At 45.8% G+C, this 72,089-nt stretch overlaps 1 protein-coding gene across 1 annotated transcript; it reads left to right on the top strand.

Moving 5' to 3' along the window:
- The first annotated feature begins 44,783 nt into the window (after window positions 1-44,783).
- On the top strand, window positions 44,784-51,723 carry LRRC32 (leucine rich repeat containing 32). Its single transcript, XM_077841889.1, has 2 exons — window positions 44,784-44,867; window positions 49,783-51,723. Exons 1-2 carry the CDS (start codon window positions 44,784-44,786, stop codon window positions 51,721-51,723), a joined length of 2,025 nt encoding a protein of 674 aa, XP_077698015.1.
- The last annotated feature ends 20,366 nt before the right edge of the window (window positions 51,724-72,089 follow it).

Genomic DNA, 72,089 nt, shown 5'->3' with positions numbered 1-72,089 from the left:
ATAAGAATGTCCATACTGGGTCAGACCAAAGGTCCATCCAGCCCAGAATACTGTCTGCTGACAGTGGCCAATGCCAGGTGCCCCAGATGGAGTGAACCGAACAGGTAATGATCAAGTGATCTCTCTCCTGCCATCCATCTCCACCCTCTGACAAACGGAGGCTAGGGACACCATTCCTTACCCATCCTGGCTAATAGCTATTAATGGAATTAACCTCCATGAATTTATCCAGTTCTCTTTTAAACCCTGTTATAGTCCTAGCCTTCACAAGCTCCTCAGGCAAGGAATTCCACAGGTTGACTGTGTGCCATGTGAAGAAGAACTTCCTTTTATTTGTTTTAAACCTGCTGCCCATTAATTTCATTTGGTGGCCCCTAGTTCTCAATTTTATAGTGATGCTACATTGAATCTTGGGGTAAGATGGTAAAAGTCCACGTAGTTTCTTAATTTAAAGAAACTGTAAAGTTTTAAGCAAAGCTATTTTGCTGTGCTGAACGATACATACTCAAAGTGAAACTCAAATACAAAACACTGGGAAATGCTGCAATACACCATATATACAGATTTTAGCTCAGAATCTGCCTTTGGGTGCATGTGAGGCTCAACGAGAGTCTCAGTGTGTAACTGAAGGCTCTAAGAAATCTGATCTTTATGGATTTGTGTTTTCCTTTGAGGGTGAAAGAGCAGAAGAAATGTATTGGCTAGGTGGGGAAAGGGGAGGGGGAAGACTTTTAAAACCATTACCAAATAGTCTCCAAATAAAACCCAGGTAGGTACAATTTAGTCACTGATACAATAATCTTCTTAAAGGGACAGTGCCACTGTGGAGGCATGCTCATGCTGAACTCTGACCCAGTGAGTTATCAGGTATGTAGACATTGCTAGCGCCATCTATTGGTGAAAGTGTGGATGAAATTATTCTTGGATGAAGGTGCTAACTTCAAAATTTCACCATAGTGTGAAAAATTGGTAAAACATGGGTTTAAAATGTAACAAATATTAACAGTCATTACAGAGGGGACCCTGTAGGCCCAGGAGGGACAATAAAAAGTACCTTTTGACCTTTAAGTATTTATATATGGATTTAGTAGCATAACTTTAGGAACCTACATTTATGAAATATTGAACTTCAAAGTATGAAACTTTATAAACACTAAATAAAAACACAGTAGTGTTTAAAATACTGAGGCCATAAATCTGATTGTCTGATAATTAAACCCAAAACCACATTAATACAGGAACAATAGTTGCTTTTACATAATTGGAATTTAATTGCTATTTATAAACCATGCATTTAATCTCAATTTTAGGCTTATTTGAGGCATTTAATTGAAAATGTCCCCATCAGTTCTTGTCACCCGCATTACACCTTCCTGCATTCATAGTTGTGAGAAGAGAATTAGATAAATGAACATTTATCTTAGACCTAATCACTGTGGATGACATTGCTCGAGGAGGGTACAAAGCAGTTTAATTAAGGAAGAAGCTATTTGAGCTAAGATACAGACCCACCATGTCTGCAAAAAGTCACATAAGCTGGAAGGCTGTCCTGAAAATTAATTTTACACTGCGCTATTCAAGGTCCACGATGCCTTGATTGAAATATAAAGCTTATTGAAAACCAAGAAAGAAACCCTTTCTTGTGCTACTTTTATATTTTTTCAGTAATGATCCCACAGCACTGGGAAAATGCAACATTAGTGTTTAGACTAGTGTTAGCCAATGCCCTGGAAAGTTGTGACAGCCACAGATAAACCCCCACCTTCCTAGGACACATCAGAGCTCCCATGTTCCATTCCAATTCATTTTACACAAGAGCCAGAGGAGCAGCGATTGAAACTACTTCTAATCCAAACAGGAAAAAATACCAGGTAGGGCAAAATGAGGAAATATAGATCCAGATCTTGGGCCAATCAAGAATCTGTCTATCCTGGGTGCGATACTATGCCATATTTTCATTAATGACTTGGACAATGGAGTGGTGAATATGCTTGTAAACTTTGCACATGACACTAAGTAGGGAGGGGTTGCAACCATATTCTAGGGCAGTATTACAATTCAAAATGATCTTGAAAAGTTGGAGAACTGGTCTGAAATGAGCAAGATGAAATTCAGTAATGATGGGTGCAAAAGACTTCACTTAGGAAGGGAAAAAAATCAAATGCAAGACTACAAAAGGGGGAATAATTAGCAGCAATAGTGCTGAAAAGGATCTGAGGGTTATAGTAGATCACAAATTGAATAGGAGTCAACAGTGTGATGCTGTTGCAAAAAACCCCAAATAAATGAAAAAACACCGACAAGTGTCACTCTGGGAGGAGTCTTGTATGTAAGACATGGGAGGTAACTGTTCTGCTCCACTCAGCACTGACCAGCAGAGGCAGATTAAGGTTTCCTGGGACTCTGGGCCAGTGCAAGTCTGGAGCCCTCCCCACCCCTTCTGCCTGCAGTCCCACCCCCATTCCATCCCTTCTGCTTGTGGCCCCACCCACAACCCCACCCCATTCTGCCCCTTCCCTGGGCCCCATCCCTGTTCCACTCAGGGTCCCCCCCCATTCCACCCACCCCACAACCCATTTGCACCTTTCTGCCCCCCTCATCCCCATTACAGCCCCAAGACCAAAAAAGCTCTGTCCTCCTGCCATGGCCCCAGGCTGCAGTAGGGAGTGAGAGCTCCACCGGTCCTGAGGCCACGGCAGGTAGCGTGAGCTCCTCCCATCCCAGGGCTGGAGTGGGAGGGTCCATGTGCTGGGGCTTTCCCCGCCCCCCCCGCCCCACACACTTCTGCAGGGAAGCAGGGTCAGAGCATTGGGGCTTCTCCTGCACTGTCCACCCGGCACTTCTACCAGAGAGCGGGGTCAGGCATGGGGGCTTCCCCTGCCTGGGGGCTTCTGCTGGGGACGGGGAGGCACTGTGGGGGCTTCCCCCACCTTGAGGCTTCTGCTGTGGACAGGGTTGAGGGGCACTGCAGGGGCTTCCCTCATGCGGCGGCTTCTGACGGGGACAGGGTTAAGGGGCTGAGGGGGTACTGCAGGGGCTTCCCCTGCCCTACCTGCCAGCAGAAGCCAGGGGCCCCCAGTTGGCGGGGCCCCTCGGCACAGGCCCTAATCCACTACTGATGAGGAGGCCTCAGCTGGAGTACTGTCCAGTTCTGTGCAGCACCTTTAAAAGGTGTGAACAAATTGGAGGGCGTTCAGAGGAGAGCAACAAAAATGAAGGTGTAGAAAACCTGACCTTTGAGGAACGGTTGAAAGAACTGGGCATGTTGTGTGTAAAAGAGAAGGCTGAGGAGGGATATGGTAACAGTTTTCAAAGATGTAAAAGGTTGTCACAAAGAGGAGAGAGGTCAATTGTTCTCCTTATCCCCCCAGGACAGGCCAATAAGAAATTGCCTTAATTTGAAGCAAGGGAGATTTAGGTTAGATATGTGGGAAAACTTTCTAACTATAAGGCTTGTTAATCTCTGGAACAGGTTGCCTAGGGAGGTTGTAGAATCTCCATTATTGGAGGTTTTTTAAGAGCAGGTTAGACAAAACACCTGTCAGGGATGGCCTACATATACTTAAACCTGCCTCAGCACTGGGGGATGGACTACATTGCTTCCAGCCCTACATTTCTAGGATTCTAAGGTAAGTGGGTGAGGAAAGATGGCTTTAAACTTTTATGCCTACTGAACCTAGGGCCAGTTATGTACAGAGAGAACTTGAGGACCTGGCCCATAAACATTTGCACAGGCAGAGAGATGGAATGGGTTTTATAATGTCCATGGTTCCAGTTCTGAGGACTCTTACTAGCAGGTCTAGAGCTTACTAGCTTGAGTAGTCACACTGGACATAGTGCTTACTAGTGGTACTGCTCAGGGTAGCAAGTGACACACCCAGTAGCATTTACAGGATTAGGCCTGTGGTTTTGTGAATTTTCCATTTCTCTGAAGTTAGATTAAGTTTAAAAAAAATGAAACTGAAATAGGAATCAGACAGACCAAAGGAAGATACAGACTAAACATCTTATAAAGAGCTATGGTGGGCCCTAGAAATGTGATGGACTTCTTGATGATGTTAATGGACATTACTGTTAGCAACCTTAGTGTCAAGCAGCTTCTCCTTTGCTGCCTCAGTGTCATGGGTGCGTGTACTCATCGCTCGGCAGCACCTCCATGTGGCTCAGCCTGTTGGCTCAGTCGTCACACTGTGGCCCCTTCCTTGCTCATCAGGTGCTGCAGTATTTTTCCTTTGTCATCTAACCCTCTGGCTGAGTCACCGTCATCCTCCCCTTCCGGTGTATTATCAGAGATTCCTTCCTCAAAGTCTCAGGCAGTCTCCAGCTCTGCTGTGCCAAGCCCACAGGGGTGGGTAGGGGAAACTGGGCCCACCTTTTACTCCAGGTTCCAGACCAGGGCCCCTCAAGCCAGCAGTTCAGGTCTATCCCTCTCAGACCTTACCATTCCTTCCCTGGCCTGCTTTCTACCCTGCCTTTCTCAGGTGCCTACTTTCCCCCTTGTATGACTGAGGGCTTCCTCACTGCAGCCTCTTTCCAGTCTCAGCTCCTGGGCTTTATAGAAGCCCCACTTGTCCCTGCTCAGGTGAGCTTCATTCTCACTCAGTCTCATTGCCCCTTAGGCTGCTCCTGCTGCGGAGCTAAGGCTAATTGGCCTCTTTTGCCACTTTAACCCCATCTGTGCTGGTGTGGGGTGAACACCCCATCACAGTGAGGGAGTTCAGGCTGGGGTCTCTACTTCAGTTTTGCTACTGAGTCCCTCTGTTTTCTAGGGGACTTAGGAAAAGACCTATTGGGCTCTCTTGTCAATCTCACTGCTAATGCAGGATTGTTCTCCACAGTGTATGCTACAGTGCTTTGCATCTCAAAACATGTAAGGGGTTTCCCTGGATGGCTGAGGGTATGGGTAAGGGGTTCCTTCATCTTTTGGCTAGATCTATTGTGCCCTGTGTGAAATGAGTTGGTGGTCTCAGCCCAGATTCAACCTGGATAAGAGGGAGGAGTCACTGGTTTGGCAGAGAGAAGCAGCTAATGGAGTTGGCTGGGGTTATGACTGCTTCACGTGCTGGTGGAGTACGTCCTCTCTTTGTCAAATTGGCTTGCAGATTTAGAGTATTTTTGGCTCTTTGGTACCCAGGCTGCAGTAGTGGCTCAGACAACTTCTTTCCCCCTGAGGTTGGCTGAGACATTGTGGCTTTTCTTGGACACTGCTCCTCAGTATAGTCACCCCCTATTTGTCCCCTCCCAGCCAGACAAATTAAATGCACCGTGCTTTGGGCTACCAGCGAAGGCCAGTCTGAAGCTTCAGTCAGTGAAGAATGCAGCATCCTATTACACTCATGGTCCATGCACCATGTTCCTTGCTGTTTCCAACAGTTATTGAAGGTATTGAGTACAGCCTTGTCTGATTCGGGACCTGCTTTGGCCAAGAAAAACGGCACTAATGGGCAGCCTTGGAGACAGTGTCAATGGACAGATCAAGAACGGACCAGACATGGAGAAAGTAATAGCGAAGTGCCAGATAATCTAACTTAGCTCTTTAAAGGACTTTTCGTCCACAGATCTCAAAGGAGGGCATCCTTATCCCTATTCTAGAGATGATGAAACAGAATTACAGAGGTGAAGTGACTTCAAAGCAAATCAGGGGGCAGAATGGCGGGCTTCTCAGCAGATCAGGGGGCAGGAATGGAAGCCAGGTCTCCAGCCCCCGCCCATGCCAGTACCCTATTCCCTGGACTGTGGTGCTTTTTATTCCGCCAGCTGTAGAAGTAGGGTTCTTTTCAGGTCCATGTTGAGGCAGATTGGCTGGATGGGAGAAGGATGAGGCAGGGTAAGTTCCTACTGCTGCTGTCTGTGATGTCCCTGTCCTGTGGATAAATCAAGGCCTGTCATTCTGAAGTCAGACATTCACCTGCTACAGTTTTAGAACAGGAAATAAAGACCTTGTACCATGTGCAGCATTGAAAACCTTTTGTCATCCTAACGAGCCTGAAATTATGCAATACCAATCTGGACATTTTGCACATAACCTCTATATAACGTGTAGGCACTCAGAGCAGCCTTTGCCTCAGAACCTTGCTAACCCTGTGTGCGGACAGATGTGTTTCACACCAGCTCCGCTGTCTCCTTTGACAATACATCTGAATACCTGACGCGACAGCACAGTGACATCATGACAAGGGTGGGAGAAAGTCATTTCATTCCGAAAACCAACTGCTTTGGGGAAAAAAAAGCAATTCCAGCGAGTCATTTCCTATCATGCAGGGCTTTCTGGCAGCATCTCTTGCTCATGGGGTGTGACTGCGGCTTGTGCAAACACACCCGAGCCAGCTAGCTTTAACCTCACAGTGAAGCTGAGACAGCCTGGGCTGTTCAAGCCCCCCAGGAACCCTGGGTAATTACTTGGGCAGCTAGCCCTCACTGAAGCCTCTGCTGCCACAGCTGCAGTGCTCCAGGACCTGTGCTAGCTAGACTAAATCTCATGGTGATCGGGGGAGGTCCTGGACGATTGCCTGCCTGGTGGGCGGTTAGCACCGACCAGTAATTTCCATGGCAACATTACAGTCCTTGGAGGGTGGGGGCAGGCCCACAGATAAAGCATCTGTCTGGGTTTGCCTGTCCACACCCTGCAGCGAGAATGATTTCAGCCTGAACCACCTCCCATTCTCCTCCCGATCCTTTAGGTTCATGCTGTGCTTTTTCTGTCCTTATTACGCAGAAGAACTGAGTCCTTCGGAAGGATTTGAACACGGTGGCTTGGCTGGGGGAAGAGAATTCCATTTGTGGGACCAAATTTGCCCAAGAGCTGAGGGCCAGATTTCCAAGTATTCGGCACCCAACGTAAGGGCCAGATTTTCAAAAGAGCTCAGCAGCCCCCAGCAGGCTTTGGAAAACAGGCTGCTTATGGTGGCACCTAAATAGGAGCCGAAGTCTTCTGAACATACTGTCCCAGCTGTGAGTGCCGAGCGAGCCCTTCAGCAAATGCTGGCGGTGTGGGGGGGTGTCACCGGTACGGGAGTGGGGAGATGTATGGGGCCCGCTGCAGAGGACAGATATCTCCAGCAGTTTGTCTTTGCTCTTTACTGGGATCATAGGCACTGAGTTTTTCTTTTCCCTGGGGGTGCTCCACCCCCGCTGTGCCCCGATGCCCCACACCCACTCAGTCCCTTTCCCCAAGGTCCCCACCCACTTGCTTCTCTCCGCCCACCCCCAGCTGCCAAACAGATGTTTGGCAGTGCCTCCAATCAGCTAATAGCGGGCCCCACCAAACAGCTGTGGCTGGTGGGTGCTGAGCACCCACTATTTTTTCCCCGGGGGTGCACCAGCCCTGGAGCACCCACGGAATCAATGCCTATGACTGTGATGATTTAGAAAAAAACAAGAGACCAGATTCTGATCTCTTTACCTTGGTATAAATCTGGATTAACACCACTGGTAAAGTAAAATGGGGGTAAGTGTGCTCCAGATCAGGTCCAACTTTCTTTTGCTCTTAAAGAATTTGGAGTGAAGCTCTTGGGGAAACTTCCATTTCACTCAGTAACCCGTAACTATAGCAGAGGACGATGACGTGGTTCTGTTTCTAATGGCCTATGTGTTTATTGCAGGTGTAGCACTCCTGGGATACCGCCTGAAGAAACTGCAGAGTTCAGGAGAAGGAAAGCTGATCAACAATTTGTGGACAAAGTGGAGAGAGTCCAGCAGAGGGCAATGAAAATGATCAGGGGGCTGGGGCACATGACTTACGAGGAGAGGCTGAGGGAACTGAAGTTATTTAGTCTGCAGAAGAGAAGAGTAAGGTGGGATTTGATAGCTGCTTTCAACTACCTGAAGGGCGGGGGGTTCCAAAGAGGATGGATCTAGACTGTTCTCAGTGGTAGCTGATGACAGAACAAGGAGTAATGGTCTCAAGTTGCAGTGGGGGAGGTTTAGGTTGGATATTAGGAAACACTATTTCACTAGGAGGGTGGTGAAGCACTGGAATGGGTTACCTAGGGAGGTGGTGGAATCTCCATCCTTAGAGGTTTTTAAGGCCCAACTTGACAAAGCTCTGGCTGGGATGATTTAGTTGGGGTTGGTCCTGCTTTGAGCAGGGGGTTGGACTAAATGACGTCCTGAGGTCTCTTCCAACCCTAATCTTCTATAATTCTGTGCTTCTCACCAAGGGAATGGAAATCAGTTTGGATACAAAAAGAGTAAAAAGCTGAATATCCTCGAGGTTCAGAAATACTGTCAGCTAAAAAAGAAAAATGAGTGGCCTCAGGCCAGTTGACAGTGGACAAGCGTCCAGATCGTAACAATTCTATCATTGCTATGAATGATTGTGTTACAGTAGCTCCTCCCCCCCAGTAAGGATCAGGGCTCCACCGTGCTCACGCTGTGCAAACGTGCACTTGAGAAGACTGTCATTGCCCTAAAGCGCTTAGACTCTTGGTTGACGATAACTTGTAACAGGTGGGTGATATAAGTAGGTGGGAGGACATGGTAACAGTAACAGTAACATGCTGGCTGTTAGGAGAGGAAGGATGTGTGATGGTGCCCCCCCATAAGGCTTTATGGAAATATGCTTATGAATGTATATACAACATAACTGGAATATGTTTTATGCTACATATGCCATGTAACATATCTCTGTGAAGGTTATGATCTACTGAATCTATTCATCCTATTCATATGCACGTATCATTTTTGTATTCAAAGCATTTGGTCAGCTTCTTGAGAAAGGAATGTGCAAATTAAGTGCCCAGTCAAGAACCACTTAAGTCGACAATGAACTTGAAGACACCAATCCACATCTGAGCTTTCCCAGGAATGTGGCTTGGCTGGTAAGAAACTCAGTCATGCATGGACATGTGACTGGCCCATGTGACTCCAAAACTCCATTTTGTAGCAGGAGGGAGAGGTGTCCACTCACAAGAGAAAGTCTATTTAAACCCCTGGGACACCCCTCCATTTTGTCTTCAGCTGGCTCAAGAGATAGCCTCTCCACCCCCAAGGATACCTGAAAGAAACTGGAACAAAGGACAGTAACTACAGGAGTGTGAGTGATTGCTGGACCCAGACTTGAAGGAAACTAGTCTGTAAAAGGAAGCTTACTGGGTGAGGTTTTTATCTGTATTCAGTTTTCTTAGACATAGACTTGCGTGCTCTATTTTATTTTTCTTGGTAATTCACTTTGTTCTGTCTGTCACTACTTGGAACCACTTAAATCCCACTTTCTGTATTTAATAAAATCACTTTTTACTTATTAATTAACCCAGAGTATGTATTAATACCGGGGGGGGGGGCAAACAGCTGTGCATATCTCTCTATCAGTGCTATAGAGGGGGGACAATTTATGAGTTTACCCCGTATAAGCTTTATACAGGGTGAAACGGATTTATTTGGGGCTTGGACCCCATTGAGAGTTGGGCATCTGAGTGTTAAAGACAGGAACACTTCTTAAGTTGCTTTCAATGACGTCTGCAGCTTTGGGGCACGTGGTTCAGACCCTGGGTCTGTGTTGGAGCAGACGGGCGTGTCTGGCTCAGCCAGACAGGGTGCTGGAGTCCCAAGCTGGCAGGGAAAGCAGGGGCAGAAGTAGTCTTGGCACATCAGTTGGCAGCCCCAAGGGGGTTTCTGTGATCCAACCCATCACAGGATGGTCCAATGGTTAGGGACCCAGCCTAGGAAATAGGAGACTGGGGCTCATGTTCCTGCTCTGATTCCCTGTATGACCTTGGGGCAGTCACTTACTGCTGTAAAGTAGAGATAATAGCACTTCTCTATTGTGATGCTCTGTACCTGGGGGGAACACCCTACACCCCCATGTTCATCTTTATAAAATGATTGCATGGTATCCAATGCAAAGTTTGTCATGTTGGGTGTCTTCGGAAGGCTCATGCTGCACTGAACATGGTTGTTATAGTGATGTTATAGTAATTGTTACAGTAATGTAATAGTGATGTTATAGGTTATAATTTCATGTATATAGTTATGAGGCTGAAAATGTATCCTCATGGTTTAAAGCAAACCCAGGCAAAAACTCTCCAAGAGCAGAGAGGCAGTTCACACCTCATCAGGGCAGGTATGGGACAAAGCCAGCCCAGCCTCACAGGAACAAAGGATGCTGGTCTAGGCAGCAACAAAAAAATCTGTTAGACTCTCGAGGGAGTCACCCCCCTTCCTTTGGTCAGTTTGGAACTGCAATGAGGTAATGCTCACCTGACTCTGAAGGAATGGGGCAAAGCCAAGAGGGAAGAAACGACATGATAAAAGGGAGAGACATTTGTCATGCTCTTCCTCTCTCTTCCACCTACATCTACAGACACCACACCAAGCGACTGCAGACCTGATCAAAGGGGAGAGCCTGGCTGAAGTGCAACCAGCCAGCCTGTGGTGAGAAGCATCTAAGTTTGTAAGGCCATTGAAAGTGTTAAGATCAGCTTAGAATGCGTTTTACTTCTATTTCATTTGACTAAATCTGACTTGTTCTGCTTTGACTTATAATAACTTAAAATTTATCTTTATTGTTAATAAATCTGTTTATTTATTCTACCTGAAGCAGTGCATTTGGTTTGAAATGTGATAGAGACTCCCCTTGGGATAACAAGCCTGGTACATATCAATTTCTTTGTTAAATTGACAAACTCATATAAGCTTGTAGCATCCAGCGGACATATCTGGACACTGCAAGACAGAGGTTCCTAGGGTTGTGTCTGGGACCGGAGGTACTGGCTACTGTCATTTGGTTGCACAATCCAAGGAGCAGCTTACATGCCAGAAGCTATACATGAATGGTCCAGGAGTGGGGTTTCTCACAGCAGAGCAGGGTAAGGCTGGCTCCCAAAGTCAAGGATTGGAGTGAGCTAGCAGAACACAAGTCCAGACAACACCAGAGGGGAACATCACACCTATCTCACAGGGGTGTAGTGAGGATAGATATATTAAAAGAAGATAGATAAATAAGGGTGACGTGCTCAGATATCATGGGGGGTGGGGGGGCATATAAGTACCTGAGATAGATATCATGCACAAGCAGTGACAAGCTTGCCACCTACCTGACGGTAATCAACTGTTAAGTGTTCTGTAAGTAGACATCATCCAAAAGTGAGCTGTAAGGAGGTGGCTCCTGGGACTTCGTTCCTGTGCATAAGACGTGCTGGTGGAAGAAAAGTGGACTCATGGGTAGTGAAGGCCAGCACTGCTGGTGACGATTGCCCAGCACCATCATTGGCACTAAACGCTATCTGCTTCCTGCATCACTTTGCCTCTGCACTTTTCAAGGAGCTAGAACATGCTAGTGGAATGACAGGCTCACTTTGATCAAGCCTGACAAGGTGGGTGAGCTGAGATCTTTTATTGGACCAACTTCTCTTGGTGAGAGAGACAAGCTTTTGAGTTTGCACAGAGCTCTTCTGCAGGTCTTCTCCCAAGACTTCGAGAAGTGCTCTTTGTGGCTCAAAAACTTGTCTCTCACCAACAGGAGTTGTTCTAATGAAATATATTACCTCACCCATGTTACCTCTCTAATATTCTGGGGCTGACACGGCTACAGCAACACTGCATGCAAAATTTTGTCAAGCCTATTCACTGGGGGTAGAATGTACCTGGCTCTGAGATCACAGAGACAGCCCACTTGTGCTTCACCCCACTCACTCTTTGAGCTTTGACCTCACAGGCATTCAGATGAAGTAGAACCAATGCAGGGGGCAGAACAAGAGAGTTCATACCGGGGATCTGCAACCCATGTGTGTCACAGAGCACTGCTCAGCCAGAGCTCCTCCCACTTCTCCATGAAGTGGGATTTGGGGAACAAGGAGTAGCATGGATCCACCAGTCCCAATCGCTGTTTCCCTCAGAGCAGGGATGCTGCATCATGCGGTGCTACTGTATTCTCAGGCAGCTATGTAGCCGCTTCACTGCTGTCCATAGAGTGGGAACGGAGAGTTCCTGGCCTTTCTCAAGCCTCTGCAGAGGATTCCTTCTCCCACAGACTCTCTGTGCCAAGCCCAGCTTGATTGCACTCCAGAGGGGAAATCCAGGCCACACTGAAGTCAACGGGAGTTTTGCCATGGGGTCAGGATTTCACCCCAGATAAGATCTGAGAAGAATCAAGGGCTTTATGTGCCCCAGAGCTGCTGTATATGTTCTTCAGCCTTGTAAAGAGGGCCCACGGTAAAGGCATAATGTATATCTGAGCACCACCCATAAGGTTCTCCTGCTTATTGTGCTGTTCTAAAAACCTTTGGATGTAAATGCACTGTACACAGCATAGTTACCTGAAATGTCAAATCACCTAGATTTTCTTTAAGGGTCTATTTAGTTCCAGCGCTCTTAGGATCCTGGTCTGCATAGGTTAGTCCCTTCTGAGAGATTTTATATATCAATTAAAGTGGTTCAGAAAGCTGCAAATTCAGGATTGTACAATAGTGACAAAGAATGACGTTCATGCTGCATCTTTCATCTAAAGATCTCAAAGTGCTAGATGTCTGTTACACACAGTCCCTGAGTGACTTCCCCCACCACTGACATACACCCACCTGTGCACCATGGAAGAGACCAATGGCCTGCAAGCATTCAGTGCGACACACTTCACAAGAGCTCAAGATAGAAAGTGAAGATTTTCCAGTGCAACTGATTCTCTCACTGGAATTTCAGATGGGCAGACTGGGAATTATAATCTCCCTTTCAGCTGGAATGGCCAGCTCTGAGCAGTGATGGGCTTCCTATCGAAATGAACTCAAGCTGTAAAGGTCGGGTCTGGATCCCAACTTTCCCAAAATTCAGGCAGGATGTTCAGAGCTGGGATTTTGGTTCAGTCTGTTATAGAGATATGAGCTAACCCCGGCACTAGGATGCAAATCCAATCCAGGGGTTTGGTTGGCATTTCTATCTAACTTCAGAGATGAAATTCATGCCAGTGCAGAGGCCCAGCTCAAGAACTTGACATCTCAAGTCCCATTCAGGCACTCTGCACAGGGGTTAATTTCATCCGTGTGGAACAGGTAGGGAGAATACCAAATGATTCTGACTCAGTCACCTCTTCAGAGATTAAAACCAGAACCTTCAGACTCTCAATGTTTTGATTCATTTTCTTTTAGTCACCATTTTCTTTCCCTTTGCACCATAATCCTTCTCCCGCTCCAGGTCTTCCCTTCCTCTGTTTCTTCCTGATGTCCCTATTTTCTTCCTCTGCCTCGTGTTCAGGCCATTTCTCTCAGCTGCATGTCAAGAAGAGAACGCCAGTCCATTATCTACCCCACCCCAACCACCCGCAGTCAGCTCTTAATGTAAAACCCAGCAATCATAACTCCATTTGGCCTACTTTCCTTTGTTGTTGCGGAGGTTTCTAAGTAAGGCTGTAGAAGATTTGTGAGCATCTGTGACAAGTAGCTTTAGTTGCCTGTCTTAATGTTCAGTAAATGAACACTGAACCTTAATCTTAAATTATAGGGCTTATACATTTGTAATTACTCAGACTTCAGTAAACCTCTCCCATGAATTTGCCTTTGGTTCCCTTTTCATCTTTTGTCCTTAGCTGACATGGCATCTTTACAGACCATAAGGAAGGAGAGGAAGGATGAGAGAGGGATACGCCATACACACTGCTGTGTTTGGGCTCCATGCAAAGCACTTAGCAAAGTCCGGGAACATGGCTATGTATGGTCTTCTTGAGTTACTGTTTCCTACGTCATGCACCTGGGCATGCCATCCCACGCAACCGCATCTAGTGATTAGAGCACAGGACAGGGAGTCAGAAGTTCTGGCTTCTGTTCCAAGCTCCAACACTGATTCTCTTTTTGACCTTCAACAAGTCACTTACTTTAGCTTTGCCTCAGTAACCCTGTGATGTTACACTCCATATTCTTCATGGAAATATTGTTATGATATGAATATGGCATAACTAAGATATATTTTATGCCAAGATGGGTCATGTGAGGTATCATTGGAAAGATTATGATTTACTGAATGTGGTTATCCAATTTGTATGCATGTATCATTTCTGTATCTAAAGTTAGGAATATTGACTATTGTAACAATTACTTGGGAAACACCCACCAGACAGCAGGCCATCAGCCTTGATGGGCCATTAGGAAGAAACAATATGACGTGGAAGATACTAATCTCTCTCCTTCCTGAGAAGTGTCCTGGGACATTGCTTTGACACTACAAGGTCATGTGGCCATGTCACCTGGTACTAAACACCATCTTGGACTTCTAGTGATTTTCCACAAAAAGGAGGGGTAGGTCAAGACTGGGAAACAAAAGGTTCCCACCTTATGTAAATTCTATTTAAGACTGGGGAGTAAGTTGATCTGGGTTCACTCTTCACTGAATCCCCACCCAGGATGACAGCTGGAAAGATCTGAGAAACAAAGACACGGGGGGTGGAGGGGATGGGGGGGAAGAGTTGAGCCCAGGCTGGAAAAGGGATCTGGTCTGTGAATGTGGTGTCTGAAGATTTAAGCTGCATGCAGGTAGCTAACCTTCAAGAATTTCTGCATCCTGCCCAAAAGCAACATTTAAGGTGAGAAATTACTTCTTGAAACCAGTCTCTTTAAGATCTTAAGCTTAGTATGGGTGTTTTGTTTCATTAGCTTAGTAATCTGCTTTGTTCTGTTTGTTATACCTTAGAATCACTCAAAATCTTCCTTTTCTAGTTAATAAATTTGATTTTATTGTAAAACCCAGTTTGTGCAATTTATAAGGGGGGGTGGGCGCAAGAAGTTCTGTATATCTTCCTCCACATTAAGGGAGGGGCTGAATTTATGAGCTTACGTTGTATCGATTTCTCTACAGCACAAGACAATATTAGTTTGGGTGTACTTTGCAGGGGGGAGCTGCACTTGAGTGCTGGGCAATTTCCTGGCTGAGTCTCCCCATAGAGAGCTGCTTGCAGACTCTGTGTGATTCTACAGATGGTGCATCCCTACCTGTGTGTGTGTGTGGTGCCAGGGGCCAGAGAGGCTGTTTCAGCAAAACAGGGAGAGGGAGCCCAGGCCAGTGGAGCAGGCAGGCTCAGTGAAATCCCAGTACATCAGGTGGCACCCTGGAAAGGGGGGTTCAACCCGTCAGAAACCCCATCTTTAAAATGGAAATAATATTATAAATCTGTGACTATCACTGAACTTCAAGGCTGACATTACGCTGTGCATATGGCCACTCAGAATTAATGGTGGCAGTAATGAATGAACTCAGATCCTCCTGCCCCAAAAGCAAGGGACTCTAGTAGCTGAGTGAAAGGAGAATCTCTATTAGTTATTAGTACTTTGGGGCTTATGACCTACAGATGAGCAATTTTTATATGAATGGTGGTATATGCACTTTAGGCTGTTCAGTTGTTAGGATTAATTCATATTTGTAAAGTACTTTGAAATCGTTGGACATAAAGTGCTATATATGTTGTGATTCCGAATGACAACTTCAGTAACCTACATGTTGCTGTGATTATGTACAAATATCCCTGCTTGCAGATGACTTTGAGAACTTCCCACGGTTTCTGATGTCGTCCAAGAGGAAATGTTACAAAAGAGGACACTATTTATGACTAGGCCCCTTACATATCCTGTCTTTTATATCTTACAGACAGCACTGGCAAGACACAGTGACCAGAGAACTCAAATCTGCCTTGAGGGATGCAAGGAGAGACCTTCAAAGAGAAAGCAGGGCAAAAGGAAAAGGGAACAAGTGCTACAGAAGATGAAATGTAACTAGGATGCAGAAAAGAACCATCAAGTCAGGGGACCATTACATTACTCAGTAAAACACAACAGCAGATTTTCCTTTCGGTCACTTAATATATTTTCCTGCTTACTACACTGTAGCAGAGATAGTCAATTTCATTCCTCTGCATTAATTAACACACTGAGTAAATTAATCCTGCCAGTCACTTACAATTGAAGATCACACACGTATTCAGTGCTATGTTAATTATGGGTCCAATTGTGCTATTTAGTTTGTGACAGTCTGTACCCCCGTATTCATCCCTTGCACACACTATCATAATAATCTTACTACAAGTGTGCCTTGTGAGGGATCATTGGAAAGCTCATAACCTGCTGGTTAATATTGTCCTGATAAAATGTATGTGTCAACATTGTCTATTGTCTGTAAAGTTGTAAGATTTCATTGTATGGTGTTACTAAGGCTTGGTCTACACTACAGACTTAGGTCAATGTAAGGCAGCTTATATCGACCTATGTTAGTGTCTACATTACAGCCTTGTTCCCGCCAGTGTAAATGTCCTACTACACCAACATAATAACTCCACCTCCATGAGAGAGGTAGGGCTTATGTCGGTGTAGTTCAGACCACACAGTGTCTCTATAGACACTGCATTACTTTTCTCGGCTGTTGGCTAAAATTCTTGTCAATTCACGCTCCCTGCTAGAAAGGCTGGTAGGCTCCCTGCTGTGAACCCTGTGCCTGGCTTGGGCTGTAACCCTGGGGCAGGTGTCCCCCCCACCCCAGGGCTCCCAGCCCAGCCACTGCCTGGCCTCCCTGCTCTAAGCCTGGCTGCGAGGCACTGAGAGCCTGGGCCCCCAGCTCCCCATGGAGCTCCCAGAGCAGAGACAATAGCAGTGTGAAATTGACAAGTGTCAGTTTCATGGCTGGTAGGGTCTGTGCTGTGAAACTGAGCCCACCTGGGGCTCACAGCCGGGGCTCTCCCCGGGGGCAGATGTGGGGGCTCCAGCTGTGAGCCCCACATGGTTGTCAGTGCCCCACAATGCCCCACTTCAGTCGGTGCAAGTGATCCTGGTGAGGACATGCTCCACTGGCAGAAGAAGGGTAGTGTGGACACCAACAGCCAACTGAATGACAACGGTGGCTGTAGGTCGACCTAAATTAAGTCAACCTAGTTTTATATTGTAGACAAGCCCTAAGACATACTCCAAGTCTAGGGAGCAGCCAAACCAGTTCCTCAGAGACAACAGACAAGCTAACACCCCAGCCAGGTGTGAACAGGCCAAATGGGCTATCACCTGTTAAGTGGCTATTCATTGGCAGGAAAAAAGACATGGATGAAGAAACTACATCTTAAAAGGAAACAGCTTGAGGTTCCTGTCCACACAGACTTTCAGCATCCTGAACCTCAGCTGGAGATGTTTCTCGAAGAAGAGAAAGAACCATAAGAAGCGAGAGCAGATGCTCCAAATCATCTCTCCCTTTCTCTCTGCCCACGGCATCCTCCACATCTAAAGAACAAAGGAAGCAGCATTGGACTGGGGGATGGATCCTGACTGAAAGAAATTCAGCCAGTAAGACTGATGAAACATGGTGAGTGAGATATCATTACTTGTATTCACTTAAAATCTCTCCCTTTCTAGTTATTAAACTTGTTTTTATAGTTTTATCTAAACCAGTGTGGTTGAATCAAAGTGTTTGGGAAACTCTATTTGAAATAACAGGATTTTTGCATATCATTTTCTGTTAATAAAATGATGGACTTTATATAAGATTGAATTGTCCAGGAGAGAGCCGGGAAGATGTACATTTCTGGGGGAAAGTCTGGGATGGGGGTTTGCTGGTGTCGCTCTGCAATGTAATCCAAGGGTGGCTGGCTGCAGCACTCAGACACTATAACTGGGAGTAATTTACAAGCTGGAGGAGTGGTTGTTCTCACAGTGAAGCAAATGTAAAAGGCACCCCAGATAGGATGGTGTAATGCAAATATTATAATGCAACTTTTTAATACTAGTTGGATGTACAGTCAAATCAAGATCAGCAGAAAGTGTAATTATGCACAAGGAACACATAGTATTAATGTAGTGTACATTTGACATAGGATCTGCAATATTTTTAACCCTGCAAAAAAAAAAAAAGCGAATAAACATTCTTGGCTAACTGTTACTTCTTGCCTGAGTTCTTGTTATCATTTAAACCATTTGTTTATCTCCTGTGGAGGATTAGCCACTGGGCCAATGGGGCCGGTGCCCAGGGGGCCTGGCCAATTGGGGGCCCCTGCACCTTGACCTGCTCCACCCACCCAGCACTCCTGCTGGGGAGCAGGGTCGGGAGAAGCCCCTGTGCCCCGAACCTACTCCCTGGCAGGAGTGCCGGGGGTGGGGGAAAAGCGGGGGGACTGCAGGCAGAAGGGGTGGAGAGGGCTCCCCACTTACTCTGGCCCAGGGCCCCAGAAACACCTAATCTGCCTCTGTTTATCTCAGTTTCTGATTCCAAAGAATGAGATTTCATGTGATGTGTGTTGAAAGAGACCACGAAAGAGAGAGTCTTAACTTCTGCATCAGTGAGAATATCCATATAACTCCTGGCAGAAATCCCACTTTTAATACATCAAGGTGATGTTTCTCTCTCAAAATGCAGAGGGGGCAGAATACCATTCAAATGGTGCTCTGTTTCATGGTACTTTGCAGCCCTATAGTCTAAAAGGCATATTTAGGATCCTATACAATTGACACAGCTTCATCCCTACAGAATTCATAGCCCCAAACGATGGGCTAAATCACTGTACGTCAGCACTCACTATGGAATTTTTAGTGCAAGGGAGTAGGCCGTGTGGACAATTATTAGGTGACAAACTATCACGCTGTAGATTTACACACCAGCAAATCAAATGCTACGCCTCTGAGCAGACAAGCCCTAAGGCACCTGGCCAATTATGGCTTTGGAAATGAAGAGAAGGAGATGAGTGCAAGCAGCATCATTCCCCAACCCTGGTAATCCAGAGAATCTCCACTGTGAGTCTGGGGCTGCAGCTGTGTGAATAAGGGGAATACAGCTGAGTTTAGATCTCATTCTCAGGCTATATCCCCCTCTGAGTTCATGAAAATTTACTAGGTAAAATTATACTTTTGCTGTCCTGAGTATCTTATGCAGAGCCACTAGTGCACCCAAATTCCCCTGCTCCCAGAGGCTGTAGCTCTTTAACGTGGCCACCAGTCATACGGCAAGTCGTCCTTCAATGGCAAGGCCAGCAGATCATCTCCACTGCCCTCTGGGACAGACTCTAGCCTCCCTTCCCAACATCACATCAACACACAGATGGGGGCGTTTGCTCAGCCACTCCAGATAATAGTGCCCCGTGTCACAATTAAAAAGCACAGTCAGAAAACTGAGAACATATATTTTCTGATTTTCTAAAAGTAGCCCGTGTTTCTCTGTAGCACTTTTCACCAACAAGCCCACCCAAAACCACATGGGAAATGTTTTCCTATGTGCTCCTCCTTCATAAACACACATTGCCAGGGATCACGCACCCAAACACCCGTCCAGTGCTTTGGGCTGCTGTTTCTCTGCTGCACTATCCTCTCCTTAGCACTGCTCTGAGATGCTAAGACAAGGCCAGCACAGATACAGAAGGGCCGGGGCTGAGGTCTGCTATGTCCATGTAGATTCAGTGTCCACATGAAAAGCATAGTCCGAATACACAGAATCACAGGCTCTGAACAAGAGATGTTTATTAGAGCAGGCTGGGAAAATTCTGGTGAAACACGGTTGGGTGGTTTTGGTCAGATTTCACTGATTTGTCAAAAATCAAAACGTTTGCAGAGCTGGTTCAATTTTGACAAAGAGCCCAGTCAAGATATGATGGCGTATACTGGCTCACCTGCCCGGCTCCTCAGCAGCCTGCCTGCTGAATGGTGTCAGGGCACCTCCTCCTCCTGGCTGTAATGCCCAAGATTCAGTCTGCAAACCTTGTCCCCTCCATTGCCTCCCATTCCTTGGCTCTGGCTGGAGGTAAGTGAGGCATCCAGAACTGGCGTGTGTGCCTGTGGAGAGTTAGGAGAGCAAAGGATGGCGACTTCCTGGCAAAGTGGGGCCCGGGTGGAATGGAAATAGTGGTACATCCAAACCAGAACCACAATAAAAGGGGACACATCCCAGTTCCCCAGGAGGCAGAAGTTATCACCACTGCGGAGCTCCCAATCAGCCCAAGGCAGTGACAACCCCACCCAGCCTGGTACACAGACATTAGCAGTAAACATCTCACCAGCATTTTACCCTTTTCCACAAAGGATGGGACCCCACAGCTGCAGGTTTGGCAGCGTTGTCTGAACCTGTCTGGTTAGCGGAAGAGCGGGAGATGGAGGCAACGAGAGGCTGAATAAGGAGCCTCCTCTGCCCAAATAAGGGCTACCCAGAATCACAGCCCCATACGCAGGGAAACACAGAGCCGCTACCAAGTTGCTCTCCCACCCTGTCCCCTCCCCAAGGAGACCATCTCCAAAAAGGAGCTGGGGAACGTGTGCCACAGCTCTGCTCCTCCCACATTTTGGGCAGCGGACCTTGCTGTCTGCACAGGCGGTGGTAGGTTGCAGGCCTTTAAGGAGCTGCAGCAAATTACTCCTGCTCTCAGTGCAACTGGGGAACTCCAGGAGGCCTTCTGCTGATCGGAGGCAGAATGCGTCCCAGTGTTCCCTCGACGTAAGGCGGCTCTGCAGCTCTGACAAAGGGCTATGCCCGACAGGCACAGGACACCCCTGCCCAATCTGCGAGAGCCCCAGAGAATCTAGAAACAATGACAAGTGAGTCCTATGATGAGTGCTGTTGACTGGACTAGACATAGTTGTTTCTGTTTTACCTTGTCTTCTCCTCACCCTCCATTCACAGTCTCTGTGAGCTCTTTGGGGCCAGCAGGGGCCAGCTTTTTCATGACGTGTGTCTGCAGTGCCTAGCACAACGGGGACCTCAGTGGGGCCTTGAGGCACAATTCAGTGGAGACAGTCAATCATCTTCATCCATGGAAATGGCACTTGGATCTAGGGTGACCCAATATCAGGACACATTGGGCGGGAGGGCAGCCACCGGCACACAGCCCCAGCTGGAGGTATGGGGAGGGAGGCGAACAGCCCTAGGAAGCTGTGTCGGGGGCATACGGCCCCTGCTTCAGCCCCTGCCGCAAGCCATGGGGCAGGGACCCAAGGCCTCAGCTCCAGGCCTGGCCGTGCTGCTGGCTCAGCCCAGCTGACAGTCACCTCACCTCCCAATAGGGCGGGTGGGTTCGGCCGGGGAGGGGGCAGGGCATGAGGGAGTGAGTGTCTGGGAAGTCTGTGGAGATTTGTGTGTTTTGGGGTGTTCAGCAGTGGGGGGGCCTGTTGGGGAGGCACTGGGCAGTGGGAGAGTTCTTTGTGTGTTGGGGCGCTGGGCAGTAGGGGTCTGGCTCCTAGGGTCTGGGCAGCCCGGAGGCTCTGCATGCTGCCCGCGCTTGCAGGCCCTGGCCCCCTGCTCCCTTTGGCCACAATGGAGCCAGCGCTGGTGGTGGCCGCCCCTGTGCCTAGGGGCCGCAGGGTCCTGCCAGCCACTTCCCGGGAGCTACGGGGAGCCAGGTAGGGAGCTGGCCACCTAGGGTGACCAATCCACTCCAGCCCTGCGCCAAAATATCGGGGCAAATGGCGTCCCAACTGTACATCGGTCAGGACGCGGGACAAACAACTCAATATCGGGACGTCTGGTCACCCTATTTGGATCTCAGTAACGCAAGGATGAGTCAGTGAGCAGGACTTTCTTCCGAGGCCGGGCCACAGGAATAGAACAATCCTCCTGGCCAAAGAAAAGCAATGTTTGTCTTCCACACGCAAACACCAGGCAGCGTATTAAAAGCTTTAGACAATGTCAATGGTACCTAGACAGCCCCATTGCTGGGATATCTGAGTGCCGCCCAAGCTGTAATGCACACGCCTGTGAGATGGGGAAGTGTTTCCATTCTTCTGTTACAGATGGGAGCTAAGAGACTTGTCCAAGGTCACAAAGGACGTCTGTCGTAGAGCAGAGAATTACATCCAGGACTTCAGAGTCCCAGGTGACTGCCCTAACCACGACCCCACCATTCTTCCCCGTGATCGTCATACAGAAGAGCTGCAGCCGAAGGCACAGGTCTGTGAAAACAAACTGTTTGGATAACGTATCTGAGGAGACAAGTAGCATTTGTGAACTTGGCACAAACCCCTTTAGCGCTCTGAAGTGCGGGCAGAGGCGAAGCCTCCCATACATCCCTGCACCTGCAGGGACTGATGCCCTTGCAATGTTGTGCCGTTATTTTGACAAGTAATTTAGCTTTCGAATGTTACTTCAGCAACAGGTCAAGCTGAGTCGAAAACCTGAATCTTTTTCTCCATTATGTGGGGTTTGGAGAACAGGAGACTATGGGCTCCATTCAGAAGTGCAGGATGCGTATTATTGCAGGGGAATCCCTCCGCTGCTTGCAAATGAAAGGAGAAAAGGCAAGAGAAGTGAAGATATCCTCTCGATTATTTCCTTAGCTTGAAATAAACTTCACAGCTGGGCTGAAGGAACACGCTGCTGTGTGCCTTTTGCTGCCAGCCATCGGACAGATTCACCTCTGCGCTATACCTGTAACCCAGACGACAGCAGCGCGGTGTAGCCTAGCACATGAATTTATTTTGTGATGTGAACCAACGCCCCTTGCATAGCACCAGCCCATCCTGGATTAACGGTGAGAGCCTCACAAAAGCAACAAAAGGCCTGTCCCCTCCCCAACGCAGCTGAGGGAGGAGTCGAACACAGAATTGAAGTGATCACTGGGGACAAAAAAGGAACAAGCAAGGTCGGGGGTTCCAGGTATAGGGTCAAAACAAGGGAACCAGAAGAAGGTATGGCACAGAAAACCCCAGACCATGCCCATTGCTCTGAGGAATCAGTGGAACTCCGTGCAGACAAGGGACTGGAACAAGACCCCAGCGTTACAGAGAACAGTCCTGCCCAGCTTGACGGCCCTGGAGAACAAGGCCTCGGTCCACTGCACACTGAACAGACCCAGCCGCACTGTGAACGTTCCCTGCCAACACACCACAAAACAATGAAAGCCAAAAGCGTTTTTGTTTCAAAACAAAGCAGAATTTGTCTCGCTTTGGAAAAAAAATTAAAAATACAAAAATGTTCACAGAAGATTTACACATTCTTCAAAAACCCACTTTTCATCTAAAGTAACTTTTCAAAAACAAAAATTCAGCCAGTCTAATAATAATGCTTCTCTTCTCCCCATGGTGCTAGAACAGTTTTTAGAGTGGGGGTGCTGCTTCGCACCCCTCACCGCCCCCTAGTGCTGGGGCTGGGAGCAGAGCCGTGACTCCAGGAGGGGGACACGTGGACAGGGATAAGGGGGCCAAAGCTGGGGCCACAGCTGGGGGTGGGTGTGGAGCCTCTGGCATGGGGCTGGCGGCCGGGACTCCACACAAAATTTGGGGGTGCTGCAGCACCCCTTGCACCCCTAGTTCCAGCACCTATGTCTTCTCCTTCTCTTTGTCTTTCTTGTCTATGTAGATTGCAGATTTGTCGCTTAGTATGTGTTTGTACAGCACCTAGCACAATGGGGCCCAGAGTTCAGTTTTGGCCTCTAGAAGCTACTGCAGTCCCAATAATAATACCCAGTCCATACATGGATTCTCTGCTGAGACTGACAAAAAAGTAATCTAGAGATACAAGGTCGGTGAGGTAATAGCTTTTATTGGAGCAACTTCTGTTGATGAGAGAGACCAGCTTTAGACCGTCTCTCCCACCAGCAGAAGTTGGTCCAATAAAAGACATTACCTCACGCACTTTGTCTCTCTAATATCCTGGGACTGACACAGCTACAACAACACTGCAGACAAAAATGTAAGCTGGCACCAACTCCAATGGTTGCTTTGTGCTTGGGACATTTATCTAGTTCACATGGAGCACAGCCTGAAGGGACAGCGTGTGACTTTGGGTCATTGCTGAAGCGAGACAGATTTGAAGCAGCAGCTACAGCGAAATGCCGCCTCTGTCCCTGCGAGTCGCCCACTGCTCGATGTGTGGCAGGGTGGGGAAAGGTTGCTGTTGTGCAAGGTGGGATTTTTTTCTTTTAAATACTTCTTTGAACTTCTACAGCACCCTTTGCCGGGGGATCTCAAAGCACTTTACACACCCTCACAGCGCCTTTGGGAAGATATTCACCCACGAAAGCTTATGCGCCAATACGTCTGTTAGTCTAGAAGGTGCCACAGGACTCTTTGCTGCTTTTACAGATCCAGACTAACGCGGCTGCCCCCTGATACTTGACACCATGCAAGGCCCTGCATTGAGCCGTATAGAGTGCAAATCCATCAACCTCATGAAGAAACTTGCAGAAGTACAGACCGACATCATCTCCCTTTCCAAATACGAAAGGATGGACATCATACCAGATGGACTGAAGGTGAAAAATCCATTGCTATCTACATACTGCACAGACCACAGTGACAGATTATGCCACACACTATCAAAGACGCTGAGGAACCACGTGATCAGCATCCTATACAGCAAACAGGAGCTCTCCAACCTGGAGACTCTCATAAATAACCAACCTTCCATACAAACGGACTTTACTAAAATAAGACAGGAGATCTACATTACACACTTCACCTCTCTACAAAGGAGAAAGGACTGTAAGCTGTCTAAAATCCTACCTGCCACACGGGGCCACAACAGTGGTACCCCTAACTCACCCAGCAATATCATCAATCTATCCAACTACACGCTCAGCCCGGCAGAAGAGTCTGGCCTATCTCGGGGGCTCTCTTTCTGCCCCGCCACCCCCACAAACATGATTCAGTTCTGTCAGGAACAGTATCCCTGATGATGCCACAGACCAACTGGTGGCTGAGGTCTATGACTTTATCCTCACGCACAATTATTTCAAATGTGGTGACAATATAGACCTCCAGACCAATGGCACTGCTATGGGCACCTGCATGGCCCCACAGTATGCCAACATTTTTATGGCTGACCTGGAACAACGCTTCCTCAGCTCTCATCCACTCACGCCCCTTCTCTACCTACGCTACATGGATGACATCTTCATCATCTGGACCCATGGGAAGGAAACCCTGGAAGAATTCCACCACGATTTCAATAGCTTCCATCCCACTGTCAACCTCAGCCTGGACCAATCTACACGGGAGGTCCACTTCCCAGACGCCACGGTGCAAATAAGTGACGATCACGTTAACACCACCCTATACCAAAAACCCACCAACTGCTATGCCTACCTTTATGCCTCCAGCTTCCATCCCGGACACACCACATGATCCATTGTCTACAGCCAAGTGCTGAGGTACAACCGCCTTTGCTCCAACCCCTCAGAGAGAGACCAACACCTACAAGATCTTCACCAAGCATTCTCAAAACTACGATACCCGCACAAGGAAATAAGGAAACAGATCGACAGAGCCAGACGTGTACCCAGAAGCCTCCTGCTGCAAGACAAGCCCAAGAAAGAAACCAACAAAACTCCACTGGCCATCACATACAGTCCTCAGCTAAAACCTCTCCATCACATCATCAGTGATCCACAACCCCTCCTGGACAATGATCCCTCACTTTCACAGGCCTTGGGAGGCAGGCCAGTCCTCGCCCACAGACAACCTGCCAACCTGAAGCATATTCTCACCAGCAACTACACACCGCACCATAGTAACTCTAACTCAGGAACCAATCCATGCAACAAACCTCGATGCCAACTCTGCCCACATATCTACACCAGCGACACCATCACAGGGCCTAACCAGATCAGCCACACCATCCCCGGTTCATTCACCTGTACGTCCACCAATGTAATATACACCATCATGTGCCAGCAGAGCCCCTCTGCTATGTACATCGGCCAAACTGGACAGTCCCTATGTAAAAGGATAAATGGACACAAATCAGATATTCGGAATGGCAATATTCAAAAACCTGTAGGAGAACACTTCAGCCTCGCTGGACACACACTAGCAGATGTAAAGGTCGCCATCCTGCAGCAAACAAACGCCAGGCCCAGACTTCAAAGAGAAACTGCTGAGCTTCAGTTCATTAGCAAATTTAACACCATCAGCTCAGGATTAAACAAAGACGGTGACTGGCTCGCCAACGACAAAAGCAGTTTCTCCTCCCTTGGTGTTCACACCTCAGCTGCTAAAAGAGGGCCTCATCCTCCCTGACTGAACTAACCTCATTATCCCGAGCCTGATTCTTGCTTGCATATTTATACCTGCCTCTGGGAATTTCCACTCCATGCATCCGACGAAGTGGGTATTCACCCACAAAAGCTTCTGCTCCAATACGTCTGTTAATCTGTAAGGTTCCACAGGACTCTTGGCCGCTTTTACAGATCCAGACTAACACGGCGACCCCTCTGATATTTGGGAAGATAAGTGACCTGCCTGAGGTTATTCAGCGAGTCAGTGGCAGAACCAAGGCGCAAACATTGACTCCCAGACCTCTTCTTTAACTGCAAGCCCATCCTTCTTCTCCTCAAAGCCCTGAGGATTTAGAGTGAAATTCACCCCAGCGCAGAGAGCCAGCAAGGCCCTATGCCACCCATACAGGAGGCCTGTGGAGGGTTGAGGCTGGGGGCAGTAAGTTGCTGTAGGGCTACACCAGCAGCAAACATTGGTAGCTGGCCATGCTGTCTCAGCAAATCAGGCTGGTGCATTTGGAGGGGGCTGCCCATCTGCTCCTGAGGGAGTAAGCCAGGGCACAGCCTAAGCCTAGCCCTGCACTGGTGTATGCTCCAAGTCACAATCTAGCCCTTTGTGACTCGTCTAAGGGAAGAGCCAATGCTGGCTCCTATTGCTTATGTTCAGACCAGTAGCCACAACCGTTCTCAGCCTCAGGTAAGTGTCTTAAAGGTGCTGAAATGAGATTTTAGGGAGATTGTCCAAAGGTGAAATTGTCACAAGAGACTCCTGCATTGGCCGGGGCCCAAACCCTGTCACAACACACTCGTCAGCAGCCATGTGTGGGATCACAGTTCTAAGGAAAGGAGGGAGGATGGTCAAGTGGTTAGGGCTTTGTCTTGTGCTTGGGAGACAGGTTCAATTCTTTGCAGTCCTCCTCCATGACTCTGGACCAGTCACTTAGCTGCTCTGTACCTCAGTTCCATGTCTGGGGGGAGGGGTAGCTCAGTGGTTTGAGCATTGGCCTGCTAAACCCAGGGTTGTGAGTTCAATCCTTGAGGGGGCCATTTGGGATCTGGGGCAAAAATTGGGGGTTGCTCCTGCTTTGAGCAGGGGGGTGGGCTAGATGACCTCCTGAGGTCGCTGATATTCTATGATCTGTACAATGGACATAACAGCACATCCCTACCTCAGAGGGAGGCTGTGAGCATATGTCAAAGACTGTGAGGTGCTCAGATCCCATGGTTATGGGGGCCATATAAGTGCCATGAAGAGTGAGCGGGCACTATACTAATATATTTGCAGATTAAAATTGAAAAACATCATGTTGGATTCACGTTGCTATATTTTTACACTGTCACTTTGACTTTCCTTATGTTGTCACAGGATATGGGCTTAGAAGAAATTACCTGACTGATCAAGCAATTGATTTGTGTAGCTTGTTCACAAAGTCAGTCTTACAAAGTTTTTCCAGTATATTTATAAAGAAAAATGGACCTGTCAGGTTCTGACTTGCCCTAATCGTTCTTGGGATGTATTTAAAATTGTATCGCTATTATTTTAATAATTACATTGTAACTGAAATAATAATAGTAACGACAATGACAATAACGTGAAACAGGGTTAGCATAAAAAGATGATAAAATGTGATCAATAAACCAATCAACTATTATTCACGTTTGGATTTAATTTACGATACCAGCTGCATCCATCCACCACTAGAGGGCAGGCAAGATGTATACAAACTAATCTTATTCTATGCATTCATTGCAAAGAGAACTCCTTCGCCTTCACAAGAGGTGTGACTCATGCAGTTGCCAAAATGCTATTGTTTATGTTTCATTTGAGTATTTGCAAAGACTTTCTCAGCCTGATTCCTGAGCCTTTCACTAACCTCCCATGTTGCATAACACACTGGGCATTTTATTTTATTTACGAATGCTTCAAATTTTTCACGGATGAAATAAACTCAATGTAACTCTATACATCAGGCAGTGTCCAAAGACTCCATGTGAAATGTGAAAGACTTTTCTACACAGCATGGATTCAGAACGCATTTTAGTGGTGGGCAATCAGTGCATAAGATTTAGAGGGCCAGATTCTCACCTAGGGTAAATCAGTGTGGCTCCATTTAAGTCGATGGATCTGCACCAATTTACACTAGCTAAAGAAGATCTAGCCCCCTCTGGGATGTAACGGAAATTAACTCATCATACACTAAATGCTTTCTCAGTTACAAAAAATGTCAGCTTTAGGCCCCCCACTGAAAGATAGTGATGTAAAGTACTACGCACAAGCCTGGTTTTGCAGCCCTGATGCATGGGAATAGCATCGTTGCCTTCAGCAGGCCTTGTGTGAGAAAGGATTACTTGCCGGAGTATGCACTACATGTCTGGGTAGGATTTGCAAGATAGGCTGTAAATCACCTTGCACTGATGCCTTCTGGGCAAATCACAGACAAAACCTATACCACTGCCGAAGGAAACAACCATATGGAACCATTCAAAATGCTGTTCATCTTTGATCTTTGTCATATCAGTCTGTCTCTCTCTCAATCTGACCTGTCATCGTTGACTCCTTCAGCCATGCCCCCTCCTGCCCCAATACATCCCCTAAGCCAGTGGCTAGGGAAAATATTAAATATGCTGGAAGTAGTCAGGTGTACCTTAGCGTCATAGCAGCCATCAACACTGACTGGTTGGAATTCTAGATCCAGGAGCCACTATCACTACAGAAAAGCCAGCATGTGAATTTGCTGCGTAAGCAGACTCTTTAATTCATAAACAAAGGCAAATGGATTCATTGTTTTCCCTAACCATGCATTTCCCCAAATGCCTTTGCACTAGGATACTGCGAAAAAAGTCTCCATGAACCTCCATCAGAATTCCTAATGGCATCCCCACTGGCTGTGCTCATGCCCTTTTTGTGTTTACTTTCTAAAAATATTCCAGCCAATGAGTTTACTGGCAGGAATGTCCGTGGGAACAGAAAAAGGAAAGGGAATAGTTGGGAATGTTTTAAACCTGTAAACAGGAGTATTCACCCCAGAAAATGGAGTCTAAGAGTTACACTCATCCAGTCAGGGAACAGAAGATTATCATGTGAACCACATACCCAATCAAAACTGGTCTACAAGCTCTACTGGTTGTGAGCTCTACAGTTATTGGTGACTGGAGCTCAATGATTCATCTACACTGGCTCCCCATCCATGGGATTTGTGGGTGTGGTGTGTTTGTAGGAGTGAGCCCCAGAAGAAGGAGTGAGTTTGATCTGCTAACGAAGACCCCTGTGCTCATGCAGAGCTCCGATATGATCTGCAGAGCGTGCAGATGTGGGTTGGCTCTTCAAGACCATTCTTTTAGTGTGTGGCCATCCATGGCCTAGCACAATGGGGCCTCGGTCCTTGACTGATGTCACAGGCAAACTGGTCAAGAACTTTATGACTAAATGTTTTTTTGTTGAAACCAAAACTTTGAAATACGGAGCCAGACCATGTCCCTTCTAGAATAGCCTGGTTGTTGGAGTACTCCCCAAGGATATGGGAGATCCAGAGCAGGGACTTGAACATCAGTGTCCCACATTCCCGGTGAGTGCCCTGATCACTGGACTATTGGCCAGGTTGGGGGCTGTCTGTCTGTCTTGTTTTTCATGAAAAAATGTGTAAGGTTTTGGTTTTGTTCAGCATCAGAAAGGAATCAAATGCTGGAACCACACAATTTTTCACAAAACTGAATTTTTGTTCCATCACAGCCTCAAGGGCAAAATCTGTGTAACAGCGTTGCTGGGCTGGGCTGGCTGGGTCTGCATGTGTGACACCTGTCGCTGGCCAAGGGGCCATTTCCCTTCCTTTTAGATACAGATTTAGTCACAGCCATCTGTCCCTTCATAATCTCCGGCTTGATGACTTCAAGGAACTAAATCTGGGAATGAAAATGAGGGATTTGAAGAAGCTCCATATGGCTCAATAAGTGACAGCCCAAGTCCTAAATACTGGATGAAATTCAAAGTCCTGAACTAGATCTTCAAAGCTTTCAGAGGACAGGTGTCCCCAATCCTAGCAAGTGCCCCTTCCTAGCCACCCCTGCTGTAAGGGGGATCCTGAGCAGAGTCCAGCCACTGTCCCTATCTTGGGGTCCCTCGGTACTCTCTCAGGGCATCCTCCTCCCAGCACTGTTCAGCCTCCTAGCCCCCCTGGGCACACCACTGACCCTTCAGAGTACCCAGTGCTAAACACACCCCTCTCCCAGAACGCTGCCCTTCTGATTTAGAAGGTTGCTACAGGTGCAACCCTTCTGATTTAGAGTTTAACTCCCTGAGAGGCTCACAGTAGTTGTGAAGCAGTCCACACACACATGGTTTGCACAGTCTAACCCACCTTTATGCTGTTGTATACTTAATCATGTGAAGCACAGGAGAGTTCAGATCATACTAAACAATACACATCTGAAAGCTCACTATCCCTCACTTTCTGTCTCACCCTTCCCTTGTGAGCCCCTGGAGAACCATCAGTGTCCAGGAAGGCAGGCAGTCAAGGTGCCCCTCTTCATGCAGGCTTTTCCATGGTAGGTCCCTCCTGGAGCCTCTTCCCAGCTTCTGTGACTCTGACCTGGTCTCTCCTCCCCACGTTTCCTCTTCCTATCTGGCCCCAGTTCCTGTGTGTGCTTTTATTTTAAGCCTCTCCAGGTGATCTACTCTCTTTTGTTCTCCTCCTGGTAACTTCCGGGGCTCCTGCCTTTCCCCCTCATTTCAGAGGGCCAGCTAACTGGATTTCTAGTAAATGCATTTCACCCATTGTCACAGACATCGGCACCTGAATGGGGTAATTGAGGTGCAAGATTGGGGTCAAGAGCTTTAAGCACTTTTTATTGTATCTGTCGGATGCACATATGCTACAGGGCTTGTCAGCAAAGGTGGCTTCCCTTACATATAGGCACTCATGCCCCAGTGGATTTTCATCATGCAATTTCACAATAGCAATCAGAATTTGCAAATTGTACTGATATAGTCCCAATTCATCATGGCAGGGCCCCAGGATATCTCAGAGACCACTTCTCTCCCTACAATCAGGACTCACCTCCCAGAACAATAGAAGCCATTAGGAGCAACAAAACTAGGCCAACTCAAAAATTGTCCATAGTTTTTCAACCAAAAATTGGGTTTTCAATTAAACAATTTTTTTTTGCCAAAAGTGTCTGCTTTCTGTGGGAAATTGTGACTTTTTGTTGAACAACCTAATACCCCCAAAATGAGAAGTTTTTCATTTTTGTTCTAAAACCAAAAAGTTTCAGCCGGACTACATCTCCCATGATACACCACGGTGTCCCCTCTTGCTGAGCCAGCACACTGCATCATGGGAGTCTATGGCCAAGGTACAGCATGTGAAACAGTCCAGCTAAGAAACCTGCCCCTAGAGGAGAATGGGGGCCCGACACACCTTAATTGCAACTCCCAAGTGGCACTGCTGTGGCATTTCCAAATCAAAATTTTTCAGGAAAAAATCCGACCAGCTATAAACGAAATTCAGATCAACATGAAGAGACCTGCAGGAGTAAGAGCCAGAGTATTCTCAGCAGCTAGCCAAGGAGAGGAGATATCAATCAATGCTGTTTAAGCTTTTTGATGCCTTGATATAATTTTTGTAAGGTGCGTGGATACAATAGCGATGAGCAAGGGTTAGACCAACACCCCTCTCCAATGACATTTTGAATCCAATGGCTGTTCTAAATGGAGAAATATGAACCTAACTCCTAGAAAGCAGACTCTGGAGCAAAGTGCTCTCCAACTTGTTTTCAATCACCTGACTCATAGAATCATTTGTTATTTTAGTCAAAGGTAATGATGTCAGAAATATTTTCAACAAAAACCACATCAGTCTTGCCTAGTTTGGCGTTTTATGACAAATCCGAAAGTCAGAACAGGTTTGTCAGAAGGATCACTGTTTCATGAACCTTTTGAATGAGCTTGGGTTCCGTGTCAAGGAAACATCTAGCCTAATACACGCCCCTACCTCAAGACAGGATTGATTCAATTATTCCTAAATTATCTCTGTGAAGATCAAATACAGAGATGTGCAAAAAGGATAGGCAAAATTCTAGCCACAAGCTGCACATATGTATGCACCTAAGACTCGCAGCAGAAAGGGTGAGGGTAACATGGCAGGGCTCAGCCCTGATTCTCAACACCCCAAAGAATATAGAAATGCTTCCCTGACTTCTTGTGATTTTAACTTGGCAACTTTTTGTCCTGATCCTTTATTCCTAACACATGTCAGTAGGAGTTTGAGGTGTCCAAGGAATTCATGTTTTATGATAGCTATTTTAAAAAAAAATACATTTTGGGACAAATTCTGCCATCAAAACTGTGGGTGCACCTTGCACTTGTCCCTATATACCATGGTGGTTGGTGCATTGGCTTCCCCTTCTCCACAGCATCAAAGTCCAGCTCCTTGATGTCCTTACCTTTAAGGCCCTCCACAAATTTGCCCTGATCTTGTCTTTCATTATGTTGCCCCATTTTCCTCTGTGCCAGCAATGATACCAGCCTCAGTGCCCTGTTTGTCAGCTTCTCCCATGATCCAGTTTGTTTTTTCTTCCATGCTATGCCACTCCTGGAACCCTTCCTGCTCTGTTCTACAAAGGCCCCACCCTCCCCACATACAAATTCCTCACTAAGACCCACTTTTGCAATGAGATCTGAACAATATTTGCGACCTAAAGAGGGCATAAAATGCTATCAAATCAGAATCATTGTGTTTCAGGGGTTGATGTAAAATGTGATGGACACAGTTATAGAAAGATGAGAGTGAAATTTACACGCATCTGCACTTTGCACTGGTGTAAGTGACTACACTAAGTTGAAGGCAAATCAGGACCCAAAGGCTCAATTCTGCCCTAAATTTCAAAGCTGCAATCCTCATTTAATTTCAGTAGGAAGTGACTCTATGTGACTGAGGGCAGAATGGAGCCCCTAAGTATTCTAGTTCTAAACAGCAAAAGGGACAAACTATAATAAGAGCACAGGAAACAAAACAGAAACATAAATTGGAGCTCTGTTTAGTCTGGGGAAATATCATTTATAATCACAGATGGGCATCCTATTGACGTCACATAATCTATTTTAAAATCAATGTGATCACGTGACTGGTTACTAATCTTTTATGTCTGATTAAAAGCTGGCAGTTCATCTGTGTGTGTCTGGTTTCTTTTTTTAACTGTAACTTCAGAAATGTGAACTAACTCCATCCCTGAGATAATGATGCTTATGCTGGTAATTCTGAGTGTCTTTAAATGGTCGCTTGTTTTGGTCTTCACTTAAAAGTTAGGCTGCCATAGCTACGGAAGTCAGGGGTGTGAAAAATCCACACCCCTGCCTGACGAAGCTATGGTGACTTAACTCCCAGTGTACAGCTGTGTTGACCGATGAGTTCTCCCATTGACATATTTACTGTCATTCAGGAAGGTAGTGTCCCTTCCGTTGCCATAGGCTGAAACTACAGCCCGGGGTTATGGCAGCATAGCTACGGTGACGTAGCTATCCCGGTATAGTCTGCACTGTGTGGAAATACCCACAGCCCCACCATTATGGAATATCCTCCCTTCCACATGCTAGCAGAGATAGTTTTTACCATTGGGAGCAGTTCCATTATTAGTAAGTCTGTTCCTGCTCCTACTGAAGTCAATGGCAAATCTCTCTTTTAATATCTGGTGTGGGATCAGGCCTTAAATTAGCATTTCAAAGAAGTTATTCTTTATTACATAAGAACATAAGAACGACCACACTTGGTCAGACCAAAGGTCCATCTAGCCCAGTGGCTAATACCAGGTGCCCCAGAGGAAATGAACAGAACAGGTAATTATCAAGTGATCCATCCCCTGTCGTCCATTTCCAACTTCTGGCAACCAGAGGTTGGGAGACCATCCCTGCCCATCCTGGCTAATAGCCATTGATGGACCTATCCTCCATGAACTCATCTAGTTCTTTGAAATATTAGTTTGCATCTATACCTTGCACTTCCATAGAACCTTTCACCCCAGGATCCCAAAACACATTACAGGTGTGACATAATTATGACTCTCAACAGCCTGTGTGGTTGTTAAAGGGTACATAAGGATCACTTCACCCACAGGAATGCAGCCACCTCTGAATTGGAACTCAGAAGCTGACTGACAACATGCAGCAAGGCTACACAAAAATCTGGTACCTGAAATGAAAGAGATTACAGTATACAACTGATACTACCAGGAGCACTTAGAGAAGCAAAACGTAATGAAATTTAACTAGGGCACAGGGGTGAACACCCCTTTTCTTATTACAATAACAGTGGAGACTTTAAAGATGGTCAGCTATTCAGTTTACATCTCAGCTGAAAGACAGCCCCTCCACAGCATGGAGCCACTTATCACACTTGTTCATCTCTCACTCAAAGGGAAGAGTGTCTGCTACCGAATCAAAAACATCACCCCTGTTCTCTCTGGGTTCTAATACTGCTCCCCGACCTGAGTGTCTGAGCACTGGACTGCAATAACCGTTAAGCCATGTGTTTGTTTCCTCATCTTCACTCCATGGGGAGAAGTGAGCACTGTGGAGTTCTTGTTCTGGATTTTTATATATTTATATACTTTTATATACACACACATTGCTATATGTTTATGACAGAGAAGGCATGTCTATGTAGGGCGCCTTACGCTGGGGGTCAAAGGCAGTGAAGTTTGTGATGGGCCTCAGTTCCTGTGGGAATTCATTCCCATCTAGGAGCAGCCCCCAAGAAAACTGTCTTCTCTACAGATGATCTTTACCCTCAATGTTCTTTTCAGATTTCATAGTCCTCTGTCTAATCATGCTTAGTTTCTGAGAGCTGATAAGACCACAGTACAGAGTGGTGTGGCTGCAAAGCAATACATGGATTCAGAAACCAGCGACATGCAAATCATGTATGAGCACATGGACTGTATTCTGATATCACACCCATTTAAAACTAACTCCACTAAAGTAAATGGAGTTGCTCTGGATTTATATCCATGTGAGATCAAAATCTGACCTAATATTCCTCTTAGAAAGCATATATATTCTCCCCCATTCAAACCTTAAAATACATTATTTTATATATCAATAGTGGGAGTCTGGGGGCCACAACTTCAAAGAAGCGGTAATGATTTATAGCAGATGAGGACGTAGACTAAAGGGCCAAATTTTGCTCTCACTTTTTAAATCCACTGCAGGTAATTGAACTACTTCTGATTTACCCCAACTTAACGGACAGTATGATCTAGGTCAAGGTACCTGAAAATGAATGTAACATGAACCAGACACACATCTGTAAGACAGATACTATGAATTTACCTTTGAAATCTGCAAAGGGGATTTCTGGTGGTATTCGCAGAATGTTTCAATGTGTCAATATGAGAGGGGCGTTATTATCAGCTATGAACCTCCAGGAAATAAGCCAAGGTTAAGCAAGTGAAATAGAAAATGAAAAGAAGAGCAGAGGACTCACATTTAATTACTATGACTGAGGTCTATATTCACATGCTTACGGGAGCTTGGGAATAGGTTAGAGCAGATGACTGCTGAGCAATGAATTCAAGGGCCAGTCTATTGGGAGTATTTTTTTTTCTCTCAGTGACTTAAACTTCTGTCTGAGTTCTCAGAGTTTTTAGTCAGCTGGCCTGTAGCAGAGCTGCAACTTCCCCAAGGAAGCCCTTCCTCAACTTTCACTGGAGGGCTGTCGGGAGAGCCTGGGAGAGGAACGCTGCAAGCAGAAGGGAAGTCTCCTCCTTCATCCAAACAGCAGGTATGTACAGCAACGAGTTAAACTTTGATGCTGCTGGAAAGCTGAGCCAAACGTTTCTCTGACTGCAGGACAAAGTGGGGATTCAGTAACTTGGAGCTGCAGCCTTTTAAAAAAATATAGCACTGAGGATGAAGGCACTGTTTAAATGAAACAGATTTGTGCTTATGAATGGGCTGAATAACCGATCAAATGTACCACACAGTGGGCACGTTCCATACAGCTGTATGGCTAATTCATTGGGGAGCCTATTACAGTGGCTTGGATCCTTTAAGTTAAGGAAGCACTGGTAAGTTTTACAACAAAACGATTGTGATGTTTCCTCCGTCTTTTCACGACTAATGAAAATAGTAGTGAGACTTACTAAACCCTTTGGGGCAAGGACAGCATGTCTGTATGGTGCTTGGTACAATCTGAGGGCTTCGGCAATATAGGTACGTATACTAATGTTATAGAAAGTCTCCTGGCTCACAGTACTGGTATTGAATGCAGGGAAATGAGCCAGGCATCATGAGTATCCTAGCTCTTGTGCTGACTCACTATCCAGCCTTGGGCAAATCATTTAACCCCTCTGTAAGATGGGGATAGCAGTATTTAATTTACCTTTCATCACTGCTATTAAAAAGCAACCTTTAAACTTCCCACACAGTGGTAACCGGGTGCGAGACACCATTCTCAGCATAGAGGGAAACTGGTAGCTCAGAAGCCACTGTAGACAAATGAAGGTTTATGCTGACACTCTCCCCAGGAGGTTATGATTCTTGATTAACATTTGTACAATGCCTTGAAAATATGAATATGACAATGCCAAATATTCCTTTTCAAAATCTTCCTTCCTCTTTATGCTGTGCCAGGGTTCACGTGGCCCTGCAAAGGCAATGAAAATGCCTATGTATAAAAACCTAAGAAAATACTCTTCCAAGTGTTGTTGTAGCCATGTTGGTCCAAGGATATGAGAGAGAGAAGGTGTGTGAGGTGAAGTTGGTCCAATAAAAAGACATTACCTCACCCAACTTCTCTCTCAAAGAAAATACTGTGAGAGCCAAACACTGCAGCCTCATTCATAAAAATATGTCTCCTAAACAAAGGTCCAGGTTAATCAAAACAGGAAACTTTTTTTGGTAATTGAAAAAGGGTTTTCAATTATCTTAATATTATGAAATCTCTCCATTATTTACTTATCAGTTTGATTTGTTTTTTAAGCAAAGGGTTATGGCTTAGTGGGTAGATCAAATATTTTGGCCTTTTACCTGAAGAATGACACATTATTCCCAAGAGGGTTACTGGACACCGTCCCAGTCAAAGGTATCTGAAATTAATTTCCTGGTGTCATTTGATCTCCTCTAGGATTACAGAACACATACATCCGCCTGAATTTTTCTTTAAAGATTGAATTCACTTGGAATAATAAATAAATAATAATAATACCTCCACCACCTTTGGTCAAAGGTCCATACTCTCTGTGTCATCTCTCTCTATTGATACACATCCAGAGATTATCTTCATAGTTATTTTTATTACGATAGAGCCACAGGGCCAACCATTGTGCTAGGCACTGTACATACTCAGAGCAGTAGAAGGCCCCTGTCCTGAAGACCGCACAATCTAAATAGACGGACATAGGGAAGGGGAAGGGGTACAACAAGCTTTTTTTTGGTGGTGGTGGGGAGGTTAAGGAAGAGATAAAAGGGAAGAGGATTGGGGGGACAGGGCAGGAGAGAAGAGGATAAACGGGTGTAGAGCTTCCCATGGGAGATTAGTCCAGTGCTGGGGCAGAGAACAGGTCTATGGTTGTCTCCCCACTCCTGCTCTTGGAGATTCATTTCTTAACAGACAGACAGATAGTTTTTTCACTTCTCTAAGGTAATGTTCCTGGTACTTGAACTGAAAGTGACCCAAAGGAATAGAATCTTCGGTCTATTTGTTGTTCATGAAAGAGAGGGTCTGAGACCACTCTGTCCACAGTAAGGGTCTGATACCACTCTGTCCAGCTCTGAACAGAACCCAACCATCTACAGACAGACCCTGCACAGAAAGGACTTCTGAGGGTGCTGCATTAGAGAGTGATTAAACTAGTGATGGACAAACTCCAAAGGGCTGGAGGTTTGAGTCACATAAGCACCCAGAAGTATTAATGTTTCTCCAAAACCCTTGGAGATGTGCAACAGATCACTGGAAGTCTCATGAGAACCAGCTTCTGGGATTTCTGCTATTTCCTACTCCAGGTCATGCGCGGAGAAGACCACGAGAATGACGTTTGAAAGAAAGGAGTATCTGAATACACAACTCTGAGGGATGAACTGCTGAGTTCTAACCCCAGCACTGTCACCACATGCCTGATTCTGGTCCCACTGACGTCACTGGCAAAACCCAGTCGAGTTCACTAAGAGCTACAGTAGGCAGTGATTTGTGCTGTGGCCTTGGGATAATCACGTAGAGCCCAATTCCACAAGGTCACAGGTGCTCTCAACTTCCATTGACTTCATCAGGATTTGAGGGCTCTCAGCCCCTTATGGGAATGAGCACTTGATCTTGCTGCCTCAGTTTCCCAATCTGTAAAATAAGGATAATATTTATTTTACATTACTGGGATCCTCAAGATATAACTAGCTAATGTCTCTACAGCACTTTAAAGATGTAAATTGCTAAGTGTCATTGCAACCAAATTCCAGAAGAGCAAATATTCACAAAAATAATGGCAGAGGGAAGTTACCCAAATGTTTCAGAATCTTTAAAACAGTTTGGTTTGAGATCTGTTCTAGGAATAGGCACATGGCTGAGCAGATTTCATGGACTTTCCCACAATGGTTGGTTCACCTCTGATAATGAATCCAAATTTCCCACAAGTGTAGGGTGACCAGATGTCCCGATTTTATAGGGACAGTCCCGATTTTGGGGGCTTTTTCTTACATAGGCACCTATAACCCCCTTCCCTCCACCCCCCACACCCTATCCAGATTTTTTACACTTGCTATCTGGTCACCCTACACAAGCATGACAGTAAAACCCCCCTACATCCAGACTGCGGGCAATGTGAATTTTCACTTGCTCAGGGCATTGTCTTATCTTATGTGCCAATGGTGGAATTCACACAGCAGACAGTTCACTGCAGCTTGGATTGGGAAAGCTCCATTAGTCCACCTTCCAGGATCATTCCAAGAGCTGGTTAAAAACTTTTCGACAGAAGGGAAGCTTTCATGAAAAAAAATTCTGTTTCTGTAAAATATTTTCAGGGTTTTCTCAAAAGTCCCCAAATGTTTTGGTTTTTTATTTGGAAAAAACTAAAGAAAATCTGTGTTTGGGGTTTTTCAACAAACACCTGAACGATTTTAAAGAACATTTTCAAGGAAAATGTTTTGATGATGATGGGATAAATCATAAAGGGATGATTTAGCTGGGGTTGGTCATGCTTTGAGCAGGGGGTTGGACTAGATGACCTCCTGAGGTCTCTTCCGACCCTCATCTTCTCTGATTCTATGAAAATGAGAAATATTCATTTTTGGTAAATATTTTCACAGGAAAAAAAATATTTTCCAGCCAGCCTTAATCGTTTCTGATAGCCCATTTTTTAGTGTCTTTTCCAGTCTAGCTCTAAAAGTCACATGGAGTGAGGCTCACACCACTTCTCTTGGGAGTTGTTTCCACAGTGGAATACATCTCACTGATCGGAAGCTTTCCAGTTAGATGTGATTTTCTCTTTCTCTGTTCATTATTCCTAATCATACCCCTGCGTGCCACATGAAATAATCTCTCTCCTCTCTTTGGTGCTTATGCCTTTCCTTCTCAGGGTGCCTTACAAAAAACAAACAAAACACCCAAAGCCCTACTCCAAAGAGCTTATTTTTGACCACAGGAAAAATATAGAGCAACATTCAGACAAGTGTGGGTTTGGAGACCACAATGGTGAAATCAGCATAGGAAGGAATTTGCAGCAATGGGGTTTTAAGTAGGAAAAGGCACCTGGAAGACAAATATTGATCCAACCATAGGGGGCAGCATGAAATAATCCATATATAAACTAACTCACGGTAAATCTGAAATCACCATCATATCTTAATGTTAGATCTAAAATCTTCTTTTGAAATGAAAATATTTATTTGAAGGTCAGGCAAACGGAACAATAAGTGGCCACAGAAATCAAACCGCTTGTCTAGATGCAGCAGGGCCCACCCCAGCAATCTTTAGTCACCCTTACTCACATGAGTAGTCCCATTTAAATCTACACCGATAAATCATCTAGGGTGTGTTCTAGACAACAATGAATTCCCATTTACTTCAGAGTTATATCAGGGCCCTCTGGACAAATCAATCAATAAGACGATTTGTTTGAGGAAGGATTACTCCAGTGAGTAAGGGTTCCAGGATCAAGGGCTTCACTTGCATCAGTATTGTATCTTCTCATTTATAATTCTGAAATCTCAATTTATTTTGTAAGATAGTGATTCAGGGACTTTGAGTTTGCCTGTCATATGCTCTGTGGCTCCTTTACAGCTCTTTGGGAATGTAACTCACAGACACAAAAACCTAAAGTAAACACACTGACTGATCCATACACAGAGTCAAGCAATGACATCTACAAAGAGAAGTCAAATATTTCTCTGGGCAAACAAGGGGCCCAAACCTGAGAGCCTTGCTCAGTCAAAATTCCTGTATTTCTCAATTTGTGCTTTCCCCAAGTAGGCATTCCAGGACGAGTCCCCGAGTAGCTAATTTTCTTCTTAACACAGTGGTTGCTAGGACCCAGCAAACAACCAGGAGAGGAGTCAGAAGGGAGACAAGGGACATAATTTAAAGCAGACACTGTCCCAAATAAGGATATTTCCCTTAAAATGTCTCAGTTTCATCTCAGGCTGCAAAGTTACCAATGAAACCACTCCGTACTCTGAATGGGCGAGAGTGAAAATAAGGGTGATCTAATCTGTGCTATGGCTGACTAAACTCTGTAGGGATGCATACGACTTTTTTTTTTATAGCAGAGGGTGGGAATGCAAATAACTGACACATGAAACAAGGTAAATTAATATATTCACTCTGTTCTTAAAAACAGCAAACGCAAAAATGCATAGCACTAAGGAGCCTGGGGGTACATGGCGCTCTGTGTAGTTAGTGTGTGTCTTACGTATGTTAAAGGAACACACAATGCGGCTTTGCTTCTCTTTTCTTTAGTTTGGATGAGAAAAAATAGTAATAATTAATTGTCTATATTACAGAAATCTAATCTTGAAGGAATTGGGAGTTTGTTGTTGTCATTGCTAAATACAAATGGCAACATTTAACCTGTATTAATGTTTACTGTTTAATGCCAAAAAAAGAGGATTGCAGAGCTGGTTGTTAAGGCAATAGACTGGGACTCAGGAGATCTGAGTTTAATTCCCAGTTCCTGTATGTCCTTGGGTGAGTCACTGACGTTATATGCCTCAATTTTCCTATCTGGGAAATGGAAATAATGACACTTCTTTTCTCCTGCACTTTGTCTGTCTCATCTGATTAGACATGCTGGCCCAGGTCCTAAGGTTTGGTATGGGATGGGAGAGGGGTGAATCTTATTCTCCAAAATTCATTCGTTGTCCAACTGTGGAGTGGGGAGCTGGGATGATACGAAGTCTAGGCGGAAAGTTGTAACATTAAAGATGCTTTGAGGCTCCACCCTGTTCCCGCTGAAAACAGTGGGGATTTCACTATAATGGGAGCATGCTGGGACCGTAAATGAAACCGCCTGCATTGCAGGGAGTCCTGGTGCTAATAACAGCTCCCTTTATAGCAAGTTACTGTTTCAGCTGCTCCCAAGTTACTTTTGAAGATCCTGGGTTGTCAGCGCCATCAGCTCAGATGTAGGTGGTCGGGCTTTGTTAGTGGTTGCAGCACCGTGTGGGTCTTCAGCAACTCCGGCAGACTCCCCACAGATCCTGTGATGCCTATGCCTCTTGTACTTATTTACCAGGCAGTGGAGTGAGAAAGCAAAGGAGCTGCACTGATGAAAACTAGGCAAAGCAGGAGAAAGCGCCTCAGCCTGGTACTTGAACGGAAAGTGACCCAAAGGAATAAAATCTTCAGGTCTATTTGTTGTTCATGAAAGAGAGGATCTGAGACCACTCTGTCCACAGTTAGCTACCCTGAACTTGATCGAATATGTGTGGTCTAGTGGTTAGAGCAGGAGACTAGCAATGGATTCTACTGCACTTGGATACCAATGTGGTAGTCACCTTAGAAATACGTAGGATGGACAGATTCCTTCCTCTGCAGCTGATTTACCCAAGGTCCCTCAGCAAGTCACTTAGCCACTCTGTGCCTCTTTTTCCCAGGGGAGGAAGAGCCCAGTCTACAAGCCGGGTTCAGGCAGTGATTCATTACAGTTTGTGAAGCACTTTGAGATCTTTGGATTTGCAAAGTCCTTTTTAAGTGCAAAATATTATTACTGAAAGCACCCAAGTAAAATTCTCCCGCAGCGCTAATTTAATGGATGGAGTCCATCGCAGACAGGAAATACTCCGGGCTGCACTGTTTGGAGCCGTACCCCAGGATACATAAAAAACTGCCCTATATGGGGCAGTTTCCAGCAGAGATTATTTATTTTATTTTTTTAGATATGAAAGATACCCGAGCAAAGCTCTGGGTGCCTCGCCATTATTTAAAGATCACAAATCATAAATATGCACGTCAGCCTTTCTTCCCCTTTCAAATCCCGCGGTGATCCCCCAGACAATCCCCTCTCCCCCTTTGACTCTTACTCCAAAACAACCCCACAGATGAGTCCTGCAGCATGTTCAGAAGGTCAACAAATTTAGGCTCCTTTGAGCTGAGTGGGGAGAATTCCAGAGAATTCATGGAGAGCACTCTGCCAGCTGCTAATGTACAGCACCTGCGATTGAAGGGTTTGGGAGCACTTTGCCAACAGTAGTTAAAAGGCTTCAGAACACCCGCTAGAATACTGTCCCTATTTTAGAGATCGGGAAACTGAGGCACTGAGGACATTAAGAACCTTTGATCACAGTGCAGTGTTCAAGCCTAAAATAAAACCCACCGGTATCACAGCTCCCAGATTTCCACCCCACCCCTGATCAGACTCGACTGGAATGAGGAAAACATGTTCTAAAAACAGAGCAAGTCATAGGTGGCCTGAACTTCCCAGGATCTGTTTCCTGGAGTCATCCTTGCTGTTGCTCATGTGGTGAGGGACATGCAAAGTTACACTCACAGGAAGCCTAGGGACTGGTATAAAGAATCAAGCCAAACTATGGGGCAATGCTGTGGCAAAGAGAAAAAACAAACAGAACTGTGAATGACGCTCAAAAGGGAAGTGATTTGTACTGGCTGGGGGCTAGGGCCCAAAAGAGGATTTCTAGCAGACTTAGCTAAAATTTCCCCAGGAAGCTCCCAGGCCTCACATCCTAGTGCAGTGGTTCTCAACCAAGGGTCCGCAGCCCCTCAGGGGGCCGTGAGCCGGCTTCAAGGAACCATGGGGCCAAACAGCTGAAGCCTGGCACCCCGAGCTCTGGCACCCCTGTGGGGCTGAAAACAGGAGCCCAAGCCCTAGTACCCCCATGGAGATGAAGCCCAGCACCCTGAACCCTAGCACCCCCAAGGGTCTAAAGCCTCGAGCCCTAGTGCCCCCCTGTGGGGCTGAAACCAAGAGCCCTGAACCCACCCCTGCTGGGCCCTGGAGGTTTTATAGCATGGGGTGGGGGGAGACCTCAGAAAGAAAAAGATTGAGAACCCCTGCCCTAGTGCACCTGTTTGCACCACTCTTCATCTGGCAACTAGAGCCACTTTGCACTGATGCACCAAAGACAGTTTGCCTGTTAGCCAATATGTCCTTTAAAAACTAATTCAGCTAAGGGAGTTCCACCATCTATGAATGACTCCACCTGTTCAGCCTCGAGAAACTCAAGAAATGGAGGAATTTCCTGAAAGAGTTGTCATGTTTATGACAGAGGCTGTAATAAGGGTGTGTTCTTTGAGATCAGAGCAGGGGCCTTGGATCTAGGATTGGTGAATTATATTCACAGCTCTGCCACTGATTAAACTCAATCTGCCTTGAGCAAGGCACTCAGCCTCTGTGCCTCAGTTTCCCCATTTGAAAAGTGGGAATACTACTATTACTAACCTTCAGTATCCAGGGGGAGTTTGGGGCAGGGGAGGTTATCTCCTTCCTCTGAAGCATCAGGAATGGCCACATCTGGAGATGGAACACTGGATGGGGAGGACCTCGGCTCTGAGGTGGCACCAAGCATTCTCTCTCACAGGTGCTTGGCTGGCTGATTCTTGTTCACATGCTCAGGGTCGAATTGATTGCCAAATCTGCGGTCAGGAAGGAAGCTTTCCCCAGGTCGATTGGCATGTGGGTGTGGGTTAGTTGCCAGGATTATCTGGGTATATTTCACAGACTCATTTCCCTGCCTTTGTGGGGGCTTCAGCCACTGGTGCAACTTGGTCTCTCCTATTCTCTGCCTGTGGCACATAATAGTCCAGTCTCCAGTGGTCTCATTCCAGTTGTGGGGCTATTGTGCAGGCACTGGGTGGTATTGGTGACCTGTGATATACAAGTCAGACTACATGTTCTGATGGTCCCCTCTGGCCCTATGATTGTATGGTACCTTGCCAGGGTCTGGTGTGACTTCATTAAAATGTTTGTAAAGCTCTTCCAGGTCCTGGGAGGAGAGGTGCTATAAAAGTGGAGACTATTATAATCATATCATTTGTTGAGCACCACCAGTGTGCGCAGGTGAAGCCAAAGGAGAGATAGGGCCAGATTTACAAAGGCAATGATCATCCACTAGCTGCCTTGAGAACAACAGAGCTACTGAATGCTGAGCACTTTTGAAAGCCTGATCACTTGCTTAGGTGCGTAAGTGGAAGCTGTCAGGTGCCATGGTGTTTGAAAATCTGGCTGACAGTCTAAGATATGCAACACAGTGGGCAAGCCATAGAAACGTTCAGTCTTAGAGCTTTCCTGCCAGCTCTCCTACTTCATAATGCTCCCTTCTCTGCCGGAATGGGCCAGAGGGCTTTGCAAATGAAGCGAGCTCAGAGGTGGGGTAAGTTATTCTACTATGTATGCAAGTCCCTATGCCAATCGCTGGTGCGGACCCTGCTGTCCAGTGGCTGCCGAGACTTAACACCCTGTTTAGCTTGAACCCGTCTTTGCTTGTCCCTGCAGAGCCATGAAACTGTATCTTTTACTCTTCCTGGCAGCGAACGGAGGGATCTCTAGCCATCGGCCCTTGGAAGAATCGCCCTGTGAAACGGTAAGAGATTCCCCAAGGAGGAGCCATCTCCTCTTTCACGTCTCTCCTTAATTATTAGTCGTACCATTCTAGTAGCACCTAGAGGCCCTAAATGAGCCTGGGACCCCGATGACATGGGTGCTGCAAACATGTAGTAACTGACAGTCTCTGCCACAAAGAGCTTACAATCTAAGGGTCTGTCTGCACAGCAGCCGGGCGATGTGATTCCCAGCTTGGGTAGAAGTACACGTGCTACCTCTGCTCAAGCTAGCAATGTGGCTGAGGGGCCTGGGCTAGCCACCCATGTACAGTCCTGTGCCAAATCCTGGGTACATACTCGGGTGGCTAGCCTGAGCTGCCAGCCACCCGAATGCCTCCACGGCCGCACTGCTCTATTTTAGCACCCGAGCTCATGTAAGGCCGACAGACCCCGGTTGTCAGTGGGCAGGATTGAACCTGGGACCTTGGGAGCGAAATGCATTAGCCACAAGCCACATGGCTCTTAGCTAAAGCGGTAGCAGTCTCATTAATCTCTCAGTGGTCTCGGTGCCACCAGAGGGGCACAGACCACCACACCCAGGAGGCATGTGGGTTACACTCGCACAGAGCCAACGCACAGATCTCTAGCGGAGCTGGGAATTACACCTCTCAGCTGCTGTGCAGACAGACCCTACATGGGCAAGACAAGCATAAGGTGGGAGAAAGGAAAGATTTTTATCCCCATTTTATTGCTGGGGAACGGAGGCACAGAAATATTAATTGACTTGCCCAGAGTTGCACAGGAAGTCTGTGGCAGAGCCAGGAAGAGATCCCAGATCTCCTGAGTCCCATTGCAGCATCTTACGCACAAGGCGATCCCTTCTTAAAAAAGGAACTTCTTCTGTGACATGAACAAACCCCACGGCTCCCCCCAGAGCAGTGGTTCTCAAAGCCGGTCTGCCCCTTGTTCAGGGAAAGCCCCTGGCGGGCTGGACTGGTTTGTTTACCTGCCGTGTCCTCAGGTTCGGCCGATCATGGCTCCCACTGGCCGCGGGTCACCGCTCCAGGCCAATGGGGGCTGGGGGAAAGGCGGCCAGCATGTCCCTTGGCCCGTGCCACTTTGAGAACCACTCGCCTAGAATGACAGTGAGCCCCATTGTCCCGTCACTTACACTGGTTTAACACCGACTTCAGTGGAGTTGTTCCTGACTTATGCTGGGTGTGAGGTCAGAATCAGGCCCACTTAGAGACAAAACCCAAAACCTCTGTCTCCAAAGCATGATTTGTCCCACAGATTTTTTTTTAAACACCTTATATCAGAATGTAAATGTTATGCACAGATGAACTGGTTCTCCTCTCCCTCCTTCCCTTTACCCCGATACAGCTGACAGTAAAGGGGAGTTTAAAAATACTCCTCTACTACTTTAAATGTTGAAGCTGTTCAGCACAAATCCTCAAGAATTTCCAAAATAGGGAAAAGAATAATTTGCTGGCTGTGCAGATCTCCCTTATGGGACTCATTCCTCTCCTGCTGTACTTATGCACTTCCTGAATTCAGGGAAATTAGGGTCTAGCATACAAAAAGAACTTGGGAAGGTGGCTGGATCTCTCCCTTATTGGCTGGAGAGGAAGAAATGATGAAACCATTGTAAACATGACACTTTTGGTCCCATGCATCCCAGACATGCGAACTCAGGATGACACACACCATAAATCTAATAAGGGCTTACCCCCTGCCCTTATTTTGATGGGTTGTAGATCAAGCTGATTCCTTGAGAAGTAAATATTGGCTGATTTCCGCAACCCCACTGTAAACCTCACTCTTCCAGGCAAAGGAAGAGTCCAAAAAAGTTTTGATCTGTTTAGTGCAACTGGGATACATTTGATGCTGACAAAACACTCTGTAGTCAGAGCCAAGTTCTCATCTAGTGTCAATTGACACCGCACCATTAATCTCAATGGAGTTATACTGGTCTACACTGGCTGAGAATCTGGCCCAGTGAGATAAGACAGGGTCCAAATCCAAACACAGTTCAGCCCAGATTAACTTTGATAGCGAGAGCAATTGGCATTCCCTGTTATTTCACAATGTGATGTTTCACAAATCACTCTTCCTGTGATGATATCTTTTGACTAGAGGAAGGCCATAGCTGGAATCTTTTATCCAACCCATCCCGAAGACTGATGGTTCATAAAACTGGACCCAGCTCTGAATCGCAAGGGGTATTTGTTTGGCAACATCACAACTCAGTTAAAGAGGTATTTCAAAATCAACCCCCCCAAATTCCCTTATGGGTCATTGCAGAGAAGAGACAAAGGGCCAGATTCTCAGCTGCTGTAACTCAGCACCAATATACACAAACTGAGGATCTAGGCCAAAGCCTTGTGTTCAAACACCCAAACTTTAGTGTCTAGGATGAGATGGGACCAAGATCCAAACCACCCTGGTTTTAGTTTTGTTAAAGAAAAGGCAGCTTCTGGCTCCAGCCCCAAAAATGACCAGCTGGAGTTGAGTGGCAGAGTTTGAATCTGAATCCAAACTTCCCCACACTTCAGAACTGTTGGGCCAATTTTTATCTAATAACCACCTTTTCTATGTGGAGCAGATGTTGACTTTCTCACTCTTAGCACTGCAGGCCACTGTACTTTAAAACTAACAGCTGCCAGAGCTGAGGAGGAAGGAACGCGAGCCCAGAAGATGACAGCTTTGCTAATGCTCATTCAAATGCTATTCTTTCTGGCTCCTGAGTTTTCTTCATCCCACTCCCAACCCCTTCCTTAGCTGACTGAATAAGGCCTCCTCCCTACTCCCCCCCCAGCTAGATCCTTTGGGCCTCTGGTCACCTTTCAGCTCAAGTGAGCCACTCTAAAGTCTTGGTGAGAAGGCGCTGATGGCTCAGAGAAGCCAGGATGCATCCCCTTCCCCTTCCTGGGGATTTAGCTGCTCTGGGTGGATTTGGGGTTCAAATTTCAATATGCGGGTCACTTGGGAGCTTTCAGAGAGCTTTGCCATGAGGGGAGCACCGCGCAGCAGACTGGGTGTAGCTGGAGTCCAGCCCTGGCTGAGGGGTTTCATTTGTCTGGCATATTTATGACAAGCCACACATCCGGCAACGTGCACTCTCCATTACTCACATGCGTAAGTGATTCACAAAACACTGGATGTTACCCAGATTCTCGTAAACATCCCAGAGGCTTCATCCTCCTCTCCCCCTCCAGCTTGTGTGAAACAGATGTTTGGAGGAGAGATTTTTGTTTTAAAGGCTAACACACAGCCTTGCTTCATGACGGTTAGCTCCTAGTCCTCCATATAAGAATAATTAGAGGGATTCAGCAAGCAGTTTGACCCAGAGGATCCCGTGACCTACATGAATAGATAGATACCTATTTAGATAGCGTAGATGCTTACTAAGCATTTTGGACTCTGCTCCAATCTTGCTGCTGGATGTTAATTTTAACAGCACAATGTGTACGCCTTACATTTACACCAGGCCTTTTAGCCCCCTGCTCCCAAAATTCCTTGCAAATTATGGCTCATATTTTGCCCTTGGGTTCATACTTGAAGCTCCCTATCAACTGCACTCAGACTAGGGTGACCAGACAGCAAGTGTGAAAAATCGGGACGGGGGGTGGGGGGTAATAGGTGCCTATATCAGACAAAGCCCCAAATATCGGGACTGTCCCTATAAAATCGGGACATCTGGTCACCCTAATTCAGACCCACACATCCGAGAGAAGAAACTGACTTTGATGTATGGGTATTAATTTACCAGCTGCTTTAAAGCATCCCTTAAAAGGCCACACCCTTTACGCATCCCGATTTCACCCTGAACTGTACCAGTGAGAGCGGCAGCATGTGTGAATCCCTCCACATGCCATTTGCCTGCTGCATTCCTTCTAGTCCACATGGAACAGTGTGCACCAAACTGGTCAGCAGGCCAAAAGAAAGAAGCTGTTGCCTTGGAGAAAGCACAAACATAGAAGGACAGAGGTCTGGATAAAGTGGAGGGAGTTTGAGGTGAGATGTAGAAATGTTTTGGGATGATTTAAAGACGGATTGCTTAGCTAAACAGTGGTTACGGAGAGATGTGATTACAATCTACAAATATTTGAAGGGTGTAAATAACAAGACAAGGGGTTGTTTATTTAGGGCTGGATTCCGATAGACTTCCCCTCGATGAGTAGTACCGTACTTTGAGACTAATCCCACTGAAGTCAATGGAGCTAATTATGGAGTATTATTCATTTAATTATTCGTAATATATATTAATACTTATTTTATAGTTTAATTATTCATAATACTTATTAATTTAAGGCAAAGTGGCAGAATCTGGTTTATTATGAGGCACGATGGGGTAGGCATGAAATTATGCCAGGGAAGTTTAGGCTGAATAAATATCAGGGAAAAGTGTTTGAGTGCAAGGTCTAATAGACAGTGGAATAGTCTCAAGGGAAGTGATGGGACCCACCATTCAGGACCTTTAAAACTAGACTGGATGAAAGGTACAAAGTGAACTAATCCTGTGCTGGCTAGCGGATGGGCTAGATGATCTAATGGATCCTCTCCAGCTTGAACTTTTATGATGCCAGATCTCAAAAATCAAAGGACCCAATTCTCTTCTCTCTTAGGGGTAATCTACATGGGGGAATTTACTGGCATAATTATACCGATACAATGATACTGCTGTAGTTACCCTAGTATAACTCCCTACATGGTAATTCTTCCTGCAGTACAAGTCAAGAGTATCTCCGTTGAAATGAAATGAAAACCCACCCTACATTGTGAAGAAATTCAGATTTCCTGTTGCCTGAATAGAGAACAGCATAGTACGACGAATTGCAAAGAAAAGGAATATAATCAGATTCTGAATATTATGTTGTCTTTATACTGTATGAAAAGCCATTGAGCATCCCATAAGTGGTAACCAGGACTCCCTGTTCTCTTTCTTTTCTGCAGATAAAGATGAAGGCATTTTGTCATGGCAAAAAGCTTCACCAAATCCCTCCAGAGCTCCATCCAAACATAAATAAAATAGATTTGTCTGGAAATCAGATAAAAAATATCTCTGAGAAGCCACTGACATTTTATACCTCGCTCCAGCATTTGGATTTAAGATCCAACCAAATAAGTTTCATTGAGCCTGGAGTCTTCACACACATGACAAGCCTGATGGAGGTAAATTTAGCCAATAACCAGTTAGATGAGTTGGCTCAGCATAGGACACCGGGGGTTGGACTTTTACCAGAGATCAGAACACTGGACTTGTCCCACAACAGACTTTACAATGGAATGGCTGAATATTTTATACACAAAGCACCATCACTTCAGTATCTTTCCTTGGCAGAAAACAGCATTACCGTGATATTGCGCAGGATGTTTCAGGGGTCTCCAGCTCTTGTTGAGGTTGACCTCCACAGTAATATCATCATGGAAATAGAAGAAGGTGCCTTTGAAACTCTGGTGCATCTCACCAAGCTCAATCTCTCCATGAACTCGATCACTTGCATCTCAGATTTCAACCTCAGACAACTGCAGATACTCGACCTCAGTAGGAACAGCATTGAGACTTTTCATACCACAGAGTCAAAGGAAGAGTATAACCTGAGGTGGCTGGATCTTAGTGAGAACAAGCTACTGCGCTTCCCAGTTTTCCCCCAGGTGAACAAGCTGGCGTATCTGAATTTATCTAAGAATTTAATGCAGCTTACTGCAGACTCTGCTCACAATGAGATGGACTATATGGAAAGGGACTGGCTAGAAGCTCCTTTTCATCTTCTGGATCAGAAGCAAAATACAAACACAAGTTCTCTGTATCTATCCCAGCTTTTATATTTAGACTTAAGTTATAATGAGATCAAATCCATCCCAAATGAGTTCTTTGAGTCAATGTCCTCCCTTCAGTTTCTCAATCTCAGTAAAAATTGTCTCCAGACATTCACAGTAAACTATGACAGTGCATTGATCTCACTAGCCATCCTTGATTTAAGCTTCAATGCTTTGCAGAATCTCTTACTAGATGCCAGCACACTGACTAATTTACAGGAGCTCTACATTCAAAACAATCATCTTCAAGCCCTCCAATTTGATATCTTTGCAAGCCTTCCCAGCATCAAATTGCTTAATCTCCAGAGTAATAATATTAGCTTTTGCAGCATGTATTCAGGATTAGCTAAACAAAGGCTTCCTGGAGAGGAGACTGGTTGTGTATCATTTGTTGACTTTCCTGCTCTTAGGTACTTATATCTAGCTGACAACATGTTGAAGAATTTACCAATATATGCTTTTTACAAGACTTCAATAATTCTCCTGGAGCTCTCCATGAACCAAGGACTGCAAATAGAGGCTAAAGCACTATCAGGACTGGAGACATCTCTTGAGTATTTGAATTTACACGGCAATGGCATGACAGTTTTAAATATTGACCTGCCTCGTTTTCATCATCTTAAACATTTAAACCTGTCGGAAAATCAGCTGAGCTGGTTACCCAAATGGGGTAGTGATGCTTCTTTGGAAGTTCTGGATCTACAGAAAAACAGTTTTAGTAATCTACAAAGCAGTAACATTTTAGCATTAGAGAACTCTCTTAAAAACTTATATCTTGCTGGAAACCCACTCAGCTGCTGTGGAAATGTCTGGCTCTCATCTATAATCCATAATAAAAATGTAGAGATCCCTGGTGTAGAGCAGATAACATGCCAGCACTCCAAGAGCTTTGGGTACCAAGAAGAAATTTATATTAGCAACGTAAGACCAGAAGTCTGTGAAAAAGAGGATCTAAAGAAAATCAACTTGCTTATTATACTAACGGTTGCATTAGTTTTATCAGTGATCATCATTGGACTGGGTTCATTCTGCTGCTTCCGCAGACAAAAGTTTAGCCAGCAATTTAAAGCATAGCACACGCATGAACTTAACAAGAAATAAAATCAGGGTGCTACACTGAAAACATAGAGAAAGGAAGGGTCCAATTCTTGCCTGTGATTTAACTGTGGATTTTAGGCCAGTTTTTAATCTGCTCTCAGTTGCACCAGCATCGTTTCTTGGGGTTGCAGCAACAAAGTAACTGAGAAGAGAATTTGTCATATTTTGCACTTGTTCCATGCTCATGCAGACCTGTGAAAGCTTGCTCATCAGAAGCGGAGAATCACATAAACCTGTGCTCGTTTAAGGTTTGTGGAACTTAAACCAGCCAAAACTCTTTTGGGCACTACAAACTTTTCACTGAAATGCTAAGCCAGCTTTTTGGTGCCTCTGGATAGGGAGAATCCCCTCCCGCCCCATGCCAAGGCTGCATATCATGGTTTAATGGTCATTTGTGTGACAACACTTGGGGATCTCATCACAGTCGACAGGCAGGATGACTCCTCATGCACCTTTGCAAAACTTCCCAAACCCACATGCTTCAGCGAAACCCATCTCTTTGATTTGGGGTTTTGCTCTTTCATAACAGGTTTGAGGCAGTTCAACTCTTAAAGCTAAACTCAAGGGAAGTGAACCCACACAACCCAGGACCAGGGAAAAACAAAGTCTGACCCTTCTCCCTTTGAAGTCAATTGCAAATCTCCCACTCATTCCAGTGTGAACAGGATTAGACTAGTGATCTCAAGAACAACAACTTCACACAGATCTGTGGAGCTCATGACAGCTACTGAAGCTATGCGGTTGTTTGTGAGGATCAAACCAAGGACCTTCAGTATCAAAACCACAGGTGTCTAATGCTTGTGTTAAAGGAGAGCTCAATTAGTTAGCAGCGGGCTGTTACATTCAACAGGACTAGCTGCTACTGGGAGACATGATTATGCATATGAAACTCAGTGTATTATGCCTATACCACAAGATGTGATAGACATTTGCACTGAGTATCACAGTTACACAGTTCAGCTCAGAGAGGAGGAATGTCTCCATAGTGTGCAATATATATTTATCTGGTTTTAATGTGAAAAAATTCATTTCTTTGGCAACCACATTATTTAAAAAAAAAAAAAATCTCCCTTAGAGAATGAATTTCAACCAGTAAATATTAGACCTAAATGTTTATTTGTTTAGAAACAGCAATTTAACACACACTGCATACAGTTAGCTTTCAATGCATGAAGTAAACAAAAAAAAGTATAAAACAAAATAATTATAGTCCAGTCCTTCTCCTAGATGGAATTTTTTTTTTAACCTCAGGTGTATAAAGGTCCATGGATGGCTTTGCAGATTAACTTCATAGGTCCTTTGCCAAGGACTCAAAAAGGCAACCAATACCTGTTGGTGGTTGTCAATCCTTTTTCAAAGTGGGTAAAGGCATTTCCTCTAAAGGCCAATACTGCAAAAGCTGCAGCCAGGGTCCTAGGAAAGCAAGTCTTCTCTCAATGGGAATCACATTTTACTGGACAGTTCTTTATGAACTGCTTTAAATTAATGAAAGTCCTGCAAAAACTACACATGCCACACAAACCACAGTCATCTGGGGTGGTGAAACAAACCAATCGAACTCTAAAAGTAATGTTTAAAAAGCCTAAGTGTAGAAGAATACACCTAGTCCCAGATCCTTGTTCACAACAGTAGTCCTGTTGACTCCCCAAAAAAGTATGGGACCATGAAGAAAGAATTAGGCCCTGAGTTTGCAATGGGATTAATCTGGCCAGCCCATTATGTTTATACATGAAGTATATAAGAGGAAAAAAGGAAATATTTCCTATACTATATGAGAATATCAAATTCACCCCCATTTGAAGAAATACATGTGGACCAAGAGTCTGACCAACTCCTACTGAAATCAATGAGACTCTTTCAATTGACTTCCAGAGTAGTTGGATCAAGCCCCAAGACTCCATGCATAGGCCATTGCAAACTGTTGTGCATTATAACATATAAGAATCAAATGGTCAAACAGCACTGGAGAGCTAACTGAAATCTACCCAGGTAAGGAAATTCAGATTTAAAGTATTGCTCTGCTTCCAACATGCCTCATTTTTTCCCAGCTACTGAATGTCAAAAGTAACACACAACAGATAGTTGTATCGTTCTATTTTTAAAAGGAATTCTGTAAGAAATTGGCTTGTAGAATTTGTTGTAGGATTTGTACAACAGAATCATCTTCGGGCTCTGTAAAATATTTAGAAATGTGAATATATTAAAGCAACATTTTGCAATACTCCAGAGACAAAAGTTCATGTCTTCATATTCATTTTTGATAGATTGAAACTTAAGCTTTTATGTTTATTCTAGAGCAGAGGTAGCTGTGCCATAATTAAGGTTTTCAACTTCAGCTTCCATTATAAAGTGAAAATGAGGCACCACTATAACTTGGCTGGTAAAATTCATTTGGCCTGAAAGTTACCAGACTTGGGGCCTGATTTCTAAGCCCACTGAAGTCACCAGAACATCTCCTATATGGCTTTGGAACAGGCTCTTACTCTTCAGTGAGAATATCTGTACAACCAGGAGCCTTGGTTCCAGTCTTGGGCCTGACACTGTTTGGAAAGACTTGCGTTCAAAGTGAAAGCAGGCTGTGCCATCCATTCAGACCTGTGGCTAATTTAGCTACACCATGAATGTGTGCATTTTGCTTTGATTGAGATAGGTTTCTTAAGGAGCTTGGCCATCATCACTCGTTCCTTCAGCTACTAACCTGCCGACACAACCAATCCCATTTAATCAACATTTTAACCCTGTATTTTTCTTCAGCTGCACAAAAGAATAAAAGGAAGTTTTAAGTATTATTAAATATCTGTGACCAAATTACACTCCCATTTGCTTCAAAGGGAGCAGGGCCGTATTCCTTTTGGAATAAGCCCCAGGATGAATAAGTAGCAAGGATTCTCCTTGGTTCCCTGCCAGCACTATGAGCAACTGGGAAGCAGCACAGGATCCTTCTGGCAGATCCTATGATGCTATGAGGGATGGGGAATATGAGGGAGAGACGGGGGAAAGGAGAAATGAACAGAGGGACTTCGAGACAGAAAGCTGGGGAACACAACAGGGTCAGGATGATCTTACTCTACAATATCCACTAATAATGCTGAAAGGACACAGTGCCACAGAAGACAACATCCCTTACCCCCTCTGGCCAGCTATGCTGCCTCTTTCCCTAACTACAAGATCTCCAGCCTAGGATGTACCCGGAGAGAGGTTTCTACATGCTGCAGAGCCATTGCTGTCCTGTTATTCAGCCTCCACCATTCAGCGCTCCACTGCCAGAAGAATGAGTAGGCAGCATGAGGGCTGCCATTACTGTGACCTTGAACTTACGCAACCCACACACCTCCTGGGTGCGGTGTTCTGTCCCATCTAGTGGCACTGAGACCACTTAGAGAGAGATTAATGAGTTTACTCTATAGCTCTTCGCTAAGAACCATGTGGCTTTTAGCTCATGCAGTAGAGGCTCATGCATTTAGCTCCAGAGGTCCCAGCTTCGATCCCACCCGCCAACGAGCAGGGTCTGTTGACGTTACACTTACACCTCCTGTGGTTACTGTTTAATATTCTGAGAGTGCTCTATAGCTGCATATATGTCAATGGTTTATGATGAAGTGCTGATAAATGGCAATGAAGACTATGTCGCATCGTCCCCTGGGTTTTGTATGACCATTAAAAACTTCTGTTGTGCCCTGCTAACAGCTTCCTCTGTACAGCTCTCTCTATGGAACTCTGAACACTAGACGCTGTTCCAAAATGTTCTAATACAACTGCACTCACATACCCTATGTGCAGTGGTTCCTCTGGTTAGTCTCAGGAACACCTTCCCCACCGTGGAGCCAAACTGAAATGGAGCAGCACTGCTGTACAGCGAGGGAAGCAGCATACAAGCCTGTACAGGGGGTCCCCACCCCAGCAGGTCAACCAGTAATGAGTCATCTTGGTCATCAATGGGGATTGAACCCAGGACCTCCACATTTAAGAGCATGAGCCTCTACAGCTGGAGCTAAAGGAGTAACTCCAATAGCTGGCAGCTGTAGCAGCCAAATCCTCTGTGGATCAGACAGTTGGGGGGGGAGGGGGCATGTAGCATACAGTTACAGAGGGCTAGATCTTCCCCATTTAAATCCTATCTCAAGGGCTTAAATGGGCCTCAGCTGGTACATAGGCCTTGTCCTGGCCTCTGCACAGGGGTGAATTTCACCCTCTTTCCACAAGAAGTTATTTCTCATGCAAAAAAGACCAGCAGTTCTGATCTGAGGCAACTGTAAGGAGAAGCACAACAAGGGACATCAAAAATTCTTTGTTCTAGAAGAAGGCTCATCTGCAACACAGCCCTCTGCAGGGATCATGACCAGCCCAGCACTGGCAATTATGTGTTATTTTAAAAAACAAAATACATCACCCAAAATCCCAGCATCCCAGAGGTTTCTTTTCTTGCATCCATGTATCGTCTGAACATTCAGTGTTCTTGCATAATGACAGGTTTCAGAGTAACAGCCGTGTTAGTCTGTATTCACTAAAAGAAAAGGAGTACTTGTGGCACCTTAGAGACTAACTAATTTATTTGAGCATAAGCTTTTGTGAGCTACAGCTCACTTCATCGGATGCATAAAGTGATAGTGGTTCTGTTGTGTGGTGTGTGGTTGCTGGTGAGTGTTTGCTTCAGGTTGGGGGGCTGTCTGAAGGCAGGGACCGGCCTGCTCTGCATTTAGCTGTAGGGAGTGGAAATCTATCAACTTCATGAAAAGACTCGTACAGATACAGAACCCAGAAGTCACCTACTACAGGACAGGCCCAACAAAGAAAATAACAGAACGCCATTAGCTGTCACCTTATAACTACAACCTATCCTGAAGGACGACCCATCACTCTCACAGATCTTAGGAGACAGGCCGGTCCTTGCCTACAGACAGCCCCCCAACCTGAAGCAAACACTCACCAGCAACCACACACCACACAACAGAACCACTACCACTTTATGCATCCGATGAAGTGAGCTGTAGCTCACAAAAGCTTATGCTCAAATAAATTGGTTAGTCTCTAAGGTGCCCCAAGTCCTCCTTTTCATTCAGTGTTCTGTTATTAGGCTGAAAAAAAATCCCATTTTATTTCCATGCATCAGAGAAACATTTACAGTTTGAATTTAAAAGAAATCCTTGGCTAGATTTATTATTTTCCATAAACCAGCACCAGATCTGTTTGCACACAAAGACACAGTATAATAAATACACCAGTTTAGGATTAGCTTTGTTTAGCCTTGGTCCGATCATTCCAACATCTTGTGCTAAGTTATGTTCTTACGACAGTTACAACTTTTTGGTACCACGACAGAGCCTGTATCCTCCCATTTTTTTTACTATTCCTACTTGCATGAAACAAATTTGGTTAAGGTTTTCAAAAGTAACTAGTGAACTGGAATGCCTCAATTTGGGGTACCCAAATTGAGACACATTAGAGAGGCCTGTTTTTAAGAAAATGCTGAATGCCCATTCTCCTAAAAGCAGGCCTCTTTAAGTGTCTCAGATTAAGCTTCCCAAAACTGAGAGACACCAGATTTCTAGATCCTTCTCAGTTATACCTGTCTTTACAAAAGCTGATATTCCTCTAATTTATCAAGCGTGCATAGGATGCTGATGAATGGCAAAGATACCAGTGTACTTCTGTAGTGATGCCCATATGGCCATGTATTGCACTCTCATAAGAACATAAGAATGGCCATACTAGGTCAGACCAAAGGTCCATCCAGCCCAGTATCCTGTCTACCGACAGTGGTCAATGCCAGGTGCCCCAGAGGGAGTGTACCTAACAGGTAATGATCAAGTGATCTCTCTCCTGCCATCCATCTCCACCCTCTGACAAACAGAGACTAGGGACTCCATTACTTACCCATCCTGGCTAATAGCCATTAATGGACTTAAGCTACATGAATTTATCCAGTTCTCTTTTAAACTCTCCATTGGAGCGTGGTTTTTATATATCTTTTTTTTCAAAAGACAACAAATATATCAAAACACAAGAGTCATCATAATACACAAAGTAAGTAAAGAGCGTTAGGATAAAGGGAGGGGAGGGAAAGTAACATATCTATCCTCAAGATGGAGCTTGTTATATATTTTCCCACACTCAAAGAACAACCATCTACTTACAGTCAGAATCACTTAATTTAGACAAAGAGGAAAAAAATGCCACAAGAACGAACAAGAGTAAGTTTAAGAGAGAGCAGTGTGTATGTCTTCTCTGTTCATTCTGCAGTAATGCTGAGAACAAAATGGCTTCCAGCTCTGCACACAGGCCTAATTTTTAGACACTGAAAAGCCCAATAAACAAAGGAAAATATCACAGTTTCTAGAGCTGGATGAAATTTGATAAATATATGGGAAGGGTTTAGTTGAAATGTTAATGATTTCCCCTCCAACTACTTTTGACCATGGGGGTGGGGGGGAGAGGGTTGTCTCCCATATTTTTGACCAACTATAAAGCAGATTGAAACTTTTCAAATTTCAGGATGGAAAAGTCAAAAAACCATTGCACAGTGTTTGCAATTCCTCCCCCATCTTTAAAACAGCTCTAATAGTTTCATAGCTCTATGCACCTCGGATTCCCCTCTTCCATGGTGTTCTGCCAGCTCCTCCTTTGCCGAAACAGAAGAGGTGCTGCTCCTACAGGACTGTGCTTGGGGACGGGCCAGTCAGAGCTCTCCAAGCATCAGGAAGAAATATTTGCAGCTGGAGGGGGCAGGGGAGCAAACAGGGAACTCAGGCCTGGCAGTGGGCACGGGGAGAGAAGTAATCTACTTCCCCCACAACGGTGTAGGGCTGGAGATCCCTACAGGTCTAGAGAGCCAGAGGTACCTGCCAGGCAGCCCCGCATGCCAAGGGCAAGGGAAGAAAAGGTCTATCACAGCAGTTTTCAAACTGTGGGTCGGAACCTTGGGGTGGGTCATGACCCCATTTTAATAGGGTTGCCAGGGCTGGTGTTAGACTTGCTGAGGCCCGGGGCCCAAGCCTGGGCCCAACTTCCCGGGCCCAAGCCCAAGGGCTTCAGTCCAGGTTGGTGGGGCTCGGGCTTCAGCTTTACCCTCATCCCCGGGTTCGGGTGGGCTCACGCTTCAGTCCCCTCTCCTTGGGTTATGTCGTAATATTTGTTGCCAGAAGGAGGTTGTGGTGCAATGAAGTTTGGGAATCGCTGCTCTATCAAGTTTCAACCCTTCTGCTGTAGTGGAGTGGGAGTGGGAGTGGAGGGGGGGCAATAAGTTCAGGAAAGCTGGCAGTGTCTCAAAGAGATAATATTAAAGGCACAACAGCAAAGCCATGCCTGTGAGAAGAAAAGATAGGAAGAGTAGTTAGAGGTCAATAAGACTCCACCAGGAGCTCTTTAATGACCTGGAAATCAAAAAGGAATCCTACAGGAAGTGGAAACATGGACACATTGCTAAGGAGGAGTACAAAAGAATAGCACAAGTATGTAGGGACAAAATCAGAAAGGTGAAGGCACAAAATGAGTTACACCTAGCATGGGACATGAATGGCAATAAAACAAGGTTCTATCAATACATTAGGAGCAAGAGAAAGCTGAAGGAAAGTGTAGATCTTCTGCTTAACGGGGAAGCAGAGCTAACAGCAGATGACATCAAGAAGGCAGAGGTGTTCAGTGCCTATTTTGCTTCAGTCTTCATTAACAAGCTTAATGGTGACCAGATACTCCACACAACAAGGGGGAAGGAACACAAGCCAAAGTAGGGAAAGAACAGGGTAAAGAGTATCTAGATAAGGGAGATGTAATCAAGTCAGCAGGGTATTTAAAGAACTAGCTGAAGAACTCTTGGAAACATTAGCAATTATCTTACAGACGTCGTGGAGGATAGGAGAGGTCCCAGAGGACTGGGGAAGGGCAAACATAGTCCCTATCTTTACAAACACGAACAAACTGGATCCAGGGAATTATAGACCATCAGCCTAACTTTGATACCTAGAAAGAAACTGGAACAAATGACAAAACAATCAGTTTGTAGGCTCCTAGAGGATAACATGGTGATATGGAATAGCCAACCTGGATTTGGCAAGAACAAATCATGCTGAACCAAGCTAATTTCCCTTCTTTGACAAGATTACTAGACTAATGGATAGGAAGGAAGCTGTAGATGTGATGTATGTTGATTTTAGTAAGTCTTCTGGTACAATCTTATATGCCATTCTTATAAGCAAACTAGGAAAATATGGTCTAGATGGAACTAATATAAGGTGAGTCCACAACTGGTTGAAAGACTGTACTCCAAGAACAGTCATCAATTGTTTCCTGTCACACTGGGGGGACATATCTAGTGGGGTCCTGCAGTGATCTGTCCTGGGTCTAGTACTAATTCAATATTTTCATTCACAACTTGGATAATGGCGTGGAGAGTATGCTTATAAAATATGTGGATGACTCCAAGCTTGAATGGGGTTGCTAACACTTTGGATTAGAATTCAAAATGACCTTGACAAATTAGAGACTTGGTCTGAAATCAACAGGATTAAATTCAACAAAGACAGTGCAAAGTACAACAGTTAGAAAGGAAAACTCAAACGTACAACTACAAAACGGGGAATAACTGGCTAGGTAGCAGTACTGCTGAAAAGGATCTGGGGGGCACAGTGGATCACAAATTGTGTATGAGTCAACAATGTGATGCAGTTGCAAAAAAAAATGCTAATATCATTCTGGGGTTTATTGTCAGGCGTGTCATCTTTAAGACATGGGAGGTAATTGTCCTGTTGTCCTTCGCTCTCATGAGGCCTCAGCTGGAGTACTGTGTCCAGTTCTGGGCACCACACTTGAAGAAAGATGCGGACAGAGTCCACAGGAGAACAACAAAAATGACAAAAGGTTTAAAAAAATCTGACCTGTGAAGAAAGTTTAAAAAACCTGGGCATGGTTAGTCTTGAGAGAAGACGACTGAGGGGAGATCTGGTAGCAGTCTTGAAACACGTTAAAGGGCTGGTATAAAGAGGACGCTGAACAATTGTTCTCCATATTCACTGAAAGATCGGACAAAAAGTAATGGGCTTAATCTGCAGCAAGGGACATTAGGTTAGATAGTAGGAAAACCTTTCTAACTATAAGGATAATTAAGCACTGGAATAGGCTTCCAAGGGAGACTGGAATCCCCATCATTGGAGGTTTTTAAGAACAGGTTAGACAAACCTTTCTGGGATGGTCTAGGTATACTTAGTCCTGCATCAGCCCAACGGGCTGGACTAGACAACCTCTCAAGCTCCCTTCCAGCCCTACATTTCTATGATACCATAATAGAGGAAGGGATGCTAAGAAGAATAGAAGAAAGGAATGAAGGAAGGAAAGAATGGATGGAATAAGAATGGAGGAGAGGAAAAGGAACTCTGGTGTGACTACACCCAGGATTCTGCATTCAGTTCTGTGCACTGTGTTACCAGAAGGACATTGACAAATTGGAGTACATTCAGGGAAGAGAAAAAACACACATACGGGGAGGCTGGCAGGATTGATTTATAAGGAAAGATTAACAGAGCTAAACATGGACAGCCTGGCTAAGTGACATGATAACCAACCACAAATATGTGAAGGATGTAAACAAGGAAGGAGGGGGATTGTTTATAGTAATACAGAGAAGTATATGGTAACTAGGGGGTGAAACTAAAACAGGGGAAAAATAAGATGAATATCAGAAAAGTGGTCTCTATTAGGCTGTGGAACATTCTCCCAAAGGAAAACATTATTTAGGACATTTAGAACTAGAATGGAGAAAATGCTTGAAAATGTGCAGGGAACAATCCTGTATTTACAAGGAGATGGACCCACACTGTGGTCAATGGACTATTGGTGGTCTGTGGCACACTGACTGGTGGCTACTGGAAAACAGGATAGTCACATGGTGCTGGGTCCATGGTTTCCACTTGCCACACTAGTGCCATGATTGTGAGTAGGAGGGGAGGCAGTCTGCACAATCGCGAATGGGCAGGGATATGTCCATTAGAGAATCCCTCTATTAAGATGTGGTCCACACTGTGAAGGGTTTGGAGAACCCCATATCTAACAGGCCTTTGACATCTGTAACTTCAGTAGAGAATGAGAGAGTGCAGAATACAAGGTCTGAGATGGGACTAGATAAATGTTTATCAGAGGGGAAATTTGTAGTATTGGGGACACAGAGATGGACAAGGGGCACAGAGGAAGGGTAGGGGAAAAGTAAAGACAAAGAAAACGGGAAGTAGGAAAAAAAATTAAGGCAATGGTTTAAAGATTAAAGATCAGAATGAAAGTAGGAGGTGGAAGGAGAAAATAAACCAATGGAAAATGAAAGGAAAAAACACAGTTTTAGGGTAATAAACTAATTTATTTTGTTTCTCTGCAGAATAAAGACGGCAAGGCTGATCATGATTCTGGATAGGGAGAAGACTATAGCAGAGAATCTTTTGGGCAACAAAAATCTTTGGTTCTATCTATTTCTACATCAATTCACAACCCTACACTCTGGATGTCCCTAAACCTCCAACTGCCAGAAGCTGGGACTGGACGACAGGGGATGGATCACGCAACAATTGCCTTGTTCTGTTCATTCCTTCTAAAGCATCTGGCATTGGCCACCGCCAGAAGGCAGAATACTGGGCTAGTTGGAAATATTAGGTCGACCCACTATGGCCACTCTTATGTACTATGGAAAAGATTTCACAGCCTGAGCCTTCAGAGAGGTGATAGTGATGGCAGAGGTTGTTTCTGAATGGGACTGAAGATGTTCGAAAATTTAGTTTCACTGTTCTGTGTTTACTCCTGGGAAGGACACTCTTTACCGAACCTGGCAGCTGTTTATTGCCTTGTCTACAACTCAAGACCATATGTTTGTCCTAATTCATCCCTGGTGTTACTCCACTGGTTTCAGTAGAATTACACCAGGGTTTAATCTGACCCATCATCACTTAATTATACTCCTTTTATAGCCGTGGAAACTGATTCACTGAGAGGTTACCTGACTTGCCCAAGGTCACACAGCAAGTCAGTGGCAGATTCAAGAACAGAACCCACAACTTCTGATTCTCAATCCTCTGCTCTACGAATATTAGCATTAATCCACCTTCTGTGTTAAATCTAAATCAATACTGAATTACAACCAGGGCTTTTTTGTGGGTGGTGTTTTTACAACTTTAGCTGAACTCTGAGGAGCACATTCCAGGGCATGTTGTCTGTTTTTCCTTTTCCAGGACCTAATCAATTTTCCATCTTTGTGGTTACCCAGCCTGTTCTTAAGGAGGCTCGAAAGTAAACACAATGAAAATGTAATGAACTTGTGTTTGTGAACTAGAGAACATGCTGCATTATTGAGTCGGCAGTATTCAACTCTTAGAGCTGTTCAGTAGACCCTAACATGAGACATCCATACAGTAAAGGTTTCTCTAAGGCAGGGGTGGGTATGAAAATCGTATGGCGGGCCATGAATGCTCACAAAATTGAGGGCTGGGGTGCGGGAGGGGGTGAGGGCTCTGGCTGGGGGTGTAGGCTATGGAGTGGGGCCAGAAATGAGGAGTTCAGGGTGCAGGAGAGGGCTCCGGGCTGGGGAGGGGGCTGGGGTGCAGGGGTGTGTGAGGGTTCCGGCTGGGAGTGCAAGCTCTGGGGTGGGGCTGAGGATGAGGAGTTGGGGGTGCAGGAGGGTGCTTTGGGCTGGGACCAAGGGGTTCGGAGTGCGGGAGGGGGATCAGGGCTGGGGCAGGGCATTGGGGTGCAGGAGGGGGTCAGGGGTGCAGGCTCCATGTGGCACTTACCTCAAGCAGCTCCCAGAAGCAGCGGGTGTGTTCACCCTCCAGCTCCTACATGGTGGCACAGCCAGGCAGCTCTGCCTGCTGCCCTGTCCACAGGCACTGCCCCTACAGCTCCCATTGGCTGTGGTTCCCGGCCAATGGGAGCTGCGGGGGCAGCGCTTGGGGCGGGGACAGCATGTAGAGCCCCTTGGCTGCCCCTACACATAGGAGCCAAAGGGGGGACATGCCACTGTTTCTGGGAGCCACATGGAGCAGGGCAAGCCCCCAACCCCGCTCCCCGGCAGGAGCTCAAGGGCAGGATTAAAACGTCTGGAGGGCCAGATGTGGTCCCTGGGCCGTAGTTTGCCCATCCGTGCTCTAAGGTGCCTAATGCCATGGTATCTCAGTGCCATATAATTAGAGGAAGCACTGACTGTGTTCTAAATTGCAATGCAATGCTCTCACGAATTCTCTTGTTCCTCTTTTCTTCCAGTTCTGCCCCGACAACTTCCCCAGTGGGAATTTGGCCCTGTGATGATGTCTTTATTGGGGATGGGGTTGCATTTAAATCCAAACTAGATAGAATTAATAAACATCTATTGCTTACCTCTCCCAACACAAGCTTGATTTAACATACTAATGATGGCCTAGTAATCATAGCTAAGCCTATAAATTGACACTGACTTTCCAGTGCATCATTTCCTTGAAATTTCCTCACAGATCAAAGGCAGCCTAAAGAGACTCAAATAGGTACCTTTCAACGTGTGTTGTTTGGTGGTTATTTTGCTACTTGCTCTATATCTGAAGAGGTGATGGCCTCTATCTTGCTTTTGAATGTTCCCAGTGGTACCACCCAAGAAACTAAGGGTATGTTTACACGATGAAATTAGGTCGATATCATAGAAGTCAATTTTTAGAAATGGATTTTATACAGTCGATTGCGTATGTACACACTAAGCACATTAAGTCGGGGGAGTGCATCCTCACTACCGTGGCTAGCATCGACTTACAGAGCAGTGCACTACGGGTAGCTATCCCACAGTTCCCGCAGTCTCTGCCGCCCACTGGAATTCTGGGTTAAACTCCCAATGCCTGATGGGGCAAAAACATTGTCGCGGGTGGTTTTGGGTACATGTCGTCAGTTGCCCCTCCCTCCATGAAAGAACGGCAGACAATCGTTTCACGTCATTTTTCCGTGTGGACGCCATACTGCTTTCAGCAGACGATGCAGTAGGACTGCTAACCGTCATCATCCACCGCTTCCGCTGCAATTCTGCTCTGCTGCTATTGTCTCAATAGCGAATTTCTCCATGTTGTCTGTCATGGGCTCCCGGGTACGTATGTTCTTCCTCAGGAAATGTCCGCGGTGCTAACCGTCGTCCTCCACTGCTTCCGCTGCAACTCTGCTCTCCTGCTTTCATGAATCCACTTTGCAGGTCCTCTTGTCCTTCTCTATAAATATCTATTCTCGTGGCATCCGTCATCATCCACCGCTTCCGCTGCAACTCTGCTCTCCTGTAGATGCCATACCACGGCAAGCATGGAGCCTGCTCAGATCACCGCGGTAGTTATGAGCATTGTAAACACCTCTTGCATTATCCTGCAGTATGTGCAGAACCAGAACCTGCAAAGGCAGGCGAGGAGGCGATGGCAGCACGGTGATGAGAGTGTTGAGGACGTGGACACAGACTTCTCTCAAAGTACGGGCCCTGGCAATTTGGACATCCTGGTGCTAATGGGGCAGGCTCATGCCGTGGAACGCTGATTCTGGGCCCAGGAAACAAGCACAGACTGGTGGGACTGCATAGTGTTGCAGATCTGGGATGATTCCCAGTGACTGAGAAACTTTCGCATGCGTAAGGGCACTTTCATGGAACTTTGTGACTTGCTTTCCCCTGCCCTGAAGTGCAAGAATACCAAGATGAGAGCAGCCCTCACAGTTCACAAGCGAGTGGCAATAGCCCTCTGGAAGCTTGCAACACCGGACAGCTACCAGTCAGTTGGGAATCAATTTGGAGCGGGCAAATCTACTGTGGGGGCTGCTGTGATCCAAGTAGCCAACGCAATCACTGAGCTGCTGCTATCAAGGGTAGTGACTCTGAAATGTGCAGGTCATAGTGGATGGCTTTGCTGCAATAGGATTCCCTAACTGTGGTGGGGCGATAGACGGAACTCATATCCCTACCTTAGGACCGGACCACCTTGGCAGCCAGTACATAAACCTCAAGGGGTATTTTTCAATGGTGTTGCAAGCACTGGTGGATCACAAGGGACGTTTCACCAACATCAGCGTGGGATGGCCGGGAAAGGTACATGATGCTCGCACCTTCAGAAACTCTGGTCTGTTTGAACAGCTGCAGGAAGGGATTTACTTCTCAGACCATTGCCCATTGCCTTTTATCATGAGATTACTGGTTCTGTGGATGAAGGGAAAGCAGTGGATGGATTGTTTCTTGACTTTAGCAAAGCTTTTGACACAGTCTCCCACAGTATTCTTGTCAGCAAGTTAAGGAAGTATGGGCTGGATGAATGCACTATAAGGTGGGTAGAAAGCTGGCTAGCTTGTCGGGCTCAACGGGTAGTGATCAATGGCTCCATGTCTAGTTGGCAGCCGGTGTCAAGTGGAGTGCCCCAGGGGTCGGTCCTGGGGCCGGTTTTGTTCAATATCTTCATAAATGATCTGGAGGATGGTGTGGATTGCACTCTCAGCAAATTTGCGGACGATACTAAACTGGGAGGAGTAGTAGATACGCTGGAGGGGAGGGATAGGATACAGAAGGACCTAGACAAATTGGAGGATTGGGCCAAAAGAAATCTGATGAGGTTCAATAAGGATAAGTGTAGGGTCCTGCACTTAGGACGGAAGAATCCAATGCACCGCTACAGACTAGGGACCGAATGGCTAGGCAGCAGTTCTGCGGAAAAGGACCTAGGGGTGACAGTGGACGAGAAGCTGGATATGAGTCAGCAGTGTGCCCTTGTTGCCAAGAAGGCCAATGGCATTTTGGGATGTATAAGTAGGGGCATAGCGAGCAGATCGAGGGACGTGATCGTCCCCCTCTATTCGACATTGGTGAGGCCTCATCTGGAGTACTGTGTCCAGTTTTGGGCCCCACACTACAAGAAGGATGTGGATAAATTGGAGAGAGTCCAGCGAAGGGCAACAAAAATGATTAGGGGTCTAGAACTCATGACTTATGAGGAGAGGCTGAGGGAGCTGGGATTGTTTAGCCTGCAGAAGAGAAGAATGAGGGGGGATTTGATAGCTGCTTTCAACTACCTGAAAGGGGGTTCCAAAGAGGATGGCTCTAGACTGTTCTCAATGGTAGCAGATGACAGAACGAGGAGTAATGGTCTCAGGTTGCAATGGGGGAGGTTTAGATTGGATATTAGGAAAAACTTTTTCACTAAGAGGGTGGTGAAACACTGGAATGCGTTGCCTAGGGAGGTGGTGGAGTCTCCTTCCTTGGAAGTTTTTAAGGTCAGGCTTGACAAAGCCCTGGCTGGGATGATTTAACTGGGAATTGGTCCTGCTTCGAGCAGGGGGTTGGACTAGATGACCTTCAGGGGTCCCTTCCAACCCTGATATTCTATGATTCTATGATTCTATGACCAGAAAATAACTGTTGGGGATGTTGAAATGCCTATAGTTATCCTTGGGGACCCAGCCTACCCTTTAATGCCCTGGCTCATGAAGCCATACACAGGCACCCTGGACAGTAGTCAGGAGCTGTTCAACTATAGGCTGAGCAAGTGCAGAATGGTGGTAGAATGTGCATTTGGACGTTTGAAAGCATGGTGGTGCAGTTTACTGTCTCAGTTAGACCTCAGTGAAACCAATATTCCCATTGTTATTACTTCTTGCTGTGTGCTCCAATATCTGTGAGAGTAAGGGTGAGACATTTATGGCAGGGTGGGAGGTTGAGGCAAATCGCCTGGCCGCTGATTACGCACAGCCAGACACCAGGGCGGTTAGAAGAGCACAGCAGGGCGCGCTGCTCATCAGAGAAGCTTTGAAAACCAGTTTCATGACTGGCCAGGCTATGGTGTGACAGTTCTGTTTGTTTCTCCTTGATGAAAACCCCCTTGGTTCACTCTACTTCCCTGTAAGCCAACCGCCCTCCTCCCTTTGATCACCGCTTGCAGAGGCAATAAAGTCATTGTTGTTTCAAAATCATGCATTCTTTATTAATTCATCACACAAATAGGGGGATAACTGCCAAGGTAGCCCGGGAGCGGTCAGGGAGGAGAGAAGCACCAGGTAGGGTAGTGTATGAGGGGAGGAGGGAAGGACAAGACCACACTGCACTTCAAAACTTATTGAATGCCAGCCTTCTGTTGCTTGGGCAGTCCTCTGGGGTGGAGTGGTTGGGTGCCCAGAGCCCCCGGCCCGTGTTCTTGGGCATCTGGGTGAGGAGGCTATGGAACTTGAGGAGGAGGGCAGGTGGTTACACAGGGGCTGCAGCTGCAGTCTGTGCTGCTGCCTTTCCTGCAGCTCCACCAGATGCCGGAGCATATCCGTTTGATCCCCCAGTAGCCTCAGTATTGCATCCTGCCTCTCTCATCACGCTGCCTCCACCTCTCCTCTCGCTGTCGCCACCTCTCATCTTGCTTGTCCCTCCTGTCCTCGTATTCATTTTCTGCTTTCCTGGGCAATGCTATTGTTTGCCTCCACGTATCCTGCTGAGCTCTTTTAGTGCGGGAGAACTGCATGAGCTCAGAGAACATTTCGTTGCGAGTGCGTTTTTTTCACCTTCTTATTTGCGCTAGCGTCTGGGATGGAGATGATAGCAGGAGCGTTGAAACATTTGCAGGAGGAAAGAAAAAGAGAGTAGTATTTAAAAAGACACATTTTAGAGAACAATGGGTAGACTCTTTCACAGTGAACCAAGCATTCTGCCTCATATATTGAGGGCCTGCTGGTTTGGTGTGCGAGATCAAACACGCAGGGCCGGGCAACAGAATTCGGCTTGCAGGCAGCCATGGTAAGCCTCAGTCTTTCGGCTTCTTCAACCTTCATAACATGTGGGAATGGTTTCAAACAGCAGCGTCCTCCTTTCCCATTCCAAGCACCCATTGGGTTGGCCATTTAAAAGGAGGGCTGCAGTTTTCAGGTTAACACGTAGCACAAACCCAACTAAACCCCCTCACCCACCCAGTTCTCTGGGATGATTGCTTCACTGCTCCTCTCACCGCATGACTAGTATCAGGGAAGATCCCTGCCAGCCAAACGTGAACAGCTTCGCATGAATGCGCCCCCCCACCCCCGCACACACCGTGTGGCAAAAAGCGGGGATGATTTCTTTTCAGCCACAGGCAAACAGCCCAGCAGGAATGGCCACCTCTGAATGTCCCCTTAATAATGTCCCTGGAGGATTTCCGCTCCATCCCCAGACATGTTAACAGACTTTTCCAGTAGCTGTACCAGCCGTGAATGCATCCCAAGTCTTCAGGGAAAATTAATCATTAAACATGCTTGCTTTTAAACCATGTATTATATTTACAAAGGTACACTCACCAGAGGTGCCTTCTCCGGCTTCATGGTCCGGGAGCCCGCCTTGGGAGGGTTGGGAGGGTATTGGCTCCAGGGTGATAAACAGTTCCTGGCTGCCGGGGAGAACAGTTTCTCCGCTTGCCTGTTGTGCGCTATCCTCCTCCTCCTCCTTCTCCTCCTCTTCCTCATCCCCAGAATCCTCATCCCTGTTGTGTGAGACTCCCCCCTTGTAGGTGTCCACGGACAGGGGTGGGGTAGTGGTAGGAGCACCCCCTGGAATTGCACGCAGCTCATCATAGCAGCGGCATGTCTGGGGCTCTGACCCGGAGTGGCCATTTGCCTCTTTGGTTTTTTACTAGGCTCGCCTGAGCTCCTTAATTTTCACGCGGCACTGCTGTGGGTCCCTGTTATAGCCTCTGTCCATCATGCCCATGGAGATTTTTTCAAATATTTTGGCATTTCGTCTTTTGGAACTGAGTTCTGATAGCACAGATTCATCTCCCCATACAGCGATCAGATCCAGTACCTCCCATTCGGTCCATGCTGGAGCTCTTTTGCAATTCTGGGACTTCATGGTCACCTGTGCTGATGAGCTCACCATGCTGGCCAAACAGGAAATGAAATTCAAAAGTTCCCGGGGCTTTTCCTGTCTACCTGGCTAATGCATCTGAGTTGAAAGTGCTGTCCAGAGCGGTCACAATGGAGCACTCTGGGATAGCTCCCGGAGGCCAATACCATTGAATTGCGTCCACACTACCCCAAATTTGACCTGGCGGTGTCGATTTCAGCACTAATCCCCTCGTCGGGGAGACATACAGAAATCGATTTCAAGAGCCCTTCAAGTGGACAAAAATGGCTTCGTTGTGTGGACGGATGCAGGGTTAAATCGATCTAATGTTGCTAAATTCGACCTAAACTTGTAGTGTAGACAAGGGCTAATACTTTCACTCAGGAAACAGCCCAAGAGAACCAGGCGATGCTGCCAGTGCGGTAAGATGACATTGTAAGGGAGTTCAGAGGAGCTGCACACAGAAGCAATGAAAGATGTGGAAAACGAGAGAGACCTCTATAGGAAGGTTGTGAGGTCTGGTCATGGAGGGAAAACAGCTGGGGGAAAGATAACTGCATATGAAAACAAAGGGATGTTTTAAAGAGTTTGAATTGGCAGGGAGAGGAAAAGAAGAACATATGGAAAATGTAGCTCAAATGCTATGTAAAACTTTACCGGCTAGATTACGTCTTAGACATAGCCCTGCATTGTGAGCTGTGTTGAGTTGCCCTGTTCCAGAGGGATAGGGCAGAGTGAGGGCAAAGTGAGGGGAGCTGGCTTCAGCAGTGTTACTGAGCATGCTCAGTCTGTGTGAGCATGCACAGTACAAGTCAAACAGCAAATCTCGGGGAGCACGTGACCCCAGATGTCCCTCCCCACACACATCACCTCTGCCAAGGGATCACGATTCCCTCTGTGTAGGGGAGGAGGCCAGACCCATCATTTAGGAATGGAGGACCTTTGGAATGTAATATACCCGTGCTTGAGGTTTTTTGAACCTCAAACTATTTTGGCGGGTTTTCAAAATTAATCTGAATTCATGAATCCTTCTGTTCCTATAATAGAATGCCACCTTCCTCCCCCCACCCAGGATGATTCAATTCCAAAAGATATCCAATTGTGTTTTTCTAACTTAAAGAACTGCACTTTCTAATGTAAAAAGAAAAGGATTTGAGCATAAGCTCATGCATCCGGTGAAGTGAGCTGTAGCTCACGAAAGCTTATGCTCAAATAAATTTGTTAGTCTCTAAGGTGCCACAAGTCCTCCTTTTCTTTTTGCGGATAGAGACTAACACGGTTTCTACTCTGAAACCTAACTTTATAATGTGGGTCTCATTCTCCCGTCATGACTCATGGTGAGTAGGCCTTACGTGAATAGTTTCACTGACACCAGCAAGGAAGTGAGCTGTAGCTCACGAAAGCTTATGCTCAAATAAATTGGTTAGTCTCTAAGGTGCCATAAGTACTCCTTTTCTAATTCTGCCACCCTCACTCACACTAAGCAGGATCTTGCTCTGGAAACAGTCCCATTGAAACGAATGGGACAACTTGTGGTAACAGATGCTATTCAAAGGACCTGATGCAACACTCACTAAAGTAAATGGAAAGATGACCACTGACTTAAGTAGGCTTTGGATCATGTCCAGAGTAAGACTGGCAGAATCAGGCTCTAGGTTGGGGTTAGAACCACCCTCAAAAGCTAAGTGGAAGTGGAAAAAATTCATTTTTTCCATTGAATTTATCTCTTCTCTAATCCCAACACCCCAATTCATTTTTTTCACAAACTTTCCCCTCCAGTTTCACTCTATCTTTTCAATGGATTTCTCACCATATATATTTTAGGAAATCCCTCATGAGCAGGACATAAACCTAAAAAAGTTTGAGCACAAGTTGAACTTTTGAACCCAGGATGTCTGAGTAGACTGAGGGAGTTTGCTCAGACACCCCCAACAGAGAAACGAGGCCCCCATTTGCTGTTATCAGTTCAAACATGATCTACACAAAAATATGATAAACTAAATTATCTAATAATTAGAACTGTCTTTCCACTTGAGCAAAATATTGGATGAGGACAAACACAGATTTAGGGCTGGCACTGTATCAAAAATGCAGCTATTGTTCCCAAAAATAACAGGATGCAGACCAAGGGGAAATGGTGTCTAGTCACCATTGTTCATCGCATTTGCTATATATATATATTTATATTAGTGCTTTGAGAACCATAAGTGAAAGGTATTTCTAATTATTAATAATGTTTAGTTACACTAGCTGAAGATCTGACCCGACTGCTTTTTTTCCATCTATCCCTTTAATTGGACTATGAATCTTCTTCTTTTTCTTGGCAAGACAGAAGAAGATTCATAGTCCAATTATATGGGTAGATGGAAAAAAGCTATAGGACCAGATCTTCAGCTGGTGTAACCAAGCATAATTAATCATACTAATAATTAGTAATATTAGTCAGTCTTTACACTTCGGAATACCTTCCACTTAAGGTTCTCAAAGCAGTATATTACAGGAAAGTAGGTGTTACTATGCTTTTTGTAAAAGTGTGGAAACTGAG

The sequence above is a fragment of the Eretmochelys imbricata genome, chromosome 1 (assembly GCF_965152235.1).
Source record: "Eretmochelys imbricata isolate rEreImb1 chromosome 1, rEreImb1.hap1, whole genome shotgun sequence".
In the NCBI taxonomy this organism is placed as follows: Eukaryota; Metazoa; Chordata; order Testudines; family Cheloniidae; genus Eretmochelys; species Eretmochelys imbricata.
This window is presented reverse-complemented; position numbering and strand designations above follow the sequence as displayed.

Excerpts from the sequence above, each read along its gene's own strand:
- LRRC32 (XM_077841889.1), top strand. The coding sequence starts at position 44,784 with ATGAAACTGTATCTTTTACTCTTCCTGGCAGCGAACGGAGGGATCTCT. Across the intron at positions 44,868-49,782 it reads AAGAATCGCCCTGTGAAACG|ATAAAGATGAAGGCATTTTG; the intron begins GTAAGAGATTCC and ends TCTTTTCTGCAG.